The sequence below is a fragment of the Poecilia reticulata genome, linkage group LG21 (assembly GCF_000633615.1).
Source record: "Poecilia reticulata strain Guanapo linkage group LG21, Guppy_female_1.0+MT, whole genome shotgun sequence".
Classification (NCBI taxonomy): domain Eukaryota; kingdom Metazoa; phylum Chordata; class Actinopteri; order Cyprinodontiformes; family Poeciliidae; genus Poecilia; species Poecilia reticulata.
In genome coordinates, this window is record NC_024351.1 from 14,830,868 (window position 1) to 14,900,704 (window position 69,837).

General features: G+C 39.5%; 7 protein-coding genes across 16 annotated transcripts in view; 1 reads left to right on the forward strand and 6 right to left on the reverse strand.

The window, feature by feature from the left end:
- Window positions 1-6,755: 6,755 nt before the first annotated feature.
- On the reverse strand, window positions 6,756-10,588 carry LOC103457724 (E3 ubiquitin-protein ligase rnf146-like). 3 transcript variants are annotated; one of them, XM_008398077.2, is made up of 3 exons: window positions 10,373-10,588; window positions 9,442-9,494; window positions 6,756-9,344 (listed from the first exon to the last, which is right to left on the reverse strand). In XM_008398077.2, the coding sequence occupies exon 3, from the start codon at window positions 9,341-9,343 to the stop codon at window positions 8,255-8,257; it is 1,089 nt and encodes a 362-aa protein (XP_008396299.1). In that variant the 5' UTR covers window position 9,344; window positions 9,442-9,494; window positions 10,373-10,588; the 3' UTR covers window positions 6,756-8,254. The 3 variants fall into 3 exon arrangements, with proteins under 3 accessions (XP_008396299.1, XP_008396300.1, XP_008396298.1); XM_008398078.2 differs by having other exon boundaries at window positions 9,423-9,494; XM_008398076.2 differs by having other exon boundaries at window positions 9,438-9,494; window positions 10,373-10,587.
- A 383-nt stretch (window positions 10,589-10,971) lies between these two features.
- On the reverse strand, window positions 10,972-14,262 carry LOC103457725 (R-spondin-3-like). The gene is made up of 5 exons (XM_008398079.2): window positions 13,894-14,262; window positions 13,314-13,505; window positions 12,066-12,206; window positions 11,838-11,984; window positions 10,972-11,748 (listed from the first exon to the last, which is right to left on the reverse strand). The coding sequence occupies exons 1-5, from the start codon at window positions 13,976-13,978 to the stop codon at window positions 11,552-11,554; spliced, it is 762 nt and encodes a 253-aa protein (XP_008396301.1). The 5' UTR covers window positions 13,979-14,262; the 3' UTR covers window positions 10,972-11,551.
- Window positions 14,263-17,968: 3,706 nt separating this feature from the next.
- cenpw (centromere protein W) lies at window positions 17,969-20,906 on the reverse strand. The gene is made up of 3 exons (XM_008398080.2): window positions 20,674-20,906; window positions 20,453-20,566; window positions 17,969-18,766 (listed from the first exon to the last, which is right to left on the reverse strand). Exons 1-3 carry the CDS (start codon window positions 20,758-20,760, stop codon window positions 18,740-18,742), a joined length of 228 nt encoding a protein of 75 aa, XP_008396302.1. The 5' UTR covers window positions 20,761-20,906; the 3' UTR covers window positions 17,969-18,739.
- A 266-nt stretch (window positions 20,907-21,172) lies between these two features.
- hddc2 (HD domain containing 2) lies at window positions 21,173-24,149 on the forward strand. Its single transcript, XM_008398090.1, has 6 exons — window positions 21,173-21,261; window positions 21,813-21,934; window positions 22,038-22,140; window positions 22,210-22,278; window positions 22,880-23,018; window positions 23,156-24,149. Exons 1-6 carry the CDS (start codon window positions 21,187-21,189, stop codon window positions 23,269-23,271), a joined length of 624 nt encoding a protein of 207 aa, XP_008396312.1. The 5' UTR covers window positions 21,173-21,186; the 3' UTR covers window positions 23,272-24,149.
- tpd52l1 (tpd52 like 1) lies at window positions 23,712-38,357 on the reverse strand. Of its 7 annotated transcripts, XM_008398081.2 has the most exons (11): window positions 38,231-38,357; window positions 36,480-36,578; window positions 34,453-34,665; window positions 33,095-33,115; window positions 31,266-31,384; window positions 31,031-31,179; window positions 29,829-29,930; window positions 26,846-26,860; window positions 26,354-26,392; window positions 25,978-26,038; window positions 23,712-25,094 (listed from the first exon to the last, which is right to left on the reverse strand). In XM_008398081.2, exons 1-11 carry the CDS (start codon window positions 38,247-38,249, stop codon window positions 24,972-24,974), a joined length of 960 nt encoding a protein of 319 aa, XP_008396303.1. In that variant the 5' UTR covers window positions 38,250-38,357; the 3' UTR covers window positions 23,712-24,971. The 7 variants fall into 7 exon arrangements, with proteins under 7 accessions (XP_008396303.1, XP_008396306.1, XP_008396307.1 ...); XM_008398084.2 differs by lacking the exon at window positions 36,480-36,578 and having other exon boundaries at window positions 38,231-38,356; XM_008398085.2 differs by lacking the exon at window positions 34,453-34,665 and having other exon boundaries at window positions 38,231-38,355.
- Window positions 38,358-39,935: 1,578 nt separating this feature from the next.
- Window positions 39,936-59,522, reverse strand: rnf217 (ring finger protein 217). Its single transcript, XM_008398091.2, has 7 exons — window positions 57,676-59,522; window positions 49,557-49,778; window positions 48,613-48,777; window positions 48,155-48,252; window positions 47,963-48,066; window positions 46,135-46,206; window positions 39,936-44,328 (listed from the first exon to the last, which is right to left on the reverse strand). The coding sequence occupies exons 1-7, from the start codon at window positions 58,681-58,683 to the stop codon at window positions 44,240-44,242; spliced, it is 1,758 nt and encodes a 585-aa protein (XP_008396313.1). The 5' UTR covers window positions 58,684-59,522; the 3' UTR covers window positions 39,936-44,239.
- Window positions 59,523-61,395: 1,873 nt separating this feature from the next.
- The window catches only part of nkain2 (sodium/potassium transporting ATPase interacting 2), a 93,954-nt gene continuing 85,512 nt past the window's right edge, over window positions 61,396-69,837 (reverse strand). For both annotated transcript variants that reach the window (XM_008398094.2, XM_008398092.2), the window contains one exon: window positions 61,396-66,498. In XM_008398094.2, coding sequence (XP_008396316.1) covers window positions 66,489-66,498 — 10 coding nt within the window. In that variant the 3' untranslated portion in view covers window positions 61,396-66,488. The remainder of the gene's footprint in view (window positions 66,499-69,837) is intronic.

Consider the following 69,837-nt stretch of genomic DNA (forward strand, 5'->3'; position numbering starts at 1 on the left):
ATACTCTGCACTTCCAGAATACCTTCTGTACGTGTTCATGAGCCAAGAGTCTTGATTGCTTGAATTATAAACCTACAGGTCAACTTTTCATGACCCCGCGTGTAGAATCGAATCCCACCACTCCACACTCCATCTCACACCCATTTATTCTATAAGGTACAAATCGTCCCTTTGGATTGGGAACAGTTAGTCACAGTTTGTCTCCCTCTGTCTTCGTCCAACTGTCCAAACTGTCAGTGCGTCGGTATCCGTCCGTTGACTCGGCCATCTCAAGTGGCACATGGCGAGAGCAGCAGAGCAAGAGGCAGAGACATTAAGTACGGAGAGAAGGAGTCAAAAGCACAGAGGATTCCGGAGCTCATTATTAAAATAGAAAGAGGGTCTAAATTTCCCCATCTCTGAAAGGCAACCCACCAGAGTCGCCTTTCAAAACAAGAGCGGCGCTATCGTGGGATTAGCCGGTGTTGCTTGGCAGAGGTGACTATAGGGATCTATTTATCTTGTGACGAATGACAAATTTCAAATTGGCTTCAGTGGACTGGTCAGCTGGGAGCAACTACATTGGCCCTCATCTGGCTCGAGGCCCATTCATGTGACCTTGTTTTCCTCAGTGCATAAACGCATGCTTTAAAGAGGACGCAGCAATGCTGCTAAGGACTGTTAAGATAATTTACAGTGCTCAAGGTACTCATTTATCTGGAAATGGAAGAATACATGTGTAAGGCATATCTACAGATCTACCATGCTCCACCTAAACTTACAAGCAGGTCATGCAGAGGACTAATTAGAAAAGGAGAGATGCCACTTAATGCGTTCATTTCACAAATCCGACCTTAAGAGTTGGAAGAAGAAAACAATTGCTGAAAAGAAGATTTTCCACACCAGTGTAGGAAGCAAAGCGGACATGTAGAAAAGGGTTTTCTGTTTAGATGACGATTGCATCAGTAAATAATATTTTGAAACACTTAAGCCAGTTAGAACTCAGTTGTAAGTCCTAAAAAGTGATTGTTCTGAAGCTTTTCATCCAAAATGACCGTCCAAATGATGACGACACCCCATAATTCAGAACTAAGACAAAATGTTCTCATTTTTTTCTTCAAATATAAAGTTGCTTGCTATTTCAAAACACTTTAATTTCACAAAACAAGAAGACCCGTCTTCAAAGTGAAGGTGCATGTCCCTGAGTGCCTCTGTCATAATCTGACTTTTGAAGTAATGGCTCCTTCCTCGTGGCTTTTCAGAGTCAGCACAAACTATTTTTTGGCCATAACACATTCTGTGATACAGGACCCATCTCCTCTCTCCACTGAAGAATGGCTGGACTTTCCAATGTTGATCATGCTTTCATATAATTAAACATATGGACATGTTGGTATCCCTCCGTGAATGATGGAAAAACCCACAATGGTCACTGAAAACCTTGAAAATGGCTAAAGTAATATTAAATATAAATTTGTGGAAAATTAACCAATGAAAATCAGACAGTGTTTTTGAAAAGTGGTTCAACTGAAACACAGAATAAAAATAATTTAATTAAAAAAAAAAAAAGACTCATGAAATAGGTCCGGACCGAAATGTCCACAATCCTTGTGGACACAGAAGGAAGCATTTTGCTTGAGGTGCAGCCTGAAAAACATTTACAGGCTTCCGTCCAATACATTTTTATTTGAATTTTTTGCAGGCGTGACAGAATAATAATAATAATAACTCCAATAGTTGTTGTTCGCCAGGGTTCAGATGTGTAACAGAGAAGACTATAATCGCAACAAACCAATTATCTGGTCTGTTGCAATCCATTATGTAGTTATGAGAGGGTAAAATGTGTTATTTGTGTTATATTAATATTGTGTTACTTACTTTCCACAGCATTAAACTTCTCCTACATGTAAACTGAGGTCAGGAGCAGGAATAAAGTTCCCCATCATGATCAGGCGAGCATAACATAACTGCATGGCATCAGCAAGCTCATAGAGGCCATCTTTCAGCCACGCCTCATTCACTACAACTATTTAAGTGCAGTGCACAGCAGTGCATGCTGGTGATGTAAAACAAACATTTAGGTCAGCTAAAGAGAGCATAACGTCATGATTAACTCATCTTCCAAGATAGAAGCTGGCTTTTATGTGGCAGTATATCCGATATTGATAAATGCCTAATTGCAATATTTATTAAAAGTCGTGATATTTAACAATTGTAATCAAGAGCTGTGGTGGATATTTTTGTTTGGTGCATGCACCAAACTGCACCTACTTTTTGGATCTTTTGTTTCACTTTCCTCACACATCAAGCTTGTAGGTGGAGAACTCATAAATTGCGTCATTATATTCTGCTGTATTTAGACATAAGACTTACCCTGGACTTTATGATTTTAGGTGTCATCATAGTAATAATGTGATATGTTGCTGATATAAATGGTTCAGTAGCCCCAGGATTAGGAAGACATGTCACTTGATAGGCTCTAATGGTGTGAGGTCGATGAGAGTTACAGTAGGAGTGAAGTCATTGCTGGCTCCTGCAGCGGTGAGCTACCCTGTCTGCGAATCTAAAGGTTTATGGCTAGAAATACTGTACAATGAATAAAATCTAAAATATGCAAAGCTGCAAGAAAATGCAATAGAAATATTTGAACATGAGTGTCTTGAATAAACAAAATGAGCTTGAATTTAGAAAATGAAAAAAAAAAAGCTTTATATATGTCAGCAGACATGGCCAGTCCATGTTGTTCGACAATAAAAATGGTCATAAATAACCCCCACATTAACAAAGCTCAGTTATGAGCCTCAGGGTGATGAAAGATGCATATGAAGGGACTATTTGTGGAGGTGCTGGAGACAGGGTGTGTGTTTCCAGGCGTGTGAAGGAGTGGACAGCAGGAGGTCTTCAGCCATAATATGGTGCACATATTTAACGTGCAGCTATGTGTCTGAAAACATATAGTAGTATAGTCTCCTCTCTGTCTGTCTGGCCGTATCATGTACAGCATGCCCAGACCAAGGGGCCTGTCAGTTGTAAAACGTGAAGTCAGGGTGTCTGCGACTTTCGTGCAGCATGTTGTTCTTTTTGCTCGTACCTCTGCCTTCATCCATCCGATTGTTAAATATCTTTTGATCATACACCCTTCCTTCTTCCCTCCCAGCTAGATAGATAGAGCTAACTAAGTAACTCTAAAGTTAACTAGAACTATCTACCTAAGTAGCTTTCTAATTACCTAGATGGTTATCTAGCTAACTATCTAGTATCTAACTGTCTAGCTAACTAGCGCTACCTAGCTATCTAGCTAGCCAGATCAAGGGACTAAACAACAGGACACATCTTAAGCTAGCTAGCTCAAGATTCAACAATATGAGCGAGTGACTGGTAATTGAGAGTTTTAAGGTCAAAACCACTGCTGACAAAAAGAAAATTCAAAGGCCCATCTCACATAAAAAAACAACAAAAAAACCCATCTTGATACCCTAAAATCTTGGGATATTATACGGAAATACTTTGAGAGCTAATATGACAAAAGTGGACCTGTCTGGATGTGGATCCTAATTCAGAAGATAAAGCATTTCAGTGAAAAGAACACCAATCTGAACAGTAACATGGTGGTAGTGATTTGGAGTATTCTTCCACACATAATGAAACCATGAATTTTGCTATCTAGCATAGAATCCTGAATAAGGTCCAGACTTTACGGCCCAAAGCTCAAGCACATGTGGATGATGAAGCAGGATCTGAAGCACACAAGTGATTCCTCCTCTAAATGGTTTAAAAGAAGACAGGTTTTGGAGTGGACTAGTCAAAACACTGGACTTAAATCCAACTGAGATGTTGTACAATGACCTCAAACATCCTAAGAAAAACATTCAGTGAATTAAACCAAAGAAATCTCTAAGGGAAAATACTTTTTCATAAGACTGCATGTTTTAACTGTTAGTTTTTATTCATTTTTTTTTTTTTATGATTGTTCACTCTGCTTTATATTATAGAGAAACATTACCTTGTTTTGCAATGAGCTATTTGGTACACAGCAGTTTTGCAGATTTAATGATGGAAAAAACAGACAAATGTTCCCTGGAGCCACATCTGGACTGACTGTTTCTCTTGACTAAGTGATGGTCTTCCAAGTTACTGGAGACTTCTTTGCATCTATGGCTGCATTCATCTTTCCATATTTTCCATTCTGAAATCTGCATGCAGCTCATCAGTCTTCATTTTGGACCTGTGATGAAAAAAAAAAGAACATGAAAAACAAAATCAGATGGCTATATATGTGGAAAAAGTGTCTTTTACAAACTGCAAACATCTGGTTACTATGGTTACTTTTTGTGCAACACACAGACAGTCTTTGGAAACTCAGGCGAGACACTGGCCAAAATCTGTCCCATTCAGTCATGATTCTAATTCAACTCACATTCCAACAGCAGACAAACAGCCTGGGGTTTCCCTCTCTTGGCGAGAGCTGCAGCTTAGGAGCTTTAGGAGTAGCATGTTAATTCACCAATCCTATCCAATTATCACTGCTATGAAGTTTTCGATGCTTTGCTTAAAACGTTGGGCATGAAGTTCTCTGATCACATAATGTGAATATAAGTGGACAACTGTGACTTTTCTATTATATCGCTTTGTGAACATTTTTAAGTCTGTACAATACATTTGTAGCACATGAAAGCAAGCATATGTGATTTCGATTAGACTGAATTGTAGCCTACATATATGCTGCTCTCTCTGGTTTTCTGGAGCTTGTTGAGAAGTTTTGGATTAAAGCTATTAAAATAAGGTTATTTTGTGCAACAGCTCCGCCTGGTGGACAAAAATCAGAGCACCTAGCAAAACAACAAGTTTAAGCTACTCGAGATATGAACCAGAATAAATAGACGGGATTACCAAAATTATTTGATAAAAGCAAAAGAAAATAATAATAAGAAGAAATATACTTTTAGAAGTTTTTATGACTTTCTTCTGATATATACATTTATTAATGAACAGTGTCTTTCAACACAAAATGGGCCACCATTTTGTTACACTTCAACAAACTTCTTTCGATGGTTTGATGAAATTTCGGCCCATTCCTCCTGGTGTAACTGAGTCCAGTTTGTAGATGGAATTGTTTACAGTCTGTGGAGAGGATGTCAAACGACTGGTCAGGTCTGTTACATTAAATCTGGAAGATTTAGATGGACTTTGTCAAAGTACCGCCAAAACATTGACTTTTGTGTAACCACTTCAGAACTAATTAGTGCATAATCTTACCATTTAGAAGATCCACTTGTGCATAAGCATGCTTTTTATTTTCTTGATAAAACCACTGCTTTTTTTCTACTTTTTTTTTTACATTTCAGGTATGCCTACACGGCAGTTTTGCTCTACAAAAAAAAGGATAACTGAGAGATATCCTATTTATTTGATCAACTTGATTACATCAAAAAGAGCCTTGGATTATTTTGCTGATTATTTCTTAAAACATGTTAATCTCTGGGACAAAGAACCCAGAGATTCTTCTGAACCAGTATGATGGCTGAAAATTGCCATGTTGTTTTATATTAGCGTACAATTGTTTTAACAGATGAACGTGGCACCTTCAGACATCTGGAAATTGAACCTATAAAACAGCCTTTCTCAAACTGTGGTCCCCAGAACACTGGTGGTCCGCGGGAACCCTCTAGTGGTCCGCGAGATACTGCATATAAACGACCGTTTATTTGCCGTGACGTTAGCTCAAATTGCAACGCCAGTTAGCTTACCAATGGATTGTGTTCAAAATAATGATGAAAAACTGGCTTATAACCGGGTCACTCGGAAGAAAAGCGGCAGATACCGGTGGAAGGACGACAAGTCCAGGTATATTGAACAGAGGACGCAAAATCATAGCTGCTGAGTGTTGATGTGTCAGTTCATTAATGATTGGATTCCTTTGAATGGCTCTATGCGGTGAGTGGTAGGACCCGTCTCAGTTAGTGAGAACTGCTCTTTGTTTATAAGACTTTGCTTGGTAATGAATGATGCTCTGCTTGCACATCAGCAGCTATTGTTATTTTTATTTAAAATGATCAAATTAAATAATTAAACACAATAGATAAATAGCATCGATAGAAATGGGTTAATTATTTTTATATTTAATGGTGCAGAAAAGAATTTTTGTTTGTTAAAGCAATTCAAGTCTACTTTTTAAATTGTGCTTTTACATCACAAATAGCCCTGTTATTAATGCGCACAATGCTTGGTAGTAAAGAACTTTTTTTTTTATTTCCATGTGTTTGACATCATTAGAAAGCTTAGACTCCACACTTTCAGAATCTACTCATGCCCAAGTAGACTTGTTTGTGGCTTTGTTCTGGCCAGTCACATTTACCAAACATCACCACAAAGATAGTGGCAAAGCAAACAATAAATGAGCTAAGAGACTAATATTTTCATTTCATGTTGAATTGTACATTAAGATGTGTAATGTAGTAACCCATAATCTCATGGTTAATTTGTTTTAACCAATGATTTTAGAAAATCTTTCTGGAATTTAGCAAACATGTTTGTAATAGAACCTGACATAAACAGGACATGTTTGGTGTAATTTAATATCACAAGTCAGATTTTTTATTTTCTTTTATATACAGCATGTATTAGTTATGAGGGGTGCACTGATGGCAGTTTTCTGGCCAATCACCAATCTTAAAAAAGCCTGAGCTGGCGATTCAGATTTTGTTTTGCAACCCTAGTTTTTAAATGAATGCTTAATTGTTGAAACTTTGTTTTAAAAAAAGTCATTCAGCAGAATGTGATTTTAAGTCATTAACACTTTAATAGCTTCACAACACATCATTAGAGAAACACAACACAAAAAAAAGGTAGTCACACACACACACACAAAAAGAGTCCAACTGAGAAAAAACGACCAAAACCAGCAGGAGGTAAAGGGAAAGAACCAGAGCGAGAGCGTAAACAGGCCGAACTCATCCAAGAACATGTCAGTGCAGCTACTTTGATAGTGGCTCTGTTAGGAGTGCTCAGTCAAAAATAGAAACCCAAATGTGTGCTCCTGCACATAGAAACAAAAACTTTCCAGTGGATCTGCCAGTAGCTTTTCAGCACCCAGCGCTGTTCACAACGGCACCAACAGTCCATAATTAAAACAAGACACTAAAATAGAGGGAATACAGCCTCCCTCTGCTCTCACACACACGTAACGTTTATATAACCTCCTGTTTCAGTTTCAGCAGATCACATCCTGCGTACCTACATTTCAAACTGAAAAATAAGTGCAACGTGAAGGGGGGGAAAAAAGCTGTTAACCATTCGCAGTGCTTATGCAAGTTGCTACATTTTAGCTTCATTTTCACTTCATCACCCAGAAATTGAAAACAAAAAAAATTATTAAGTATCAGCCAAAGAAAAAATAAAAAAATCACTCCGCTGAAAAGATTTGGGAAAGTTATGGTTTGACTTGAAAATACGTTTTGTGTTTGGCAGAAAAAGAAATACAAAAAAAAAAAAAAAAAGTTTTTCCCTTAAAATGAAACTCAAAACGAGAAGTGTCTCTACATGAGCCAAGAATACAGCCACAGGGGGGCGCTCCACAGATCATAAATATATGCTGGAACTCCTGTGAGTTATTAGTGGATTATTTAACACTTACAATAAAGTAAGGGAAGATATAAAGGAAGAAAGAAAATGTAGTCTGGAGGGGCAAACAGACAGAAGAGGAAAGAGAGACGGAAAAAAGGAAGGACACAACGAGGCAAGAGGCTGAATGAAGAGAAGATTGAATAGATTTAATGCATCCAACTATTTAAGCGGCCTGAAGATTCAATACTAAAGGAATTAAACCATGTATTTTTGCTTCCACCAGTACAGAACTGGGCTTGGATACATCAGAGTTCCAGCATCTGTCCAGGAACTGTTGAAGCGTCCAACCTGTAATAAAACCAGATTGTTTTATATCTGTTAAGAAAACAGCCCTTTTCTTGCCGCTTATGTTTTTGTAATGGAAAAGGCTTTAAACACATGGTATGTGTCCTTTTATATGTTTCTTCTAATTTTATCTACCTGCTGCAAATTATTTTTATTGTTGTGAAGCTTCAGCAGACAGGCTAAATTTAACCCACTAATTATTTCAACGTAAAAAATAGGCAGACATAAAAATCATATTTGGCACATTATCACAATAAAGCAGCGGTATTTCTCCTTTTAATCGGAACTTTGAGATGAATTGCGTCTTGAGACATTATTTTTTGCTGAGCTGATATGAGTCTTATGAAGTGGAGACCCCTGCGCCGGGCTATACTTCTGTGACTGTGCACTGTCCATCAGGACTGCGCGAGCGGAGGCTGAGGCCGGAGCCGGAGCTGGACGGCATGCCTCTTGGAGGAACTCTGGTTGGCTGGTTCTCCCTTAGCGGCCTCTGTGTGCGTCTTCGTCGCTCCTCAGACTCTCCTCTCCTCTCACCGTCTTCCTCCTCCTCCTCCTCCTCCTCCTCTTCACTCTCGCTGCTCCCCGACGCAGACTCGTACGTCTGCAGCTCGCCGTCTCCTTCCAGCTCTTCGCCCTCCGGCTGGCTGATTAGCAGCTGAGAGAAAGACTGTTCCAGAGGCGACGGAGACGGAGACAGAGGGCTGCCGAGATGACGTCCGAGGAGCGTTTGAGGTCTGATAGGAGGAAGGGGAACCAAAATCCCAAAGGATGAAGGCTGGGGCTGACCTGTGGAGTCAGAGCCGTCAGCTGAGCTCACGCGCTCTGCTGTAGCAGAGACCGCCGCTGGTAAAGCGGGGACGGAGACAGGCTCGGAGTCCAGCCTCAATCCTGCCACGCCCTTCTTAGGGATATCAACTACGTCCCTCTTCATCTTGCGCCGGCGGCCGTGCTCGTTCCGCCGATACTGCACCATATTCTCCAGGTCCGCCACGTAAAGGAACCCTGCAATCAGCATCTCGGTGCTCTTCCTCCCCTTCACGAAGGCCTCCTCCAGCTCTCGGCTGGTGCGCTCGTCGTACTGCCACCAACCGTTGCGCCCTTCGTAGTACCAGGTGTAGTCTCCGCGCGACTCGCTCCCGCCGCGGTTCAGACCAGCGGCCGCGGCTTTCAGTTCCTCGAGGGAGAGCAGGACCGGGCGCTCCAGGAAGTCCTCTGGGATTTCCTGCCGGCAGAGAGCACAGCGCTTGCTGTGCCAGGAGGCGCCTTTCACGCACAGAAAACAGAAGACATGGCAGCAGGGGAGACGGACAGGGTGGACGCAGCTCTGCAGGCAAATGGCGCACTCCGGTGGTACAGCAGTAGCAGCGGTGGTGGTGGTGGAGCTGCAAGAGTCGTCTTCAAGCTTGGAGGGAGCTGGGGTGTTCACAGACAGGTTCACTTCTCCACACCCGGCCATGCTGCGGAGAGAAACAGAACCGTCATGGTAAACCTGGTGGGAAGTTTGTTCCTTTCTGCACTGAAGTGAACAGCTTAACTGGTTTGGTAAATACTTGCTATGCGTCTCTTGTAGCTGGGGTCTCTTGTTGCAATGCCCCCTCCTCCTCGCCCTGAAACACAACAAAAAGCCAGCGCACAGGGTGAAAATCTCACACTGGACAGTTTTCTTGAGCACATCAAATTGTACACATTATGCAGACAACAATAGTCTTGAAACGTCCTTTTTTTTTTTACTGATTTTACTTCAGCTGCAGTTTGATGATCAGTGACTCCAAAAACATAAAGTATCAATCTTGGGGTTTTAATCTGAGACAGTCAAATGAAAATGAACAGATTTAGTTTCCTAGATAATTGATTATGGTAACTTCTTACCGGTGCAAAACTGTTAACCACTTTCAGACTTCTGCATTTTTTTTTGTCACTTTCGAATGTTTAATCAAAAACTTGTAGAATTTATAACATAAGCAAAAAACTGGGTATTTTGTATAAATGTCACCCGTTTTAAACTTATTGAACCTAGTGATTTTTATCTTGTTTGTAACGCTGACAGCTCTGCTGTCATGGGGAAACAGGTGTTTGTTTCTGGTAACGCCCAATACATACACAACCCACATTAACATCTTGGAATTACTAAAAAACAGATTTAAATGAAAATATTCTCTAGTAGCAAACATTTTTATCCGTTTTCAAAAGAATGTATTTTGTCATAAACAATATAAATTCTAATACATGAAGCTACAAAACGCTGTTTAAGTGGTAACTAAGCCATTCCAGCTAAGCTAACGTTAGCAAACTGTTAAATTGCTAACAAAATAAAGTTTCTATTGTCCTGTCGCGACCTCGGATGTTTTTCCTATCTAATAGGGAGTAATGTAACTGCCAGACGATCAGCTGAGTTAAAACATTTCCCAAACTATTATCTTTTCACCTCCAGTAGAATATTGTTATGTTAGCCTGTAGGCTAGGGGTTAGCTTTTAGCTAGCTTACCTGAAAACAGGAGACTCCTACAACGTCTTCACCTGATGTCCAGATGGAGATTTTTATAAACCCCCAGTCATTTTTTTCACTGTTTATAAAGATAGGACAACCAAATACAGTGTTTTAGCACTGATAGAGCTTGAGGTGCGGCGGCGGCCCTCCCAAGTCCTGAGCTGTCTTTAGTGTCCAGAGGGGGCGCTAACGCACAGATATTGACACCCACTACTGCAGCTGCGCACTTAGGTCCTAGGTTTGAGCAAATTTTTCTCTTCTTTTTATTTAATTAAATAATGTTCCCCTGTGTTAAGTTAATGTAGGTTCATTTGACACTATATTTTAGGCATTAGTGTTCAAAAGGAAGAATTAAAGTTTGTTTAAATGTGTCATGTCTTTGCGTAAAGATTAAGTCTTTCTGTTTGAAATATATTCTTTTTGCCATACAAATCCTTTTTATTCTATTACTGTAGCTTATGACCTGTAGGGCATTCTACATGTGGACATATAGACAATAATTCATGTGACTGTCCCTATATTTTAAAAAGCTCTGTGTCCAGAGAAAAGTGACAACCAGCTAGCTGACTGGACAAACATTTCTGGGAAAACATTCCATGTGTTTATAACTTTATAAGCAAATTTTAATAGCAATACAAATAACAAAATTGTCCGCACGGGTTTACTATATGTACAATGGCAGAACTATACCCTCTCAGGATCAAACAACTCTAGATGAAAAAAAAACAACATAAAGAAGAGCATCTCTTTTCCAACAGACAGAAATGTGATCACATTTTACATTATTAAAAAAAAAACAAGGGTTACAAATTACAGATTGTAAACATATTTGAGTAACATTCACGTGCAAAGATCAGATTTATTCCTCACACTGTTGTTTCACAATATCTACATTATTTGTTTGAATCATTCATGAGAAAGGGATTAAAGTTGCAGTTGCTTTGAGTAAAAACATACAACAAAGTAGAATGTTGAAATGGTAGCAGTTAAATATGAAATGAAATGAATTAATTAGAAAAAAAACCCCATCCTAAATGGACCAACAGATTCTTTTAACTTCTTGTGGACTCCTAGAGAAAATCATTTATTTTTCAGAAATATTACCAAATCCCCAAAAGTGTAAGGGAGCAATACAAGACTTTGAATGTTTAATAATTTACAAGTGATTTCCTCAGCTCATTCCGACCTGCTTTTCTGCTTCTTTTTTGTTGCACATTTCCTGATCTCTGAAACGTGAGGGCAGGGGTCACCGGAGGTGCTTGGGAAATGCAGGATTTGTCGTGTGCGTGTTTCCTCTCCCCGCCTGTGGACCGTCGTGTTCTGCTTCCGAACGCACTGACCCCAACTCGTCCATTCTCCAACTTCGCAATGAACTTCAAGAGACAGAGGGGCAATCAGAAACCGTAACACACTCATCGGAGAGAGAGAGATAAAAAAGCAAGGTAAGGACAGCGTCTCTCACCTTGGGGCATGCACTGCATGAGCTGGACATCAGGCTCAAAGCCTTTGGGACACGTGTGGTTGCACTGACCGTGGAGGAGGTACATGTCCGCTCTGCACCTCGTACAATTGTTCCTCCCCACACACAGCTCACAACCTTCAGGGCACTCTGACAAAGACAGACGCAATTTATCACGCTGCGTAGACCCCGGTTTCAGCCGTTTCCATGTGCCGCGAAGGAGCGTCGTACCTGTGCATTCTCGCAGTGCAGCGTTTGCGGCCAGCCCGTTCGGACAGCTGCTCTCACATTTCCCCCGGTACAGAAAGTGGCCGGGATGACAGCGGGTGCAGAAGTTTTCGCTGAAGCAGGAGGCGCAATCCACCTTGCACTCTGCAGGCCAATAGGAATGAACCTTGGTCAGTGCAGAGCAACCACATTGTCATCACCAGAAATACTGCCGCTGGTGCTGGTGGACCCACATGTGCACGAACAGTACCGAATATTGGACAAGAAAACAATGCATTTTGAAAATAAAGTTGGATGTTTTTGTTATTTTGTTGAATTTCCTCAGATGTTTGAAGAGCACAAACCTCTACCGATACAATTAACAAGACTTTGTTAAACATGGTCGTGTGGGGCTGCTTCAAAACTGAATGATCGCCTAAAAGAGAAGGATTGGAGTCTAAGGAATAATTCCTAGCAAATGGACTTAGTTAATATCATATTTAAGGTTCTGTGGAATTGATAAAACAATCTGTGCCAGAAGGCCAACAAAATACACCAATTTTAGGTAACATGCTCAGAGTTTTGCCATAAATTGACACAAAAAAGTATTGGATGAATGCAGAATTAACTAAGTGACATTGAAGCCCCAACAAATCACCAGAAAACCATCGTTTGAGCACCAGACTTTTGTTTTAGTTTGCAAATTGTGTATGGATGTTGCCAGTGAGACTGAGGTGAAGGCTAAACTTTCAGCAGGACAACAAACCTAAACATTAAACATGTAATAAAAGGCTTTAGATTTAAGAAAAAAAAAGTTAAAACAGTCTAGTTAAAGTTCAGACCCAAATCCAATTGTGAATCTGTTGTAACGGTTGCACATTAATGTTTACAGAGGCTCTTCAGGCACTCTGACCGAGCTCCAACTATTACACAAAGATAAACAGGCAAAGGTTTTAGTTACTAGCAATAACCCTACCCTACAGATAATAGAGATATGCCCCAAATGATTGCCGCTGTAAAAGCATGCCACACTTTTCAGATTTAGCCATGCAAAATGTCTCATTTCCTTTCCGCTTAACAATTATGCTCCTCAGTTACATTGCTCTTTCACATAAAATCAAAATGTAACAAAAAAAAAGCTTGCAATTGTAATGTAACAAACTAAAAATAAATAAATAAACGGCACGTTTGCAGAACACTATATATATGCATTATTTTGTAAACCTTTGAGTAAATCTAGGGTCTCTAATTTTCCTTATTTTGGGTACCTACTGATGCAAGTGCTGATGTGGGGAGAGCGCATGCCGTAGTGACCTCGGGGACAGGAGGACATGCACGTCCCCCTCTGCTGGATGCCGTCCAGCTCCAGGTGGAAGAAGAAGCGAGGCTTACAGGACAGACAGCCGTTCAGCGGAGAGCATGTCGCACATCCTACCTGACAGCCGCTGCCCGCCGGATCACTACCTGTCACAGGTTCAGAGGTAAACACGGAATTAAAATTCATCCTGCACGCATGAGAGTTGTTGGAAGGAGCTGGACTGGAAAAAAAATGAAAATAAACAAAAATACTACTATTAAGGTTCAGATTACACACTCCGTTCAACAGACCCTGTTTTGCAAATATTCCAGGCTACTTGCTTTTATGAGTTCTGATCTCAGCTATAAATTCTCTTGCCCTGCATGCGAGTAAATCAGATGGAAATCTATGACCACATCCTTCCCTGAAAGCTTAACAGTCCACGCTTATCGTCTCCATATGTACCCCCCTTCTTGTCCGCTTTGTCCCCTCGCAGGAGAGTTCACAGCGACTCGCAGTTGCTTTTGCAGAGTCGACGCAAACACCAAGACTCACGTTTAAATCTCAGAACGCTTGTGCCGTCCGGGCCTCTTGCAGCGCTCAGGATCTGCAGCATCCAGATTAACGCCGGTATTTGCATTTTCCTTCTCCTTAAGTTCACCCAGTCATGCAGAGAGGCGTCACGTCACACCCGAAATCTAGCAGGGACGTTTTTGAATGAGTCGTTGTAGGGCTCCATGGCATTCCTTCAGTTGGGTCCATGCAAAAACTGCAGCGGTGAAGTGTAGAAATGTTTTCTCCGAGAAAAAGTCCGGCGTGCGTTCCATGAGTTTACGCGAGCTGGCAGGACGGCGTGGGGAAAGCGGACAGGGGAAGAGGAGCCATCACAAGATAGTCAAGCCTCCAACAAAAATGCAAGGTTTGGGTAAGCTCTTTTTTTTTTTTTTTCTTCCTGCACATGTTCACACTCCCACCCTCCTTTCCGTTTTTCCTCATCCCTCCTTCTAATCCATTGTCACATCTACGGCGTCTGTTGCTCTGGATCAGTGCACAGAGGGGAACTTTCCCCCAGCTCTTACTGAAGGTAGAGTCCCTTTTTAGTTTCGTTTATTTTGTTTTTTTTCCCCCACCTCCTCACTCCCTGTCTTCGATTGTAAGTGATCTTGGTTGCTGGGACCAAGAATCAGATGAAGGCATCTATGGCAAGTGTAGAAAAATAAAAACGAAAAAGAAAAAAAAAAAAATTCTTGTTTATAGAAGTAAAGTAGATGCTCATAAAACCCGAAGCACTAAGCTTTGACGACTCTGCACACGTGCTGCAGAAGGTTTCTAGAAATTTCTCGGTGCTGCTGCACGGTTGCTTGTCGCAGCCCACGTGGCTGCAGGAAAACCCGCTTCCTGCATGTCTGTCCCAAACTACAATTTTTGCTTTTAAGCGAAACTGACCTCGCGACATGTGTCTTTGCCAAGGATACGTGAACATTACAAAAACTTCAGCATCTCTTTTCAAAATGGGCAATTTATGTGGCAGTATCTCCATGCAGACAGAAAGAAATGAAATGAACGAACTCAGTCTGAGTTCAGATTGATCAGAGGTGAAAGGTCACCCCTCATAAGAACCGGTTTTAACTGCAGCTCACGCAGATTAAAGATAAACTCATACATGTTCACATTTCACCAGCAGTTTACACTCACAACATCAACTAGTTGTCATTCATTCAACTTTTATGAAGATATTGCGACACTGATTACTGATTGCATCATGTAGCATTTACAGCATGTGTTATGCAGCCATGCAGCATCGTTACAGTAAAAATGAAGTAATGATTTATCAGTTGATTAGTGTGTCTGCAAAAACAGATGGAAATGCATCAGCATCAGAACACCAGGATGTCTCTTTTAAAATTGTGAATATCATCTTTCTCTGCATGTTGTATACAATTGCGGATGTTTGAGTACAAAATATTTACCTTATACAATAATACACTTTTTTTTTCTTTCACTGTATGGACTGGTGTGCTTTAAAAAAAAAAACTGAATTAGAAAATAAAGTCCATCTAAAGCTGCTGGTGAGTTTTGGAGGGAACCAGAGACGAGTTCATAAAAACAACTTTGTGTTTCCTTTCATTTAAAACTCACTTTTTCCTCCGCCTGTCACGACCAAGCCGACTGAAACCACATATAGAAGAAATATGCGCCCGTACCTTTTCTGTTCAAGGCTACCAGCAGCCATCAGCTGTGTGTTTTCCATTAAGAGACTGGTTCGGAAAATGAGAACCAAAACTTCGCTGGATGATTTGACTACCTCTCAATGAGAAAGCAAATTTAGAGATGTGCAAGAGTCATAGAGGATCTTTGCTAAAAAGACGGGGGGGAAAGCTGGAGGACAGTCAAAGTTTTTGTTTGCCTTCCCGGTGTGTATTATCAGTTGTTTTGGGAACTCTGGGATGTTCTACATTCTCAAAACAGTTACTCACATCCATAAAGAGGTCTGGGAATGCCTTTTCCCACTTATTTCACATTTCTCCCGCAATCTTCTCAGACCCTGTCAATTCACATCCCATCATCTTCTGGCTCCGAGGCCAAATGTTGGAGATAAAAGCGTACTTTTTCCCCCCGTAATCCCTCGTCCGTTCGCTCCTAGATCGATTTCATGCAATAGAGTTTAAGCAAAGCGGACAAAGCATGTGTTCCTTGTTAAGAAACGTGAAGTTTTTTACTTCTGAGTCTGTCTGGAAAAATGTCACAGGAGGAAACAGCCAGAGATTTGCAGAGGGACTTCATTCCGGAGAGGATTCATGTTGGAAAAAATGATTTAAGAGAAGGAATCTAAAGAGAGGAGCTGGACAAGGCGTCATTTCAGCTTGGCTTCAACTTTAATACACAAGAACAAACACATATATAATGAAAGACCATTAGAGTGTTTTTTTTTCTAGGTGGCGAAAGCAAAGCATGAATAGATTACAATAAAATGACACGTGAGAGGAGCCGCTGGATGTCCAGCCAGCTGCTGCAGAGAAACATCATCCATCAACCAGCAGGGAGCAAAACTGCATAGATATATTGACCATCTTTGTGAAGCACATATGTTGAACTAGAGACTCTGAAAACCAACTTTTTTTTTTTTTTTTTTTTTTAACAAATTACCTTGCAGCCAACACACGTCAAAGTAAAAGAAGTCAAAACAGTTACATTTGGGTTTTGAAAACATGTGCAGATGTGTTATCTGAGGCTCCCGGTATAAAAATATGTGAATCACTGAGTGAGCAGTAAGTCAGATCTGCTCCTGAGAGACATGTGGAGGGCTCGGGCGACCGAGTAACACCTCCCCAAATCTGAGCAGGGAGACAAACATGAGAAGGCAATGCTCCCAGGGGTGCCAGATCGGATTCTGGAATGAAAAAGAAAAAGAAAAAAAAACAACATAAGGGCAAGGAATGTCTTTGCCGAGGCCCGAATAAGTGACAGGAAGAGGAGAGTGGAGAGGCAGTCAGATTGTGTTCTACTCCATTATAGCGGTCCTCGAAGAAGTATTCATACACCTTATACTCCCTAACTAAAGTGATGCACAATTGTGAATTTGAAGGAAAATTATCTGCAGGCATTGTTTTTCTGAAATCTGAAAGGTTTTCCATATACTTGTATTCAGCCCTCTCTGAAAATGAAACACCAGACACCAACCGTACATGGCTGTCCACCTAAACTGACAGGTTTTGCAAGAACATCAATTAGAGTGGAGCATTCAGTTTGAGACCAACATTTGCCCTGTGTGTCAGAAAACTAGCGGTGCTCATCTGCGTGATCATACCGTCAAGGGAAACAAAGTGGTAGAGGATCATGTGGACGCTTTTCTTCTTAACAGCAGCAGTGAAAATGGTCAGACAGGATGAAAAGACGGATAGTTACAGAATATGTAACTGGATGTGCAACTGGTAGCAGCTGATCAGCATCTCCGAAGCTCAAATGATATCTGAACTATGAGTCCCAACACCGGCGGAGATGAAAACAGCAGAGAAAACCATCTCTTCCATCAATCATCATCGGCAAGGATCATATTCTGGAAGCCAACGTCTCTCTACCCGGGTTTCTAACCGTACGGCCAGACAGAGATTTAAAGAGCAGCAAAAGCAAATGAGGCGGATCAGCAGTGCATCCTTGAGTTACCTTCTCTACTGCCCAGACATTGAGCTGTTGCCAGTCATGAGCAAGTCTTCAGTCAGAGGCCTCTTCGAAATTTTTATGAGGCTGACTGCTACTGGAGAGGAGACCCTTACAACCAGCAGCGCTACCATCCATAGAGACTCTTGGATGATTTGAGTGAAGGCATTTCATTTCTCGTTAAGGTAAATAAAGTATTTTTGAATTTGACTGAACGTGGGACGGGAGTTCACCTTCCAGCAGGACAACAACCCTAAACATCCAGCCGGAGCTACAATAGAATTAAAGCGTATTTATGTGCAATAATGGCCTAGTCAAAGTCCATTTCTAAACTAAACTTGAGAAACTGCATCAAGATTTGCTCTCCATCCACTGTGACTGAGCTTGAGATATTTTGCAAAGAGGAAAGGACAAAACAAAAAACATCTCCCGTCTCTAAATGTGTAAATCTGCAATTAAAGGTGAACATAAATATAGATCAGACTTTACAGATTATTTATTGAAAATAAAACAAAAACATTCAGAATTTTCTTTCCACTTCACAAAATAAAGCACTATTCTGTGTTGATGTATCATATAACATCTCAGATCACAGCTGAAATGGGTCCTACAAAACATGAACACGGGAATGTTTGACACAATCACTTTAACAGAACTTGGTGCGTTTGCAAAATGACCCATAAATAAAAAATTATAATAATAATAATTAAAAAAAACTGCTATTTCATATAACAAGCAACACTGAAAAGATTTGTCTTTACTTTGACCTTTCCTTTTGTGAATGGCATCTGATCAGTGGTGATAAGGAATTAGCAGGATATCATCTGATGGTGCAGATATTCTGTGTGCCGTGACGAAGCGAGGAATTCGAAGGGGGCCGTGAAGCGTGCAGCTGAAGACAGAAACCATGACGGATGAGCGGGAGAGCGAGACGAGAGCCGAGCGGATGTCGAGCACTAACGCGCTGTGAAGAAGCCCCTAAACACAAGCCTGTTTCATGTCATAAATAAGCTCAGATATTATGAAATTATTCTGGAATCGTCTGGATTATAGCTGTGAGACGGAGAGAGAGGAAAGAAAACTCAACTGAGAGCCAGAATACAAGTTAAAAAGCAGAAAACCCACACGAAGACAGAGTAAATAGGGAAATAAAGAACATTTTAGCAAGAGAGATTTAAAAAAATAAAATAAAAGCATGAAAAGACTTTTATGAAGAAGTTCTTCACGATACTCCTCGTCTTCTTCATCCTCTTGCCTTTTTTAGCACTTTCTACAAAAACAATGAAAAGAATCAGGTAAATGTCAGAACACGAAATACGTGTTTAGTGATCTTTTTAAAAACTGCATTTGAGGTACAGTTTAAGCATTTATGTGAAAACATTAGATTTTCAGTCTGAGGACAGTAATGCAAGCCAAACTGTAAACATTGTTTCAGTTCAGTAACCGAATTAAGCAAATATCGACCATTTAAAGAACTACAAAATTATAATTTACATATGCATTAAAGCATATCTTTCTAACCTTTATGTAATCATTACTAAAGTTTTAACACAGAACGCGTTCCTCGTTGGTGGTTACAAACGAGTAAAAAAAGGTCATAAACAGAAAAATATAAGCATATGGGGGTTTATTTTGTCCTGCTGATCATTAAAAATGTCAGATTTCAATAAAAGGGCGCCTGACTGGTTTACAGACATTAGGCTCTGATTTATATTTAGTCTAAACAAATCATACCACCTTAGTAGTTGGAACATTTTCAGCATCACATTCCAGCAAGAGCTACCAGATCCTGACTTGGTGGTGGTCTCCAGTCGATATAACAGGTGTTATTACTGTGTACGGTTGAGTTATAAGCCTGCAGGATCGCTGTAACTGGTGTAGTAAATTAGGGCATTTGTTTTTATTTGATTTATTGTTATTTAAACAGAAATATTTTGTGTTTGTGAGGCCCCAAACTGTATGCAACGACGAGTTGAAGTAAAACTAAAGTATAATGAAATTGGGCTTTTTTTCTTCTGACTAAATACTGGAAAATATTATGACAGAATTTTTCGTTCATGCTGCCCATCCTGATATAATAAATAAAAATGCTGTGAAGAGATGACGACGAAGAATGTTCTCAGAAATTCAAAAATTACACGAGAACGACAAAAATGCTGAAATATTATGGTACTGCTACAGAAGGTGTCGGTTAATTGAGTGCTGTATCCTAGCATGTTTATGGAAGGAAAAAGTGTAGCTAAGAAAAACAACTCTAAACACTTTTGACAGATTTTGAAGCAAGGCTCACTCAAAAGCTTAAAAAGGGTCAAAGGGCAAATGTGGCAGGAATCTTTGCTTCAGCAACAACCAGACATAGACCTAAATAGGGCTGTAAAAGTTGCAAACAGGACTTGGGAGCTGCCCACTCTGAAAAAGTGCCTAAACCACCCGACATATTAGAGAGTCTATTGAAAATTATGAAGAGGAAGAAGAAAACCTGGACTTCCTTAAACCGTCAGCAGAGGTACAGGCTGATCAGGTCCATGCCGTGTTGAAGCAGTAATTCATGCCAAAACAGCCTCAGCCAAGAAGCAATGAGTCCAAATTCTCAAGTTACATTTTAAAATGCTACTTTTTAAAAAAATAACCATTGTGAATTTAATCTGTTAAGTGCTTCTCTCTTTTAATACATTATTCACGCTATGATTCATTAATTGAGATGCGTCCGTAATATCTAGTAAACACAAAACTTCAATAACTTTCACACTTATTTAGCATGTTTTTGTAGAGGAAAACACACAATACTGTTGAAAAACTGCCCAATGCTCAGGGTTTAAAGCGTCTTTGGAAAGGGAGCAAGATCACTTACTAAGTACTTGTTGTTTCTGGGCAATCCTACAGCCATAAAAATCTAAATGAACCCAAATGGCCTTCATGTAATCCTAGTTTTAAGAGGTAAGCTAAAGGCGCCGACCTTAGTCACTGCTTTGACATGGTGAGCTCTGATTGTTGCAGATTTCTCCTCAAACGCCTTGGCCTTCGCCTCTTCAGCCAGGCTGCTGAAGAACAGTAGTGTAAGTAGTTCAATCTGAGTGGAGATGGAAAACAAAGCAACTGTTTAAGTAGCAAGCACTTAGCAGTTATCTAGCATTAACAAACGAAAACACTATCAGCGAGCAGGGTCTATCCGCCTACCAACGCCTCCGAGTCCGCTGTGATGTTCACGTTCCCCCTGGCTTTAGACCTCATGGTGCTTTTTAGCTTCGGCGGCTTTTTCAGCATTTTTGTGAATGCTCCGGCTGCAATTCACAAGGTTGTTTACTCTGTTTACGTTTTCCAATCTCCCGCTTCTCTGACTTCCGGCGCAATTAGTTCTTCGTGCTTTTTAGTCGCTTGTGTGTCTTTCAATGTGGCCGCGCCTCCTACCGTTTTTGAACAGTTATTTCGACCAACGCAATGAAAATTATTATATTACACATTGGGTGTTTTAAAAAAAAAAAGCTTAATTTTTAAAACAAACACATCATGCTTATATATATGTATATATACATATATATAAAATTAAAATAAGTCCGGAGGCAAAGATGAAGAAGAAAAAGCATAACTATTTTCCCTTTGATTAATCAGATTAATGCTGCCACCTCGCGGCTGTTTCCAGGTACTACATGAGTCAATCTGGTCTTCTACATCCGGGTAAGCAGATAAAAGATGGCAGCCCACAGTGAGAAATCAGCCGGTATGAGTAACATGCTGCAATTTATGAAACTTATTGGACAGCTAAAAGTAAGACTTATGTGGTGATTTTATATTCTATCTGCAATTAGCTAACTGAAAGCGCGTATGAAACGCTGGTCTGCTGCTGAAGTCAGGCATCTAAACAGTCCACGTTATTGCTAAAGCTTAAGAGAGTAGACTAAACGTACAACACAGCGTTTCTGTTTTAGTCAAACTAAAGTGCTGTACTGATGTCCTGACTTAATACATTTCCAATTTAGATCGGATCAGTTAACTTAAAATTAATTATTAATTTTATTAAAGCTCGTGTTTAGTAAATAAATGAATTCCACTTTTCAGATTTATATTGTAGAAGCAAAAACATTTATTAATTTTCTTCCGTTTCACAATTCTGTTCTGCATCGTGTTGATCCATCACATAAATACTTATTTAAATTCTTAAAATACTAATTTGGTTGTACTGTGACAAATATAGACAAGTTCAAGGAGATATATAAGATATATATTATTATTATTTTTTTTTTTGTATTTTTTGCAATGCTGTGTGTATTTAAGTCTAAATTTTTAAAGTTTTTATTACTCGTGAATGTTGTGTACAGAGGGTCCCACGGACCGGCTGGGTGTACAACAATGTGAAGAATCCTGAGAGCGTGTCGGACCACATGTACAGGATGGCGATGATGTCTCTGACCATCACTGACCCCACAGTAGACAGGGACAGGTGAGTTGCGGACACAAACGATCTTTGTGGAATTTTTGATCACCTTTAGGGGAGAAATGATCGCATCACTAAATGGGAGAATCACCTCTACCACCTCTACCAGGTGCATAAAACTCGCACTTGCCCATGATATGGCAGAGTGCATTGTGGGAGACATTGCACCGTCAGACAACGTCAGTAAAGCAGAGAAACACAGGAGAGAGGAGGCAAGTGAAAACCGCACTAATGGCATATTTTTAAATACGTTTTAACAAACTTTATCATCGTTCACTCAGGAAGCAATGAGGCATCTGTCCAGTCTGCTGCCGGACTGTCTGAAACAGGAGATTTATGCTCTGTGGGAGGTATGTTGACTTTGGATGAGGCTTTGTAAGGTTTGCGTATCCTTGACCTTTCCTTTGTACTGTAACTACATTTAAGTGCTGTGAAAACACTGTTTGCTTGTTACAGATTTCTTCTGTTTTGCTATTTAATCACTTTTAGATGTTTTACATGATCAAACAGATTTTAAAATCTGCCAAAACTTGAGTAAATTTAGAATGCAGTTTTCTGAAGATGATTTCAAATTTTATAGGGGGAAAAAAAAAAGATCCAAACCAATCTTGTTCAATTACTGTTTCACTCTTAATTTACTTTTTCGTCTGGTTCAATTTTAGTCACCAAACCTCTTTGAGTCCTGTAGACTCAAGAAATCAGTTCACACTTCTTAGTTTGGTCAGGATTTTAAAGTCATTTACAAGCCATTTATACCAAACACTTGCTGAGTATTTACTTTTTCAAACACTTGAAGTTGGTATGAATATGCTTCACCCCCTACATAAATGAAAATGTCATTTGAAAACCACATTCAGTATTTGTTTTCGTCAAACCATATCTGAAACATTTAATTGGGACTAAAAATAATAAGAAATCTGTAATGGGATTTTTTTTGTGTGTGTGGAACAGGAGTACGAATCCCAGAGCAGTCCAGAGGCCAGGCTGGTGAAACAGTTTGACCTCCTGGAGATGATCATGCAGGCTCACGAGTACGAAGAGCTGGAGGGAACGCCAGGAAGGCTGCAGGAGTTCTTTGACTCCACCGCAGGTAGGAGTCCAGGCCCGGCGAAACGTTCTCCCTTTCCTTCTGGGTGTTTGACAGCGTTTACTTCGCACCAAGGAATTAGCGTGCAATACTTTTAAAGCAGTCTGATTTTAGACTTTTTCCCATTTCTACCACTGAAGGTCGCTTCCACCACCCAGATGTCCTCCAGCTGGTCAGCTCCCTAAACGAACAAAGAGGAAGGAGCACCAAGGAGCTGAAGGAATCACCGACTGACGGCCCAGAACCTCAACACTAACAATGTCACAAATGTCCTGACTGCAAAAAAGGAGGGGGAAAAAAACCCAATTTCTGCTGATGGATGAAGAAACCAGGAAGGAGAGAAGCCTGCATGTGCAAGAAGAGCCAATCAGAGGAGGCGAAATCCTGCTTCATCTGTTCAGATCAGATAATAACACTTTTGTTTTGTTTTTTTCCCCAACAGATGTGGATTTACCACAAATCAAAATCAAGATTATGATTTCTTTTTCTACAAATGAGTCACCTGCAAAATGGTGCCACCATAGAGACTGCTGCTGTCTAATATGGTCAAATATGTGCAGTAATTTACTGGACAGACAGGATTTTGTTCAGCTTATTGTAACCGGTAATAATAGTCGGCAGAATATAAAAGTGGAAGTTTTACTGCACTGTGATCTCTTTTCATATATTAAAAAAACAGGACTTTCCAACTGAAAGTTTCCTACATCAACCAGGTTTATTGATGAGCTTTAAACACTTTAACATTATACATATCAGGTAAATCCAACATCACAAAAGTTATCTATAAAAAAAAGTAGTAACTGTCATAACACCAACGGTTTCTTCCATAATATGGAGTTTTCATGCAGAATATGCCTGGGAGGAACAGAAACGCATACAAAATGAGTTTGTGAATTAGTTTTTTTTTTTTTTTACATGCTTCAGGATATTGCAGTAAATTTTGCATTAATTTCATATTTGCCAAGTTAAATCAGGCTTGTACATTCAGCGTCGCTCGCTTTACGTTTTCTTTGGGTTGATAACTGTTAACCGTTTATATTGACATGTGATTATGGAGTCTTATATGGCTGTATTTATTGCATAAACGCAAACTGTATCCTTTGTATTTTCCATTAAAACAAAATATTACCTCAAGACTCGACAAATGACTCTTTTAATACCGGAATCCGGATGAGTTTTATAAAAAAAAAGATAAAAAGTTGGAACTCTGGCGCCCTCTAGAGCCATATGAAAGAAATTAATCTGAAATCTATGAAGTAATAAAGTTATTTTCATGGCCAAGTTACAGAGCCCACACAGATTCAATCAAAAAAGAAAAGAAAAAAATACGGCGTGCTTAACAGTCACTGTTTAGTAAATCTGTTTGGTTTTTTGAGAAATCGTAGTCGTATACTTTTAATGCACACGACACACATACACAGATGTTTTATTGGTGTTTACTTAACATGTAACAAAGTGAATGGGACACTAACATGCAAGACATTTTAGTTCTTAACCTTCTGTAGGTTTGGTAGTGTAACATCATCTGTGACTGAAAGCTTCACCCTGTTTTAGTGGATAAAACTGTTCAAGCAAAACGTGAAGAATTACTTATAGTGCAGCAGACTGAAGATGGATGGAGCCGTTTTACTAGTGTCAGATTGATCCTCTGATCAATTTTAGAGCAATCTTTCCCACAGCAAGAGCTGAAAAGTGGACTATGATCAATGTTCAAAGTTCGTTTACCTCATGAGATTTCAAATGCCTTTAAAAATCAACCACCTTGATTATCCAAATTAAAAACAAAGGTGTTTTAGCCAAGCCTAAATAACGTGGCGTTGCCAGGAGTTTCGCTGGAGTCACAAGATTTACACGAGATTTGTCTGCAAATCAAAAACACCACTTTCCGCTTTGGTCAGAAATTCTAGTAGATCCACAACAATGTGCTGTGACACAGCAAGACGGCGGTCCGGAGCCCTAACAGGGTTTCTCGGGGATGTCCGTCAGGTTGTTGGTGGGCGTTTCCTGAGAGCTGGCGTTGGCTGCAGACGAGAGGACTTCCTCGAAGCTGCCTCCGGTGCCAGTGGCTCCAACTTTAGTCTGATGTCGAGGGGAGACGACAGAAAAGACAAAAACAGAAGCATATGGAATTAGAAGGACAGTTTATAAGGATTTTAAGCCGTCAAAAATACCACTATCAAGCTTTTGTACTGTGGACTGGAATGAACTCAACTTCTTTATCACCAGCATTACAACTAGAGCTTAAAACCTAAATTAGTAGATTAGCATCATTACTACATGCATCTAGTTCTTTTACCCTGCAGCTTGCAGAAGCAAGTCATTCCCAAAACACAAGCTAGTCACAAAAGTTCAACCAGAGGACGCCACAGCGTGTATAAATAATCGGTGCTCTCACTGTCGCACTGCATGATAGTAATTACACACAGATTACAGTGTTTAGCTCGCTCCATTTCACCGTTCCTCTGTAGCATGTGGAAGAGGAAGCTTTTCAGCCACACAGACTCACAGAGACTCACATACTGTGTTAGAGCGACATGGGGAATGACCTGTTCATGACCGCAGTCAGGAAGCAATCGCTTCAAAACAAGTGCAACACCAGAAAGAGCTAAAAATGACTAAATATCAAATGAGAGTAGGCAACAATAGGAGCACAAAGAAGTGGTCCATCCTTTATCAGATGATGGATGAAAGTGCTTGATTTGTTTTAGAAACATGTAAGTCTTTAATTACAGAATGCTTTAATTATGCTTTCAAAGAAAAAAATGTAATAAGAAAAATAATTCTTTATGCTGAATAAGAAAAAACATGTTCTACTAATTATTTAAATGCTATTATCCGACCTATGGCAGGTTTACTGTTCCCTCAAGTTGTATTCTAGTGGAACAACTATCTTAAATATGACAAAAAAAAAATACCACAGTTTTAATACTCTACCTTTAAAAAAAATGCATATACAGCTTACCTTAATGGTGGAAACTGTATTTTCAACTTTCTCTTCAAAGGATCTGAAACTGGGTGAGTTTCTGTTGGACAAAACACATTAAAAACGTGTTCGTAATTTTAGAAAATGATGGGGTTTCTGTAGTATATTCTAAGAAATATACCCGTTTGAATTCACAGATTCAATTGGGACATTATTATTTACTTAGAAGAGGAAGAGCTAAACAAATTTAATCAACTTTGTATAAACCTAAAGTAGGAGGAAGCAGGGATGGAAACTGATAAGGGAGGGTGGGAACATGTGAAAACATTTCAGGTATTTCAAGCTGCTTTAAAAGGCCAAAATTAAAATAATAAATAAAAAAGCATTTCCCACACAGAAACACACAGTTTTTTACCTCATGGTAGGCATGCTCACAGAGTGCCTGACAGAGTATCTGTCCCCAGAGAGCGTGGCGAGAGAGGAGTCAATGATTAGCTCAGATCACACACAGAAGCAACATCAACAGTTTGCATGTGCAGCGTTCGTCCCACAGCTTCTCCTTAGCTTAGACGCTAAAAATCTTTGCCAACAGGAACGTTCTTATGTTGCTGCGAGAGTCTTTAAGAAAAAAAATGAGGATTTCACTTCTCATCTTGACTGTGCAATATTGTTTAATTAAAGAAGTCCATCATAAGTCCAACCAGATTTAAGTTTATTTAGTTTTTCTCTGAATCGTTGCTGAACACAACAGCTGACGTAGTTCCGCTGCCGGGCGTGATAGCAGCGATTTCTAAGCTCACCGGTGCCATCCAGCTGGTGTTAACTGCTGATCTGACTGAGATATACCGAGTTAAGAAGTCTTAGAAAGAAGCAACTAATGTGACATAACCGGCTGAGGGATTCTTACCCTATTGAGTTGGATCTTCGAAAGCATGAAGGGGAACAGAGAACAATTTAGATGCTTTTACAACCTTCAGACTAGACGCTTCTTCCATCACAATCATGAGGTTTTGAATTCACCCATTTAAAATGGCGATGGCAGAAATGCAAAGCCATTTCAAAAAACAAGAGAAAGAGGAAATAAACAGAACAATGCAATAATAAATGCAAAGGGAAGCAAGTGAGAGAAATATTTAGTCACATGCAAAACGGACATTAAAACGATGAGGATGGTTTTTGAAGACAACTCCCACCACACAGCAAGAAGAAAAAGTTAGAAGTTATTTAAAAAGGAGAAATTAATCAAAACATTAAATTCCCCCCCCCCCCCACCATCATTCATTTAATCCTTATTTTCACTCTTTGTTTAAACACTGCACCGCACACCGACTGGCACACTAATTCTTTTTCACTTTAAACCTGATCTAATGTCTTTGAACTTTTAATTAACACACCCTAACCTGACACACAGGCCCAAAGTTTATCTTGCCACCACTCAGAAGTTTAGTAAAGGAATCAAAATAAAACCTTCACAGCTACAGTCAACAAGACTGTGGAGACCTGAAGAAAAGAGGAGAGAATTTTTCATAGATGAACGGTCAAATATCTTGCACGATGCATTATTCCCCCCTTTGAGATATCATAGCAGAAGACCAAGGGCTGCTCTGCTAGCTAAAAGGCTACACTAACAACTGTAGCGCTTATTCTTCTGGCTAAGAAATTTGAGGGATTCTGCATATTTAGGTAAAACCAGTCGAGGCAGGAGACAGCAGAAGAATTTTTCAGTTTTTTTTCTGACAAACATCTTTATGCTCAAAGAAGAAAAAACAATCTGTGTGTAAAAACACATACAGATTGTTAAAAAGAGAGATACATACACGTACAAGGAAGAACAAAAGTTCAGAGGTTTTGACGCACTCCAATACATGTGAAACACCCACAGCAAATAGATTTTATTCAAACGGTGGAAATCTACCTGTGCGGAAATAGTAACTCTAAACCGGCCATGCTGCAATACAGGAAGAATTGACACAAGTAGTTGCCTTCAGAAAACCCATGTCCTAAAAATCATTTCCCTCTTTGTCAGGTAACAAGAACTACCAAACAGAATATTGTTTTGTCATTTATCCAAATAGTTTCAACAAAGCACCGAGTGTGTGATTACGCTTCTTTCCTAGCACTTTTGCTTCATTTGTTTCAGACAACTCTACGCAGACACGTATCATGTCTAGTTTTTTTTACACCAAGAATTTGGAGCCAAACAACTCAGCCTGCTGGAAACAAGAGAAGACAAGAGTGTGACTGAAGGAGACAGGCTTTGCCATGAGCCTTTCAGCTCCCTCAGAAAGCAGCTTAATGTTGGCTTACATAATCACACGCTTCCCTGAATTGTTCAGAGCAAGAGTTACGACTCTGGTCTCTGGGGTGCAGAGATGGTGACGGCAGATAAAGCACCATGCGTCAGATGGCGTTTGGGTAAAACAGGTCAAACTGGGTTAGTTATGCAGATTAGTGGATAAACTGATGGCGGCTGTATGTTTGCCTGACTGTTCCTCTGAGTGATTCTTGAATGTTGAGGATGTACTGTTAATTGAAACTACAGCTTGGTCGGGACATCTGGGAAGTACCTTATGGATGTCATTGATGCAATCTAAAATAATAAAATTTTTTAGTAGGCCTATAGATGAATGTCTGCAGTCTTAAAGGTTTTTGTCTCCTGTTGACATTTATGAAGCAACAATCAACAGCTTTCAATACACAAGATGTTCTATATGTTGTGCTGGAGGAACCAAATTCTGTGGTGCATTTTGTTCATGTAGTTTGCATATTTTACTATTATTAATCCATAAAGGAAGGACTTCCTCCACTTGTAGCCGAGTCACAGAAAAGTATAAACTAACCTAACTTCAGCTTAACTAGGGTAAGACAAAAGCCAATAAAAACTGAATTTATCAAAAATAATCTAAGATAAACAGAAAAAAAAAAATCCAAGGCTAGAAAAAGCTAATTTTAGCTAAAAGTAATCTGGAATATACAAAGCTAATATAACATAAACTAAACGAAATTTATATGAGATTAACTAACCAATCCTGAATTAAACCAACATATACTAAGTTAAAGTAAACTCAGCTAGGATAAACTAAGAACAAAATAAGCTAAGCCGCTACACAACGCTAGCCCAACCTAAAACATCAAGGAGAGCTTCACTTTTTTTAAAATAGAAAAATAACACAGACAGAAAATACCATCTTGTCAAGAAACTACAATCTTATGCAAAGGTATTAAACCCCTATAATTGATTTATATTTTACTTCCAATCAGCTTGGTATTCTTATAATCTTGACAATTTTTTTTCCTCCAGGCTTCTTGAGGATCGTTTAAGCTTTTACTTCAGATTTTGCCCAGTTTTTCAAAAATGTGTGTTTGACATAAACAGGAAGTAGCCCAGCAACATCCCTGAGATCCAATTTACAGTAGACGTTTGCCAAGTTGTCTCTCATGCATAGAGACATGTTCATCCCACTGATTCAAAATGATAGCAAAAGCAGCCAAACTCTCATATTAGATTTTATAAGAGACCCTCATAAAATCTAATAATTAGAAATTTACGAGGAATTAGTAACACTGGCAGTTAAATCAAGCATATTACAGCCGAGATGCCTGCAGTAAACAGAAAGCACATGAGCTTCGTTATGATGAGAAAATGTTTTCCAGTGTGCTCTGCAAGTTCTAAGAAAAATCCAATTCAATAAGCCAAGGCATTTCCTCTTTTCCAGTTTGATTAATGTTAAACTAAGGTCATCACTGAAGTCAGCATCCTATTTACCTTGTTTTCTACTGACAGGGCTCAGAGCTCTGAAAATACACACTTTGGGATTGTTAAGGCAATGTAGAAATCACTGGCTAGTATTAAGAAAACAACGTTAAATGCGGCAACATATTTTGTTTACCTCATGTCTCCGAACTTCCTGGTGATGGCGCTCCCGAAGTTACTGAAGGCAGCTGAGGTTTTCTGTCCTGCGGTGGACAGCGTCTCTGATGTCTTCTTGTATCTGACAAACACACAATGACATGGACTGTATCTGACAATGAGGTCCTTTTCTGTTTGTTCAAATCCCCCCCCCCACACACACACCCATAGAAATATGTCACTGTCATACACACAAACACAACACAAGCCATATACGAGGGAAAAAACAACAACTTTAATTTAGCAATCTCAAAGTAGATCTAACAATTAGGTCTATGTTCATTTTGACTTCAATTGTAAATTATTTTATAAGAATTCCTGTTTTCATCTCAACACTACCTTGGTATTTGGATTTGCATTAACATCTGGATCAAATATGGCAAATTTAGGCAGTCGAATGTCTGCGTTTTCCGATGTGGAGACCTCATCCTCCTGTGGCCACACCGATGCATTATAGATGAGGCAGAGGCTGTGTGTGTAAAGTGATCTTCAGAGTAAAGTGTAACTGGATAAGAGAAGCAGCCTTCAGAGACTGCAGTCTCTTGTTCTATACCGTCTCTTGGTGTTTGGATTGAAGCTCTGCTCTACCACCCAACTTGGGACGTTCAATTGTTTATCAGTACACAGAACGATTCAAATATGGTAAATTACTTGTTTTTCTTTCTGGGGCTTGATGTACAGTACCCACAGTTTTCTGTATATTTGTACTGGAATTCTTCACGAATTGGGAACATTTCCAAAAAAAAAAAACAAAAAAAAAAACAAGAATTCAGTGCTTTGTTGTAGAAAACTGACACATTTCATGGATTAGTGTGCCTGCTACAGAGTACATCCTGTTAACTGTGTTCTGAGATCAACTGCAGCCTCCAGCAGAGTTTTTAAAATCAGTTTAATGATGTCTGTTTCAGACGGAGGAGATAACAACCAGCGCACGCACACGCTGTGCAGCGACCAGACAAGGATTGCGCTTTTAGCAATTTAAAATTTTCTCATTTTAAAATCAATGTTTTGCAAACAGACTCTGTGTGAACTGGGAGTCCCTGCAGGCCGTCAGGATATAAACCACCCATTATTTCTGTCCGTTTTAACTTTGAGCGCTTACGGAGCACGTTCATGCTGACAGCAAACAATCTGCCATGCGCTGGCCTGACACCAACGTCTCACACGGACTGGTTAACTTACGCCGTGGAGCTCTGCATGTCGTGCCAGCCTCTGCTGAAGTTGTTCCTGAACTCGCCGAGAGGAGTGATGCCCAGCTTCTGTTTGAGCTCCGCGTGCTGCTTCTCCTTGGACAACAAGACCTGCTTCAGTGTGCTGATCTCTTCTTCCAGCTGGCCACGCACAAAACAGATAGTTTTGTTGTTTATTTATTTTGTCAATTGGGTTTGATGATCTGCTTATGTGTCCGTGTGCGTACTTTAGTCAGCTCCTGCAGAATCTCTTCTCTCTCCTCCTCGGTCATGTTGGAGTTGTTCAGGCTGACTTCTGATGCCAAATCCTCATCAGCCTCCCTCAGAGGCTGAGAGTCTAGAAAACCTGTTTGAGAAGCAAGACATTCATGGAGATCTTTGGGAACTTGACGCATGGATGTAGTAAATCTCGAATAAATCTGCTGCTTTGAGAACTGTGAATGCACTTAGATTTCTGGCTCTGGAGTCAGATAACGCCAAACAACCTCACAAATCTGTTCCTTTTTGTTTCTAGAGGAACACGAGTTACTTCCAACTTTTATGACTTCCAGTTTTTACATTTAGCTGCATTTCAATTCAGTGTAGATAATACCAGAGCTGTGCTCAGTGTCATCACACAGCCAAAGCACAAAGGAAGTCCCCGTGCTCTGCTTATTTTCCTACTTTACATGCCTTCCTTTTCTTCTATGTGTAAATTATGTGCTGTCCTCTGCCTAACAGTGTCTGCCTCCAAATGTCTAACTGTCTTGTCTCCATGTCTGGCTGAATCTCTGACCATTATGTAATCTGCGGCTGTAGCCTGCAGGGTTTTAATCTGCCTTGGCTAATGTGGATTATCTTGCCTTAACTCTCTGCTAGCCAACACTACAGTCTGACATCCCACACAAAAACCTACACTGACCAGATGCTGGCAATTTACTCAGGAATGAATGGATTTCAGGCTCTCCTCAGATATTAAGTTCGGCCCGCTCCTGACTGTCGACAAAAGGCAGCAGTGACTTTTGAGTCTAAAAAGAGATTTAAAGAAGTCTCAAAAGACTTTTTTTCTTCCCAGACAATTAGAGAATGGTAAAAACTGTCATCACTCCCAAGTTTGGCTGTTCAGGCAAGAGATATGAGAAAGAACCTGCACCGGTTTAATTTCATGTAACGCTTACAAGGAAAAACATTCACTCTCTAAGAAAAGCCAAAAGGCATCAAGACTAAAGATTACCCGAGGATCTAGACAAGGACCGAGACTATCAGAATAATGTCATCTAGATACATGGGTCCAAAACTGACTTATTCGGACACTACAACAAGGAATATTCTATTAATATCTTGTGTATTAACAAAAAATTAGGTTAGGCATCAATATGTGGTAACTTCTTAAAAAACTGAATATTTAATTAAACATTTAAATTTTTTCACTTGACTGTATTTGTAGTAATCATGCAAAATGGAGATCAGAGAGTTGGTACATTATTTAGTTTATGGCTATGTTTTTTATATTTTTATTTGTGTAATCAATAGCACTAAAATCCACCGGCAGTCACCTTGTCAGTAAACCTTTCCACATGATCTGAGTCAGTTTGTTTTAGCCCTGTTCTGCTAATAATCCTGGTATCTAGTCAACATTAAAATATCTATTTTGCTGGAATAAAAACTGGGCAGTTCTCCAAGTTAACTGCCCAGGTTTGTTTTAGACCACAGCTACATTCAAAAGAGTGATGAGTGGCAGCTGACTGACAGACTACAGAAGCAAAAGGAGTAATCTACTTTACACAGAGGAGAAAACTATCCGTTACATCTCATATCTCATCAAAAGGATTTCAAATAGGGCAATTTAAAAGGTTAAAGGGTAGTACGCCTTTTTAAAACTAACTCATGCACTGAAACCAGACATCAACTCATGCCCAACATAAACAGATAATAAAACGTATTAAGGAACAACAGCCTGGCTGTGTAAACACAAAACAAGGAAGACAGGTACATGCAGACCGAAGCCTCAAGGTGTGTGTTGTGGCCCTAAAGCAGTTTTAGACCATTTTAACAAGACGAAAGGAGTTTACTGTACCTGCAGTGAGGTGTCCTCTCTCTTCACAAGGGTGCATTATAAAACATGTGAGTAGACATGGGGTCAGTAGAGGCTGATGTATTTATTTATCCCTTAAAAGGGGCACTGCAGCACTTCAGGTAGATAATGCACAAACACAGGCAACTGAAACCAGTTAACTCAAGCGCAGCATGCAGCGGCTCACTTCAACAAAAGCAGCATTTCTACATCACGGAGCTACTTCAGCCAACGCTACACAGCAGGAGGACAATGAGACTTTTAAACCCCTGCAGCACCAAGGCTTTTCATGTCTGAGTGCATTTAGGATTTGTTCCAGTTTAGATTGGCATGAAAAGATGTTTTAAAAGCAAAATCCGGGGCAAGGAGAGGAAGTACCAGTATAACGTTTTGCTTGTTACGGAGCTCCAAAAATGTATAAGATGTTTTCGCACGAGGCCAACAGCCAATAACTCCGACACTAACAGCAAATACTAACCGAAAATGAAATTATATTGTTTATGTCTTGCATCTGCCAGCAAGTGTCGGACATTTCACGATTTGTCATTTCATCAGTTTGCAATTTTGGTTGTTTTGTGCCAACCGTGTAGAATTGTGTTCCTCATCTGAGGCCAAAACATGATTGTAATTTTTGTTCTATCGTCTAACTATTATCTCACTGCAAGGAACAATGGTAAGAAATGGTTTGCTTTTGGGTGTGAAACAGAATGCGGCAGGGACAAAATGGTAGTGGTGAACGCTGGTGATGCAACATTTCTTTGAATGGTTGAAGTTCAGAGATGAAGTTACTGGTCAGTGTGAGTCATGGAAGCGAAAACAATTGCACATGCATACGCAAATTGTCAGAAAAAAGCTCATTAGAAAAAGCTTGGCTAGCATTTAGCTTGCATGGCCAGCACAAAGCTGTGGCTTTCAGTTGCAGTATGATGAGTCAGGTTTTTGGAGAAATCTGTCATCTCTAAACCAGTTTATAACCAAGCTAAACTAAATATTGATGCAACATCTGAATTCAATATTTTGTATGCTAATTCATGCAATATAACAAATGAGCCAAGAAAACAGCACATTTCACATTTGTTGAGATGGTAACACAGATGCTTTTAACTGGATCCTTGATATTATAAGTTTCAAAGATTTGCATTTGGGAAACTCATTTCTTAAAAACACATGAACAGAAAGCCCATCGACTTAAATATCTTCTGCTAATAATACGCCATCATAATTCAGATTAAAATAAAGTCTTGAAATAATAGCCTTCCTTCTCTCCCATAACCCCAACTAAAATAAAAACATGTACAACAGGGTTCAACCGAAGTGAAGGGTCATCTACTCTCTACGTTCTAGTCTATGTCCCTTTTCACCTGTGCTGTCTAGCTGCATGTCCCAAGTGGTGGACATGGCCCAGCTGTCAGACTGACACCCTGATGTGCGCAACCACTGATCCTCCAAATGGGATGTGGTGTGACCCCAGTCGGTCAGGTTTTCCCCATTTTGGACCAACGGGACCAAGTCCTCCCCGTGTGAGCTCTTCCGACTGGATTCCTCACCACCAGAGTGGTAAAACGTATCCAAACCTGAGCAAAGTGACAGGTGAGCGCATTTAGAGTCTGTTACATCAAGGCCAAGACGGATTCTTTGTAACTTAACCAACAAAATAAATGAAGGAATCAACTGAGTTGTGAAGACACGTTTTGCCACGTTGTAGGAGAGACTCAAAATATGAATCATCAGGTCTCTCTGGAGTAGAAAGAAAATCCCACAATCTCATTTTCTCCAACTTCTGGATGTGTGTCAGATGCACAAATTGCAAACTGTAAGCTGCAAGTTCCATTTTTTTCATGGTAATAAAATAAAAATAACTAAGATACAAGATGTTCTCTTATGCTCACATTCATTTAATTAAATTGTTTTATTTTCTTCACTGCAGACAGACTGACGCTGTCATTACACACCTCTAAAGTTCCTGGTCCACCACATAAGGTAGCAGCTTGTTGAGTAAATTTCACTAGTTTCACCTGGTGCACTTCTTTCCCCCCAGGAGAAACATGGCACTCTGCGCACACTGCTACCTCTTGTGTTCAGACGGACCAGGACGTCAGAGGTTGTCAGAAACACATAATGAAGCGTACTGTACGGCGGTGGAGTCACTGTGAGTGTGTTTAGAGCCTCGATTCTTAATCTGGGGTACTTAAGCTTTCCTATAAAATATCCATTTGGTGTCATTGCTATATTCTTGTTATCCGTAGATTCCACAGAAACACAACATAATAATTTTTTTTATGGATTAAGGACATAGCTTTTGCTGTTTGTGGACAGTTTTAAACTGTAAAATTCTTGGTTTTTGCCAAACAAGGAATGGATTATTCCAATCTAAATGCTGAGACAGTTTGTGACCTTTGGTATCTGTATTGGTTTTTTTGTCAATATTGCAAAAAAAAAAAAAAAAGCTGTTTTAGAGGTTCAGCATTTTAACTAGGGATGTACCGATATGAACTTTTTGCTTACCCTTTCAACAATATGAAAAAATGTCCACATTGCTGACTTTTCAATTCAAACTCTTCACAATCCTGCGCTTCATCACACATGACCATCCCCCTCCAGAAACACAAACAGCAACAATATGGAAATAAACACTGGTTAATATTAAGTTTTACTCATCAGATATCGATACGCAAAAAAATGACTAACATCGGCTGACACCAATGTTTATGCCGATAAGCAAAGTTGTGATATTTTAAAGAGCAAAGTCGGAATGCACTGGTTAAGATTTACCCGGCCGTTTGGTTCAGACTTTCACAGATTTAAGTAAAAGTTTCAAAACATTGCAATGCAAAAAAGAATAAAAGTATGCTCGTTCAGAAACGTACATTATGTTGGTCAACTGGTGTCCAGAGCAAAACGATAGGGGATTAATAATAATAATTAAAAAAAAATCTTTTAGAATTGGACCTGCTGATCACTGGTCAGAAATGATCAAGAGAAAATTGGTGGACTCACTGGTGCATCTTGACTTTTAACTCAGTTTGACATAAATTTACGGTAATTTTTTTTCCATTCATACTCTCAAAAACAAAACATTTGTTTCTCAGATTAGGCAAATTTATGGACAACTGACTGTTTTAACAAACTGAAGAAAAATAGAAGCATTGTGATTAATAACTCGTTTTTTTTTACATCCATCATTGCCTCCCGTTGTGTTAATCGTTTTCCACTCGGTTCACACTCCGTTATTCTCTCGAGTTTTAGTTAAATCAACACTGCATCACACAGCAGCAGAAAGTGCTGCTTCACTGACCCCAGTGTATGGATTGGCTGGACTTTGGGACTTTTTTGTTTTGCAGTGATTCAGTGTGGATTTTCTTTTATCACTCAGAGAGTTGAGCCTTACCCAGCTCTCCTTCATGTGTGGCTGAGTTAACCCATTCCTCTCCAGGGCCCATGCTGGCCCAGTCCACCACTGCTTCACTCAGAACACTAGAGTACAACTCTGCAGCAGAGCAAGGCAGCAGATTGGATAAAAAACAAGTTATTTATTCACACACAAACACATAGTTATGCTGTTTCCTTCTTGCATCCATTCTTCACTCCAGGTTATCTGCATCTTGCGAGACGTTTCACTCTGAGTGACACAGATTGCCACTTACTGAACATTTTTCAAACAGGATACGCCTGATTTCTAAAATTTGAACTTCCTGAAGTCAGGAAACAATGGTGGGCTATTGAATGAATGACCTCTAGTTATAGATAAAACCTCATTACAACACACTACAGGAGGAAATATGCCAGCAAAAAGCCAGTTTCACTCACAATCAGCTCCTTCTACTTCCACATTTGACCAGCAGATGTGTAAAGTGATTTTTAGGGAAGTGGAGTCTGCAAATTGCACTAAAACCGAGGAAAAGGGCTGCCATTTCATTTTATATGCATTTTTGTAAACCGAAATGATAATTAATAAAATTTAAAATGAGAACATAAATTCAAAAGACTGATTGTTTCACCCTCAAAATCCAATCATTAGTCGTGGAAGGATATTTACCGCCTTCTTGACTCTTCCTACTTCAAGTGTCTCTCCCTTTGCTTCGTGTTGAGATGAAATGTCTTTGGTCACAAGACTCCCATTTAGCTCGATGGTCATGGGGCAACACTAAATCAGAGGCCGGGGGATGGTCATAAGGCCGAAGAAAAATCAATTAAAGCTAAACGGAGGTCAGGTAACACTGGAAGAGCTGTACACAGCATCTCAGGCTCCTAAAACTAACCAGGGCTCAATCCCCAACTTTAATCAACAGCAACTAAGATGATTAGACAACTTTAGAAGAAAGTTGGGAAATTTTCATATTTCAACTATACAAACAACTCATCCTTAAAAAAATGAAAGTCTTTTTTTTTCCATCTGGCTCAAATTTTAGGGCCTTCTTTGGTTTCTTGCTAGCAGAAGCAGCCACTCATTTAGTCTTGGAATGCAAAGGAATGTAATTACCTACCCGAATAAACGCAGCTTTATCCCACTTTATCAGTTAAGAGGACTTCTGTCCACTGAAGCCATTTTTACACAATTCACAAAACAGTAATACAGAATCTTTTTTTGTTTTTTTTTTTTGCAGTGGAAGTTCGGAGGAAGTGGACTTCCAGGAAAGCAACTAGTGATAAAAAAAAAAAAAAAAGCAAAAACAGATGGAAAACCAGAGATCCCCCTCAGCCAGGAAATAAAATCCACTATAAGCCTGATGGAGCTCACACAAAGTCCAACTTTGTTCTTGTGGACCTCTAAAGCTTCACGGCCGTGTCCATGCTTCTTAATCCAGTCAAACACCAACAAAAATAACACACTCACAACATATTAAATTAACACTTAAAGAGCTATAAGGTAAGCAAGGGAAATTTTCCTTATTTCATTTGCATTTAACCACATGTGGTATTAATGCCTTGCTCTTTTTCAAAGCACTTTGTTTACTGTATTTTTTCAGACGGGGGAGGGGGGGGGAGTAGGATTTCTTCCCTTTTCTAGAGAAGAAAACCTTCTACTTGCTGAGTTGATTACTAGGTGCAGAGTTAACAACAGTAAGGCTTTAAATACAGCAATGGCTGCCAAAAACATGAGAAAAGTGCCGTGACCTGCGGTGGGTGACCCCGACTCACCTTGTTGTCTGGTTTCCATCAGCGACGCTCAGGTGAACTTTCCACGTAACCTTCAGAAACAAACAGCACGCGCAGCACCGCTTCTAAGATCAGTACAGTACCGCCGAAGTGTCACGCGCCGAGAAAGCTCACAGGCGGAGCTTTGATCATCAGCCAATAGGCTGCAAGTATGGCAAGGCAGCTTATCATACAATGCATACAGAAGCTCTTCAAGGCAGATGTCGAAGACTGAGAACTATTCCAACACTTGCTGCTCACTCTCAAACCTTAATTTATGTAACGGAGATTGGAGGCCAACGAGAATGGGCTTTTCATTGGCACATCAAGAAACAAAGGGGAGGATGATGCACTTGCAAACCCTCTAACAAAAATATAAATATTTTGTCAGGTGGGGGACTGTGATGTCTAACTTGGAGTTTTCCACTGTGCTATGTTTGATATCACAGATGTCATAAAATACAGGGAAAATCTGATATTTCTTTATTGGAAAAAATGCCACCATCCAAATAGAATATAGTTTACTTGTTCTTAGAAATAAATCACTGTAGCAAAAATAGAGAATATTTGAAGATTCATAAACTGAGTTGTCTATTTTTGAACAACTGTAAACTTACTTTATGTTGGGAACTTAAGAATATATAAGTGCAATAAAATACATTTGTTTACATGTATGAAGATCATAAAGTTATATAGTAGAAATTATTGAGATACAATAAACCATATTGATCACTGTTTGTAATCAATATGTCTTTTACATTCTAAGAATAGATTTGTTTCAATATATAAACCAAAATGTTCAATATCTCAAACATTATTCTTCCTAAAAAATTTGATTATTCTAATCTTATTCACAGTGCTACACCAAATTATCCATAACAAAAACTAGCTCTAAATTCAGTTAACTCCAGTAAAAATAAATTCCTTTACATTTATGATTCACCAAAACCTAAATATTTTCTTCCTCTTAGGAAGAATTGAATTTGGGATATCAACATAGCTAAATAGGAATGGTAAAAAAAGGTTCTTGTGGCTATTTGGAGCTAAAGTCTAAAAGGCAGACATTTTTAGACAACTTATTTCTTCCCTCAAACAAGCCATGGATACATGCTAATAAGGTTATTTCCTGCTGTTATTACCTAAAAAAACAAAGAGCCTACTTAGATTATATACTACAAGAAACTGCCATACAGGAGAGTTCAACTCAAGAATAGACTGGAAAAAACATTATAACATAACCATTCAGTAACATGGCTTCCTCTTGTATAGCACTTATTTTTGTGTGTGGAAAACTCCACGTTTTCCATTTACGCTACTTTTTACCTTGACCATTTATGTAAACATTTTTGGCAATGAAAAGTCTGCGCCACATCACATCAACAACTAAAACAGTTGCTGTACAAAGACTGAAAAGCATCGATAAAGAATCCAACGTCTAACTAGTCTACAAACTCAATTTGCTTATTTTAAAAGATTTACAAATTTACTTCCTTCTTTCTCAATTACATGCAAGTAATCCTCTATCTTAATTAAAAATATACATTGTTTTTGCATTTTCAAACTAACGGTCATTGCAGTGCTCAGTAAAAAAAAGAAAAAGTACAATTATGACCCCTACTGGCGTAAAAATGCAACCACAACTGTGACCGGAGAGATATTAAAGTCTTGTAAATCAAGGCGAAAAAAAGAGAAAAAAAAAGCCCACAGCCACATTTGGCATTTTGTTTATTGTCCTTCAGATTCTTTGATAAAAGAGTGTTTGTGCCTTTGCTAAGATAGCAACAGTAATATCAGCAGATAATCTTTGACAGTGGCAGCATTTTGGGGGGGGTTATCTTTAACATGTCTTTGTAAAGAGATACCTGGAAAAAACAGTGACATGTACATATAAACACACTGCTACTGTTCCAGCAGATTTGCATGTCCAAGAGGTGAAATCCCATCCTGAGATTACTGATCAATCCACCTTCACCGGTTTAGCAGTCAACAACATTTTCTTCTAAGGTCCTGCAGCTCGAATATGCAGACATTTAATTAACTGATGCTTGAAAGCCAGCAGGTATTTCTGCAACACTTCCTCCTTCACAGACCATCTAATGTTTGAGGCAGGGCTCAAAGTGCAAGTTAGGAAAACATGAGCCAAAATAAAGTGACTGTTAAACGTGCAAATTTACAGGCAGGTTTTGGATGTAGGCTACACCCCGGATTGTGGTTTTAGGACGTCACAGCTAAACTTATTGCCTTTGTTTGCTGAGCAGTCAGCTACAAGATTCCAAATGCGTTTCACAGAAATGTTTTAGCATCTTTTCATGCATGACTGTATTAATTCGTTGAGGATGAAGGCTTAATATAATAAATACAAAATAAAAGGCCAGGGTGTGATACATTCTGCAACTCTCTAAAACACAATCTGATCTCCAGCCGTGACGACGGCACTGTTTATGCCAGACATTGCATCTTTACTGGGAAATTATATACACATACATCTCAGCAGGCAGCTACCACAGCCCTGCCATGCCATAACCCGATTCATTTGTATCAGCTACGACAAAAACAAGGGAAAAACTTTATCATAAAATACAATATCAATCACATAGAAAAATATTATCCAAGGAAGCAGGTTTTTGTTCCTCAAATTTCACGTCGATTTTAACAGTTAACTTTCTGGCCACGCGCTAAGTTAGCACAATTAGAATTTCAGAGGTGGGGAAAGTCCAAAACATGGTGTTTTGCAAACGTTTTCATACCTCTCAAACTTTTTTTTCCTCTATACCTTTGTGTATTTTATTTAATATTTTATGAAGACGTCTTCACATGAATTCCCAGTAAAATGCATTGTAAAAATTTGGTATGGGAATTTTTGTAAGGCGCTGTAAAGGACAACCTCCTGGTAGAATGGCACTGAAAAAAAACAACAACAAAAAAAAAAAAAACAATGTCATTGACTGCAGAAAGAATCTAGAAAATTACAACGTTTGGGGGACAGTTTTAGATGCACACGTTCATTTATAAATAACACCTTTAAAAAGCAGCTGTTAAACATGACAGTGCAGAACTAAGTGGAGCAGTACGATTATTATTGAGATACATGGGAACGAGGGTCGTACGGTTTCCAATTTCTGTCTCGCGAACACATGTGCCTGTTTTGATTATTCTGCTTTTCAATCGTGGATTTCATCCCTCTGACCCCCAACAAAGAGTTCACAATCCAGCTGAGTCAGGCTGGGAGAGAGAGTGAGCGTTGGCAACGCTAAAACACAACTCTGATCTCCTTTTGAAGCCGCAGTGCACTTTGCTTCCCGGAATCCAATATGTTTAGAGCGGCAGCAGCTGGCAAGCGTACCAGGAAGCATTCAGAGTCCACGGCGCTGTTCAGCAATTTCTTTGGCACAGCTAATGTCCGGGTTGGGATCTGGGTCCAGTGAACACAAAACAAACTCCCTGAGAGAGGATTCAACCCAAACCTATCTAGGACTACTGAAAACTACAGAAAGCACCGTGCAGGGATATAATGAAGAGTGTATGTTGTGAACTCTTGTTATTACAGTGTAACTTTATTTGACACTTCTTAACACCCCCAGATGTAGAAAACGTGTCATGTCCCCTGGGATAAAGCTCAACAAATTTTTTTATTTATTTTTTTTACGGACAAATGTTTGACGAACACAAGGATAAATCCTGCCTTTTCTACTTAAATTGATGTCATTAATCCTTCTCGAGTGTAGATTCAGTGCCGCGACACAGATTTACAGGAGCAGCGACACAACTTGGCCATCAATTTTCAGCTTTCTTTAGTGAATTCCACGCGAGAGAGCCAGGAAACAAAAGCAGATCGTTAAAAGGATTTGCGTGAATGACTCTAATTTTGTTGTTCATAGAAACCTAAGGCTCAGGAGCATAAAGATGGTTAGCCTTTCTTTTCTTTTTTTTTTTTATTAAAACTTCCTTAAAATTCAGAGAGAAGCCTGCGATAAGAGACCGTCAGCTGACCTTTTAACCCTTTTGAAATCGATTCTTCCTTCTTACATTCTTCCTTTAAAGTTAAAAAAAATATTTCAAGTTCACAAAAAGAACCAAGTCCTTCTGGATCACATCTCACACACTATGAAAACTGACTATCTTAGAAATAATAACTTTACACAGAACCCTGTTGAACTCATTGATAAGCACTAAACCAGGCTGCACAAGATAAATAGAAAGGACAGTATCTTTGTTTTTTATCATTTTCTGCACTTTTTCATCTGCGACCTTTAAATTCGTCTCCCCAGGAGGTACAACTACAGAACCATTGAACTTTTTCACATTTTGTCAAGCTATTTTATTTTTGATTTCATGGGATAGACCCGCAGCAAGCATCCGGTAGCCGAGTTTGAGTTAAGAAGACAACAATGTATAAAAGAAAATCTGAAAAAGGTGGCAGACATTTGCCTCTAGCCCTTTCAGCCTGATACCAATAAGTAAAATACAGTGTCAATTAATATTAATAAAATAATTAATTTCAAAGGGAAAATGAATGTTGTGACTCATATTATCTATGTTTCTCCAGACATTTACTGCAGATGATGATGGCTGTGGGCAGGAAGGATCTCTTGAAGCAGTCTGTGTTACAGCAGATCTGAAGAAGCCTCTGACTGAAGACAATCTGTTGTACCACAGCCTGACAAAGTAGACTTTAAATGCATGCCACACTTGTGTTAAACTATAACCATCTATCATTTTTCCTCTCCTTAGCATTTAGTAACATGAGAAAATGTGAAAAAGTTTCAGACAGCATGAATGCAACAGTGGGAGAGCAACAGTACAAAACACGCTAAACCCGAAAAGATAACAAAACAACGCAGGGACCAGATCAATTGTAATGTTGCACCACATTCAGCATTTTGCTTTGGCACAGCCACCTTTTTTTTTTTCTGTAGTTGTTTTTTGATGACACGGAAAGCAGGCGGAGCGGGGATGACGTCTGGTATCAGAGCCAAAAGCAGGGATGGAAAGACAGACGGGGCACAAACCAGGTGGAAGGGGTTGCCGCTTTTTTCATTAGGACTCAACCTCAATTTCTAGAACTGGGCGCACACACCCGCGAGAAGCTAGGATCCAAATTTATCTCATGTATCACTAGACTTCTTTTCACAGCACCTTCCTCCGTGTGAGACTGAAATCGCAGTGAAAACTTTTCGTTCCTGACTAGATTAGCAAAACGCGTTGAGGATAATTTGTCTGTCCCGTCTCTGCTGCTCTCCGACGGCTCTTGTCAGACGCTTACATACAATCGTCGCTGTCCTGCATGAAATATTTAATTGTAGGCCTTTAATAATGATTGTGAATTGTTCCTTTACCAGTCCAGAGGTTTAAAAGCCTCGTCCTGAATCCTCCAAAGACACTTCTTATAATTAAGACCGGACAAGCTCAGTCTCTGCCTCATCTGATTATAAAACCTTTTTCTGATATGAAAAAAAAAAGGTCCAGAATTAAGCCAGTAGTTGGGCTGCTTGACAACCTGAGAACTGTACAAATGCATTTTCAAAGCCAAGAATTAATTATGGCATTTATCCCCACGTAGTGTGTATGGAAAGTTTGTTTATCCAGCACTCCCTGAGCTTCCTTCAATCATAAAAGCTTCATTTTTCGATTTGGATTGTGTTATAATAATAATAATAATAATAATAAAAACAAACGTGGAGAGCGTGTGCTATAACCTGACCACAATTCTTTTCTTTTACTATGCGACAGTGCTCTTGTTGCCTCAAAATTCAGTCCAAATAGATTTGGGTTGCTCTTCTGCTTCGACATCCAGCCTTCATACTTCAACAGCGGTCTCATGCAATATAAATAAACTCCATGTGTTGGTGTGCAATTGTCAAGGGCTCGCTCCGCTCCAAGAAAGTGCCACTCCAGCAGCCCGTGTTTGTTTTGTGAAGTCTGATCCTTCCTCTGAGTTTTCTCGTGTCTCAAGCTGGCGCGTCCGTCCCTGAGGAGATGTGGGTGTCGGCCTTTTCCTCGAAAAGGAGGGGGCTAGATCCAGCGCCCGGAGCCTCGGGTTTGCTGCTCCTGCTCCTTCTTCCTCTTTTTACAAAAGTAGTAGACGGGGAACACAAACAAACCTACGGAGAACGCGAGAGAATTGGCATTTTCCAATCAGTAGAGATATGCAGTGGTGTGAAAAAGCATTTGCCTTCTAAAAGATTTGGATAACACTTTATTTGAAGGGGTGAGCATAAGACTGGCATGACACTGTCAAAAACATGTCATAACATCTGTCATGAACATAAAGGAGCCTTTATGAATGTCTATGACAGTTGTCATGAAGTGTCATTCAGTRAGTAATGACACTTTTAATGCAAAGTTGATCTAAAAGTTGCATTAAAAGTCCATTAAAAGTGCCAACTTTGCATGATTTTGTAAATAATGATAATTTAATGCAAAGTTGGCACTTCTAATGGACTTTCAATGCAACTTTTAGAGCAACTTTGCATTAAAAGTGTCATTATTTACCGAATGACACTTCGTGACAACAGTCATAAGCATTCATAAAGACTCCTTTATGTTCATGATAGATGTTATGTCATGTTTTTGACAGTATCATGTCAGTCTTATGCTCACCCCTTCAAATAAAGTGTTACCAAGATTTCTTCTGTTTTTAGCATCAAACTGATGAAATGCAAAAGTTAGTTTTTCAATGATCTTTTTACTTAAGAAAAAAAAAAAAAAAAAAACGAAAACGGCTGCATAACCTGAGGGGGGTTTGAGATTTGGGTCACAAACTAATGGCTGGACAATCTCCTGGATTTTATGGTGCAGCGCTCCACACCGTCACACTGCCACCTCCATGTTCGACTTTCTGTTTGATTTTCGCGTTCTGAAATGCTGTTTTAGTTTAGTATTTAACAGGATGCACTTTTGTCATATGAGTTGACGAGAAATATTTCCTCAAGTCTTGGGGGTGATCTACATGTTTCCAGCAAATTTAAGCCACTTTGTCCCATCGCTCTTTCTTACTGCTGGATCATGAACACTGACCTAAGCTGAGGAAAGTGAGGTCAGGTGTTGCTCTGGGTTCTTTTATGACCACCTGGGCGAGTTATCGATGCGCTCTGGGAGTCATTTTTGCAGGCTGGCTGCTCTTGGGACGGTTTATCGACGTTTCACATCTTCTCCATTTGTGGATAATGGATCTACTTTCGAGTTTCAAAACCTCGGGAACAATTTTGTCGCCCTTGCCTGACTGACTGGGAATCTGCTCTTGAATTCTGGTGTGCCATGATATGTTGCTTTTTGAGATTTTCATGTTGTCAGGCAGGTTCTTTTAAGTGACCTCACAACACCAGGTTGGTTTGGATAGCTTAGCATAGTTAAAAGATGTTTATAATAAATCAAATCATAATTTTTAGGACTGCTTATGTATTAATTTTCTGTGTGATATAATTGGGGCAAATACTTTCCTAGCTGCACCAAATATATGAAAATGAAGATACACATTTTTTTAACGACATGAATATGAAATTATAAGGATTTAATTTGATTATTCCACAATCATGCTCATGAAAAATTAATTGAGCTGAGAAGTAGAAAGCCAGCAGCGCAAAGCTGATTGGATTAAAGCAAATATAAATCTTCCATCAAAGCACATTAGTATTCAGAAGATCATCTGTCAGATTTACCAACAGAGTAAAAAGATTAACACTAATTACAGTTCAGCTGAAGCACCGATGGCTCCCAGTGCACCCCGACGAATGAGTCAGCGTCACCGCTGACGACGATGATGTAAATGCAACCCAAGGAAATCATCATCATCATCATCAGAGGCCAGTTGCGGTTTGAAAGCGTTCTGCTTCTCTTATTCACATGAGGCATTTAGCGAGGAAGTGTTTGGCCGGTGCATGTGTGTTCATGTGTGCAGCTGCGTTTACCTATCACCAGAGCGAGAGCTCCGACTACTATCATCAGCACGAACACCAGCGGAGCTAACAGCGACTTAGCAGCTGCAAAGAGAGAAGAAGGAGAAAGGAAGAACGGTTACTGCAACAGCCAACGATCGTCGGCTCTGCCTTCTCATTAAATCCAAAATCAGAGCGGCAATGTGCAAATGACTCCTGCTGTGGGGTAAAACTGGCGGCCACCCGCTGAGATAACTGTGCTTTTTTTTTTTATGGCGAGTGTCAAGGAAATCGTGTCAGGATTCCTGCTTCTCCACGTCTCACTGCTTCAAAGATCTGATAACTGTTAATTATGATAACCAAGACATAATCATGCGAGATTTTCTCTGGTTCAGGACAGAACGCTATGCGGGTGGTGGAGTGAGGAACGCAAGTTTTATCTGAGAACTTTAAAGCGAAATGTCACATTGTTTTCATTAAAAACCGGCAAGACAAGCCACAAAAAGCAAGTAAAATGATTCAAGGTTTAAAGTGATTTTTAAATCAATATTGGCAAAGTTCTGATCTGATATATTTGATATACATTTGCATACTTATAACTATTGTGCTAAATCTAATAGATTAAGAAAAAGTTGTGTTAAGTATGAAAAAATGTCTCTGGGCGAACAAACCATTAAAGTAAGATAAATGTACTCTATGCTGCTAAAACTTTGACTTTATTTAAAGAATATTGTTACAGACACGTTTTATCCTATCTACTATGTTGCAAGATTGTCGGACATAAGTTTGTGTATTTTAGATCTTTTAAAGAATATACAACATAAGGTTCTATATTTTCTGCAAATTATAGGCAGTAAGAACGAACAGATTGCAGGACTGGTGATTAGAATCGGCCTTGATCAACTTAAGCAAAGACATGCTAATTCAACAGTTTGTTTATCTGCTTGCTGATGTTGAGCTCAGGAGAAACATTTAACTTTAATCAAAGAAGTAAAAATAATTATGGGTCTGTTACTTTTAAAAGTTTTTTTTTTCCCCCACTGTTGGTTTAACCTTTTCATCCGATGCCCTACGGAGGTCAATTACGCAAAAGCAGCAACAAAGTTAATGTTAGCAATATTCAACTACAGAACTAAAACAATGAGCAAAACATCAGTTCTAAATAATCACTTCCTAAAGTGCAAACCACACAGGTGGGTGTGCAGTAACAATTTGACCCTGTTGAGGGTGAAGTATGCTGTCACATGGTGAGCATCAATATAGTTGAATTTAGCGCGTAGCGTTAGCTTCTGGTAAACATCAAGTTGGTGTAGCACTTCAGAGTAAGCCGAGATGATGTTTATGAATCACCTTTTACGGTTAGTGTAGCTAACTTTTCACTTAGTGGTAAAGTGTATGGTATTTGTTAAAATGTAACACCTGTTTGTACCAAAATAGATATAATTCAATTCAAGGGAGCTTCCTAACATGACTCAGTTACTCTAATTCTGTCACAAGGAATGAGACAAAATTCCTGCAAACTGTTGTGAGAAACTTGTGGAGCCATTACTAAAAAGTATCACTTATTATACAGTTTAAAAATGCAATTCTATGAAACACCAGAAAAAGATTAAATGTAAAAAAAACTTAAACATGAATTAAAAAAAAGTGCTATGTGTCCCTTTGTTTTGTCTATGTAAATATAGGGGCTGGAACTCTGAGCAATTTTTTTTTATGATTATAGCCCTTTCCTGATTTGACTGGGTAAAGAGGAGTGGGTTTATTATGGTGCATGACCTCAGAAAAAAAATCAATAAACTAGTTGTGCAGCTGTAGTTGACAAGGGCAACGAAGAGTTTAAAATAGCAGAATAAATACTCACCAAAGACAGAGCCTCTAAGTAGCCGCCTGACGTGGGGCCTGTCAGGGAAGAAACGATACTTGCAGCCAAACACACTGAGGTTGGAATTGTGGTCCCCGAAGAATCTGTCGCAAGATCGTGAAAGATGGACTCAGAAAGGGGATAAAGGACAAAGGGAGCAGCCAGAGTGAAAAGCGGCAGAGAGAATGGAACCTGAGGCTTCGGTAACGCTCTCCACAGCGGTAACAGAAGTTAGTGCCACACTGGGAACAGGCCATGTGATCGCAGCCCTCTGTTCGCTGGATGTGGATCTAAAGAGAAGAGACGAATAAAGAATAATAAATAAAAAAAAGCCTAGTAAACCAAATTTGAATCAAGAGAGACAAGATGCTGTACAGATAATACAATAACTCTAATGCAGCAGAATCCGATTTTCGACTACGGAGTACCACGTGTGCATCGTTACTCATCTGTTCCACATGTGCTCCCTCCCACCAGCTGTTCATCCATCATCCCTTCCCAGTTTTCATGCTTCCAAACCTTTAATGATTCAGTTTTCTATATCGCTCCCGTCTTTCATCAATCAACTTCCCGACCGACGCAGCAAACCCGGCCCACAATGCAAAATCACCACAAGATCTACAACCCAAAACACTGCTCTGAGCTACTACCTTGCACCGTGGACACTTCTGGGCGTTCCTCTGCCCGTGCTCGATGACGCTCGCCCAGGTTCGCAGCAGCTTGTCTCCTTGGATGTATTCGCGACACTTGATTCCATCGTGCCAGGGCGCGTGGCATTTAAAACACCACACAAACTGGCAGCTGATGCACTGGATCTACGGCAGGAAAGCAGGAGGATGACACAATTTTAAAGAGACCAATGGTTGTACTGAAAGGGATTACGAGAACAGAAGAGAATTCATTGAAAACAACCAAGCACATTATAATTATGATCTACCTAGAGGTGGGTACTTATAGTTTCTTTCATTCTTCGACACCCCAGGCCTCACTTTTCGTGTTGATATATTGATCATTAAATGGCCGGACACAAGCAGAAAGAATTAACTTTCCCTGTAGGGTATTTGGTCTTGGGCGTAGAGATGAAGTCGTCACATGGGAGTTGCTGCTCCTCTGCATTCTGCATTAGTTAATGGAGGTGATTCAAAGGAGCTAATCCGGATAGTCAAGTCCCACTGGGTGGAGATCACATTGCAGATCTGAAACTCCCCAACTACGCATCACCTCGTCCATAGAACGTTTTAGCATCCTCAAGAAAGAGATTTCTGGGTTTTGCCACCTTGCTTGCTAATATATTAGAATGATGCATTGATCTCCTGTTTGTTGTTCACATGCAGCACACAAGTGACAACAAGTGGCCACTGGAGGCAGGTGGAAATGCAAGCTAACTGGCAATTAGACCGGAAAAGCAGACCTGTCAATGTATGTTAATGCCTGATGTGGACAGAAACACAATCAGATCCACCGGAGTCATTTCCTGGTGACTGTTAGAAATGACAAACGACAAAAGCCTGCCGCACAGGTCCCTGAACGCAGCCATACCGTCTTGCTTGTTTTTTTTCTCTACTAAACAGTCAATCCGAGCGTGCAATCTTACCTTGTACTTGTGGTCGTTGCGGTTTGTGCTGCTTTCCTTCAGAGAGGTGAAGTGGCTGCACTGGGGACAGGGCTTTGTGCTCGAGTCCAGCTGACTCAGCTGCAAAAAGTAGCGGTACTTTACCACCCCTTCCCTGCTCAAGTGGGAAATTATTAATCCCTCCTCCAGGGTGCCGGTACACTCCGTGATTGGACAGTTGATGACAACATTGCCCTCCTTCACCTGAAATAAATAAGAATTTCAATGAGAAGAAACACGTCTATGTTTTTTTCTGCTGCATCAGCTGTTCATCAGTGTATGAGTGTGAGGGTTTGGCCACTGTGGGGTTGTCTGACTAGGAAGCTTCTACATGCTGAAGAAATTCACAAAACCTAGTGAATAATTTACCCAAGAATGGAAGGAGTGCAAAGTAGATAAGTGGCACGGTGAATGAAACAGCGTGGAAGACAAAAACACACAAATGTGAGAAGTTTGATGTTTTTAGTGTGCTTTACTACAAAATCTATTGGAATATTGTTAATAATTTAATGCACCAGAGTTGATAAATATTATAGTCAGACAGACACAGGCATGGAAAACTATTCATACCACTTGAACTTTTTCACTTTTAAAAAAAATGTTTTCATGATCAGCACCAAGTGGAGTTTGAGGCATAATTTCCCCATACTTGTGCACTTTTGTATTGAGACCGCCCCAAAAAATCTAGATCTAAAACTGAAAACAGGGTTAGACTCATGTTTGTTTTGGTTGTTTTTACTCAGAATGCCCTTTGCCATAGTCCACTTCCTGTTTCTGGAGTGGTCTTCACCCGCTTGGCATTCAAACGCGCATTATAACAGCAACAGAGTTCACTTTAATCTAGGTTTGTAGTCAGACCAGAGTTTTTCTTTTGTTTTTTTGGGGGGTCCAAATTAGAGTTTGATTGCGCATTAACACATCCTTAAACAAAATAGATTTTCTAGGCAATCAACCTAGAGTTTGATTAAAGCGAACTAAACAGGACTGGTGTGAATGCACCCTTACAGAACACTGGTGGACAAATGGCATCATTAGAATCAATAAAACACCAGATCAATATCTCAAACAAAAATCTTAGACTATCCTGACATCCCATCTTCCAAAAATTGAAAAAGCATGGTAGCACTGCAAATCTACTTACCAAACCTCATATTATTAGCAAGACACAGTAATCTTACCCTATAACCCAACAGTGAAGATCAAAAGTAGGGGAATCAGGTCTTCATCAGTCCTTTATCACTGACTGCCCTGCTGCCTTTTAGCCATCTTAGAGGATCTAATCATTCCTATGTCCATTCTTTCTTTTGTGAATGATATTCTTTTCTATCAACCTGCCTGGCTTCTTACACTTTGTCCATCAAGCCCCCTGGAGACTGTGGTTCTCGGAAAATATCTGCACCCTTTTATGGAGCCATGCCAAATGTTTGCTTTGGAACCTGTGCATAAGTACACACACACACGCACGCACGCACACGCACACGCACACACACACACACACACACACATACTTGCAAGCTCATGCAGATAATAAGCACCCTTTACCGACTATGAACCTCTATCCTTGCAGGCCTGAAAGCCGGGTCATTTGTTTTCAAATACAACAGGGCACTGCCTGGTGGGACTGGTTCGACGGGTTTCTTCTCACAAACACGCGCCTCATTATTGTGTGGACAGCATGATACGAGGCCGAATGTGTTCAGCCTCAGATAACGGGTGCTAAGTATTTTGCATCAACGGTGTGAAACAAACTAGGTCAACATAATATGCTGCAACCAGAAATATCGATAAGATCCGGTTTGACCTCCTGAAATAGATTTTGATTCCTGGAAAGGCATTTATTTTATTGTGCGACTTCCAACAGGGCTCCGCACAATCAAATGTTAAATAAAATTGGCATTTAACCCACGGTGACCACTCTCGTAGCCTCTCTCGTTTCACACAAGAATGGAGAGGAGTTATTTTTAGCTAAATCCAACCCCAACCTTACACAACATATTCCTCATTAGGGTTATGTATTGAACAAAGACAAAGCTCAAAACAAAACAGCTGCGAGTGGAAATCGATTTCCTCCTAGAACTCAGCAGGTCTTACGTTAACCTTTAGCAGTCACAGTTTCAAGCTGCTGTTTTTCTGCATGACTTCATCAGCTCACCCCCATTAAGGAGGAATTTTGTCCCAAACTTATTTGGTTTATCGAGTTTCACAAATATCTGTTTTATGACTAGTTTCCCTTTAGTTCCAGCACGGCATTTCTGTAACAGTGAGGTCTTGACTTTGACTGGGTCATTGCAACACTTCTGTTGGGAGGTTTGTTTAGCATATTATACAGTTGAGTTCATAGTTGCTAAAAACAGGTAAAAACTTTATATTATGTGCAAATCTTGGTTCTAAATGTGAATGTAGTTAATGGTTATGGATTTTGAACCCAAGTGCCTGCACTAGGAAAAAGGTTTCTTTGGACAAGGCCAGTGTTATCTCATCTTAAACAAGAATGTATTCTCCAGTCTTTGTTATTGCACTGTGATAAACTTTAACATTTAATGTCCCTTTCAGTGGCTTTTTTTCCCCCACTTTATTTGGGCTTTGGTATGAATTTAATGGAATGTCTGCTTTTAAAAGACTGACGGCTATCTTAAGTGCTTTCCTGTAGTTAATAATCTATCTAACCCCAGAATAATAAACTACAATTTCCTTGGGAATGATGCAACTGATTGATTTTAATGGTTAGTAAAAAATTGCTTCTCTTATGTTAATTCAGACGTCTTTCCATTTTGAAACTGTGTTACCATACAGCGTATGCTCCAAAGCAGCAAACTGCTAAAGCTTCTGCATTTGATTAATTGTTGATGGAAAATTCATCTGATCAATTGGGTCTGGTTGTGACAGTAGGTACAAATTTTTTCACATAGTTTTTTTTTTCTCTTTCTCTCCATTTGACTTCATCTTTGCTTGATATAACCACTGATAATGAGGAATCTGTTCTGTGGTAGGATATTACTGAATAATATGTATTCTCTAAAAATATTCCACCGGTACGAAGAGGCTAAAAAAATAGCAAGTATTTTGCAATTTTAATCACTGTTGAAACATGGTTTTGGAGCCAAACAAGCATGACCCCGTCTCCACCAACCCTCTCTGACATAACGCTTACTCTATGCGCTCGACACCAGGCCTGTGTGCTAAAATCAGCCTGCAGTCCATTCACCGGAATAAGAACACCGCCTCCAGGCAAGTTTTGTCATGACCATTTTCATGTTTGGCTTGCTTATCAGATGGCGCACCTTTGGCTGTGACTGTACTATTATTCAAAACCTGTTATCAAAGTAGCACAACAGCAGACAAAAATCTACTTCAAATGACTGATTAAACAGTTTTACATAAACAGATTAAAGCAGATTAGAGCAACGGTTGCAACTTCCGTGCGGCCTGAGTGATGTGAGAAGCTGCATAAATGTTTATTGGACCAGGGAAAGTGTTTAGAAGATACCATCTCATGACAGAGGGGAGGCTTAAAGAATAAAAATAATCCAGCCAGAGAGGTGTAAAGTAAGAGCAGATTGTTATTCTGCTGCACAATGCTTATTAAAGGAAGTGGATTTTCACCCATCGGTTATTAATATGCTCAATTTATCACACTAAATCACTGTAAAAATGGTTCCGACTGCAACACCCTGCTAGTGTGCCAACAAAAATATTCCAGGCATCAACAAAGAAGACGTGTCTTTAGGAAGTATTCCAGAAGAGGATGGGCCCTCATCTGTCGCTTTGTTAAAGTGTTAACGGCGTCAGATGATGTACTTCAGAAGAAAAGCGAACCATTTGGAACCAGGATCTGAACACCCTCCACAGTTTCCAAAGTCGGCTGTTATATAAACGGTTTGAGCTTCTTCTGGTGCCTTGACCTAGATTCACAAACTATGTATTTGTCACAAGACAAAGAGACCTTCAGGTGCTGACTTCTAACTTTCTAGTTAGCATTTCATAACATGGTCCTCTGCTTGTGAGTTAATGCCGAACAGCTTAGGTCGACCTCTTAATCTAGATATTCCATTAAGTATTTTAAACATGTGGGGTCAGCTTCTGGTGAATTTCCCAGAACTGGAGGCCGGACCCAAATGCCTCTGGGATGCTAAATATGGCGTATGAAAGCGTGACAAAGAAGAACGTGCTCCAAGACTCATCAACCAGCTGCTGGATATTTCTCAGCAGTGACTGTATCTAAGAGATAGGTGACAGCAACCCTCCTTTTCTCTACCTATCCAGGAGCAGATGCTCAAACGCCATCAGAATCCATCGCGACACCAATATGGGTATGGACGATACGGCTCAACCAGTGCGTTGCTCTGTTAATAAGACTTCAATTTGGCGCTAATTTAAGGGATACTTTACTATTTTTAAATAAGTTGGGACAGCATTGTTCTACTCACATCAGAACACAATTTAAGATCTACTTAGCAAAACCAATCTTCTTCAATGCTTTATTGGCATAGATATAATCGTAGATATAATCGTAAATTGAGGCTAGATTCAAAAATAGATCAAACATAGTTCCTATTCGACGTCGCAGGTTCAACATGTTCAGGTTTTCCTTAAAAGATCCACCCTAACTAACCCTAACATTGAAAATTGTGTTTTCAGACGTATCGCCAAGCTAGCTGTCTATGCTAACAGGGATGTGTGCTTGGAAAACAGGAGCAGCTGGCAAAGAAAGGACGAAGCACGGAGGAAGTAATCAACACGAAAAGCTAACATATACACATAATAAAAACATTATAATATTGCAGTCAAATGATCCAAGCATGAATGTGTCTAATGTCTTGTATTTGCATGTATTTTTTTTTTGTTTACTTTACACACTGCAGGTGCCACTGTGATATTTGTGCAATAATGTTTAAAGGTAAAAATGATTCGTTTGAGTTGGTGGGGATATGATGAATGTCTAAGTTCAGTTTCTGCAGTGTCACATAAAAGGTGTTATAGGTGATTTGTGATTTTAATACAAATGTACAAAGACCATCATTTGAAGAGTATGACACGTTCTACTTTTAAATTTAGATACAGATATTTTCAGAAATAGGAATTTTAACAGTATAAAGTCCTTGGTTTTACTTCTTGATCTTCAGCTTCTAACAGCACCAAACTTCAGAGGAACTGGTCTCCGTTTTGCCTACATGGTTATGAGCTCTGCTTATAGACCCAATAACTCTCTGAGAACAAAGAGGAAAATTTTGCTTTTGCATTATCATCTCTTTCACCTTTCACTGCTCTCAGCGTATTGATTGGTTGAGAGATGTGCTTAATGCTCTTGACCTCTAATCTGGAAACCTGGCCTGCCCCAGAGCAGATTCGGTTTCCTGCATAAATTCCCACTGTGTCTGTAGAAAGTGAAGTATCCGAAGTCTAGAACAGAACCTGAAGTTACATCGATAAGCCAGGCCTGCTGCTCTGTATTACAGAATTATTCTACAATGATTATGGACTCTAGAAACACTGTCTGAAAATACTGTCAAAAGTAAAATGAATGCATTCTGACTATTCTTAAAAAATAAGAAAATAATATATGTCTCTAAAGTTGATTTAAAAAAAATATGAGCTTATCTTATTCTCATGAATTCAATATTGTGTAATTGTACAGACACATAAATACTCGTAGACAGGCGCAGTTACAAAAACTGCTAATATCATTAAATTATTGTTGCGATAATAAAATCCAGAGGGAAACTCATATTGAGATTAATTTTTAATTAGTTTTTCCACAAATTGATGTATTTCAAGAGTTTAAATTGACGTTTCTGTTTTACAGCTTTTGAAAATCCCAAATACTTTTTCTCAGAAAATTCCAATATTACATAAGACCACTTGTCTAAATGGGTATTTTAAAAACAAAAATAGCAGCCTTCTGAAAAAAAAAAAAAAGTAAAACACAAGAAACATACTCCTTGTGCAGGACCTGCTGTATCAGCACAGCATGGAGATGATAAGCCTGTGGCGCAACTAAGATGCAACAAAATGTCAGATTCTGTGACTCTCCGCTGTTCCTCCTGACTCCATGACCTTAATTTAAAAATGGAATGCAAAATTTGCTTTCATCTGAAAAGAAAACTTTGGGCCACTAGGTAACAGTCCAGTACTTTCTCTCCATACCCAAGGCAAAACCTTTGACTGTATAACTTGTTCAGGGGTGCATTTACCCCAAGGTGGTAGTAGCACATATCCAGAATACATCTTTGTGTAGAGGCTCTAAAAAAAGAAGAAAAAAAAAAACACTAACTCCAGCTGCAGTTCACAACTTGTGACTCTCCAAAAAACAATCATGAATGGGTTTGCATCACAATATCTGTGATACCTGTACACATTTCCAACCACACTTTTTCCTTCCACTCTACTTTCTATGAATATGCTAGGATATACAGCACTGTGAAAAGGCATCTTTTTCTGCTTTATATCCTTGTGGAGTGTGTCAGTGACTATCTGCTAGATAACAGTCCTTCTCATTATTGAATTATTGTCTATTTCTGTATTAAATATCCTATTTCAGTGGTCTTGTGTAATATTCTATGTTATTTAAGAAAATTAATGTTTTGTTTTCAAAACATCAAAAAATTCCTTAAGGAAAGGGTTTTATTCTATGTACAAATAGATGATTCTGTGATTATATGAATGTTTTTCATTTTACGGTTGGAGAGCGGAAGGAAAATTTCCACCTTGGTGGACAATAAAGTCGTACCTCAGTGATTCTTGAGAATAGGGACAAAACAGATCCTATGGATAAAGCACAAAATTTGAATAAAATATACACAAAATAAATTTTTGTTCAAATATCTGACTAAACTAACCTGGGTCATGTGAGCACAACAATGTATATTTTCCTGGTGTTTGCTGAATATTTTTTTATTTTAAACATAGTAGCAGGTGGATGGTGTCTGTAAAAGCCCTGGTCCAGGAGCAGAACTCAATACATTATAATAGTTTAAAACAATTAAAGGAATACTAGGATAATATATTATGACAATTAAGTATAAGTATTCATATAAATAATTCTAAAAGTCTCAGTAAATTGAATTAAAATCATTTTTATATATTTTCCAACTCCATTGAAATTTGTCCCTAATTTTTGTCAACACCGTCAGACATAAAAATAATGTACAGGCATTATTGGGGGGCACCAGAACTTCTGAGGACCCCATGACCACTTCCCCTCTCTTCCTTTGCTAAGAGGGCTAGTTAGCTCTGGTTAGCTTATGTTATTCTTTAGTTTTTTCTTCTGTTTTATTCCTAAGATGTTTGTCACAACCATAATGTGTCAACACCATAACTGACAATTTACAAAACTTTGATGAAATTTTGTGAAATAAAAGCTTAATTTTGGTATAATGTAAAGATTTCATGGACCTGACATCATATCATATAAATCATATTTAGGTAGTTTGGCATTTCGTCAACTCCATCAGAGTATTTGCGACTCTTTCAGTGAAATTGTTGACAAATCTGACTTAAATGTGCAATTAATTCATTTTAATGTATTTTACATAAATTGCATTACTTCACATGTATCAAGTATTTCTTTTTACTCACGAGTTTGTCACCACTTTCAGTTCTGCGTCAGATGAACTTTTTGTTTTTTGTTTTAAATAATATTTCTTTTGTTTCTTGAGAAGCATTTGTCTGTAAAAATGAGTAAAAATATCACTAATAGGGTATTTTAAAAATAATTCATTTATTTTTGTCAAGTTTTGATAAAGTTCCGGGTCAGGTCGATTAAAAATGTAATTAAAAAATAAAAAATAAAAATGTTGCAACTGGGAGCCTGCAGCTTAGCATCTTTACATTTCCAAAACATTATTTGTCATAGTTGCATACATAAGGTTGAGAAATGATTTTTAAAATGTAGGAAAATTAAAAAACCATTTTGTCCCTGTTCTCAAGAATCACTGACCTATTAATAAGTCATCCTGAGAACAACAAATGACTTGTACTCTTTGACTTGACCGTGAGAAATGAGTTAAGTTTCTGATTACATTTTAATTTACTGAGCTGGACCTGTATGACGGGGTGCAGAATAAGGGGCTCAAGAAAGAAACGCCACTGCTAGACCACCAACCAGGGAGCTGACGTAGATTTTCAGACACTCCTCACAACACAAGGCCTTCCCGCAGCACGGCAGGGATGCGATGGGTTTCTCCTCCAGGCACACCCGGCACTCCTCTATCCGACTCTCCGCACCGGCCTGCACCCCTTCCAGGCGGTGGGATATGTTCCCGAACGGGTCCACCAGGTCATCCAGCGTGTACAGCACCGGTTCGGTGTCCTGGTCCCCCACCTTTACAGTCTCCAAGTCTGTTTCTGTTTCGTCAGATGTGACAGCGTCGTCGTAGCGGTCCGTGATTTCAGCATCTGTCCGATGAGTGTCGTTGGCAATGCAGTATACCGTACAGTACACGTGCTCTTTGGCACTAAACGACTCACTTAAAGTCACAGTGTTGTTGTCGTCTTCAGTTTTAGGGTGCCACTTATCTTTGACCTTTAAATATTTAACTCCTGTAACATCTGAAGTCGTCAACTCGTTTGAAGGCAGCTCGTTTTTACCACCGGCTCCTCCCGTCTCTACGTCCGACTTTGGACACTCACCACATTCTGCTCCATCCACGTCCTTACAGTCGTTATTACCACTTTCTCCCCCGGCTCCATGTTCCACCCCGCTCTGCATCCGACTTTTTGCACTAAAGCAGCGAGAGGGCGACTTGGTATCACCGAAATTCCTCCTCAGAACCTCCACAGCGCTCGCCCTCCTCCTCCTTCCTGCTGCTCCGACTCCTCCGCTGTTGCAGTTGTTGTTGTTGTTGCCCTCCGCATCCCTCTCTCCCTCGCCTCTCCTCTTCCACGTCCTCCCGTCGCCTCCGTCGAGGGACAACCGGGAGTTTGAACGGATGACAGATCGGTTCAGGCCCCCGACTGGCATCTCAACTTCACCGTCCGCGATGGAAGTTCCTGTCGGCTGGTTGCGGGACAATTTCCCCCTTCCCTCTTCGAAATTGCTTATAAAGCTCGGCATCTCGCAGGCGTCAGCTATCGGTTCGTCATCTTCCATCCCCGATTTAGCTCTCCCCATTTAGCGAGCAGGTCTGCCCCACGAGGACCTCTGTCTGTCGGCCTTCCTCTGGTCCTCCAACTCCTACTACCAAAACAAAACAAAGCGAGCAGCTCGCTGCTTCCCGATTTTGTCGTAAGCACCGAGGAGAGCGTTGATAGGCCGATGGGAAACCTAGTGGCGAAAGGAGATGCTGCAACCAAGAGTCGACTGTAAAGCTGAATCAGATCAGGAAAAAAATGAGTTTCGGTAAAAGCGTTCCACAATACCTGGAAGATACAGTGTTACCTGGAAAAGTACAAAAGCTGACCTTAGTATTTTAAAACTGTGTTCTTCATTGTTTTGTTTTGTTTTTTTTGCCTTAAATAATCTCTTCTGCCCTCTCTCATTTCTTCCTTCCTATCCTCCTTCCTTGTTTATTTCCTTTCCAGGACACATTTCATTTAAGGAGTGAGAGCAAAAATGTCACCATTGAATTGAAGAAGTTAGACCTATGCTAAATGTAGATACAAGTTTTAAAACAGAAAAAAAAAGTCTACTTCACCATTTCTCTTTGAAGTATCTTAACCTTTGGTTTCTTATTACTGTACAATTTATTTTACTTAGCCTGGTTTTTATGTAAGATTTTAAAAATTGCTCTTATTTGTCTGAAGTGAAGTGTTTATGTCCGTTTAATCCTATTCTTATACTGTTTGTGTTTAGTTTTATTAAGATTAATTTATTGGAGTGCTCTGGACTGTTACTTGTCTTGCTTGCCACATACTGGAAAATCTAAAGACATTTTTTTGAGTCACACATTGAGAGAAACACATTTTGCAGAAATTCAATTCCTGTCAGGTACAATATTCCCCCCAAATTGCACATTGATTGGGATGAAGGGTGTAAAATGTGGTGTGTGTTATAAGGACAGAGTAAATAACTTTTTTTGCACTGGTGTTATCTCTTTTTTCTTTTCTCTAAACTTGATGATTGCCTGACCACCTTGTGAGGCATTTGCACAGCACAACGTGACAATAAGTGATGTTGTTACTTTGCATGCATAACTGTAGTGTGTCATATTTTTCAGTGGTGCTTCTCTACTAAAAAATGCCACAGGGTTCCCTCAGCTCTTTACTTTTCCAAAGTTTAATTATTATTTTTTTTATAAACTGTTAACCATTTTAAAAGCTTAATCATTAAAAGATTAATCAGCTGTGTTTTAATAAAAAAAACAAGTTCTTATGAAACTGTGAATATAATATCAAGCTTGATCAAGATACACTGACATCACACAAAGTCAGTTTAAATTTAAAAATGTTTCTCATGTAGTTATATAAAAAGTGAATGCCACATCGTCAGTGATTACCTTGTCTTGGGAGCCTCCAGTGTTTACATTTCTGACCTGAGACAATAGGGCTCCTTATCAGGATGACCTTGACTGTCCATGGCTGTTATTGACAAGAAAAGATCAGTTACCCCTCCTCAACTCTGTGCCAACTAAATATTCTTGAGCAGGCGGATTTTGCTTTACGTGTACGGCATTTAAACTCATGGTTCACTGTCACTTTCTCTTGAAATCACTCACCTTATTATCCCCTGCACCTACCGAGAGTCAAAATCTGGATGAAAGAGATTATGTTTATGCTAAATAGGATGCTTTGAAAAATGGATAGACCTTATTTTGAAAGCGACATTAGCAGTGGTTGCTCCTATACACTGCACATCGCTGCCGACTCTAGCAGGGATGTGCAGCTAACTTATTGCTAGCTTTTGTTATGAACTGCGTTGTTGATCCTCCCTTGGAAGTCACTTTGGATAAATATAAAGAAAATAAGGTTAGCACATTTGGCATATGTGTTTCTTTTTACATTACAGTGTATACTTCCTGTATTGCATGTCTTTTTGTTCCGTACAAGATCTTTCAGTAGCTTTGAGAGAGAAAACCTTACTGTTGCCTGTTTGTCACCACTAATGAGAAGTGTGCAGGAGGGTTAAAAGAGATACCTTGACTTGGCAGATGACGCCTGCCAGCAGAAATCAAATTTACAGTGGCAAACGACAGTTTGAAAAATATTTCAGCTGCAAGAACACAGGGTGCTGTAAAGATGAGCAAGGGACTATTGTTTGAACCAGTCTAGCTTGATGCTGGCCGTTGCTTGCTATTGCATCATTTTTACTCTAAAACTCCTACCCTAACTCAAAACGCTCTTATCTCATTCCAGTGACAAATATTGGAATGAAAGTGTATTGAATGGACACATTTTTGGACTGCTGTTTTTGGCAGCATCCTCTCGATTTGGGCTGGTAGCTCTGCAAGAATGTTTTGTTGCCGTCAACGGCCTTAGTTGTTCTGATTGGATTTTTAGAACAGGCATTCGATAACGTTAAGTGTAAAAAGCAGTATACTGCTTATGAAAATCCCCGATTAATTTTTTTTTCTCGTTCCACATAAAACTGGAGGATGACTAAACGCAGCATAAAATTGAATGTTAGAGTTTTACTTCATTAATCTTATTCTAAATGACCCTTGAAGAGTAAAGGAGCATGTTTCGCTACGTTCTACTGCCAGAACAGCGGAAATTTCGTAGATCATTCCATGAATGATCTACGAAGTTTGGTCGTCGTCTTTTGCTTCAGGTTTTTTTTTTTTTGTTTTGTGCAGTGAACTCCACAGCACTGAGAAAGTAACATCATGCAAAATAAAGGTTGCAAGCCATCAGAGGTGACAACAGAGATGAGAGGACACAGCACACCTTCATTCTCCACACTCTACTTTAATCCCAGCTGTCTAGTTTATGTACAGTCACCTGTGGGAAAACCAGCATAAAAACAGGAGCTAATAACACACATGGTTATAGTCTGTGGCAAACTGTAACAAATCAACCCAGAACCAAAATATTCACTAAATCAGTAAAGCTAAAGCAAATATTTGAGCTGCACTCTTGAGAAGGTTTGTGGAAATAAATGGGATTTCCATCAGAACTTCGCAATAGCTTGAATAAATGTTTATTGATAAGGCTTTGCAGCACCCTCCTAATTTATGGGCACCACTGGTAAATAAATTCATATTGGAAAAAATAAATCCTGGATGTCCCCATAGTGAGGAATGGAAATTTTGTTTTTTTGCCACCCTCAGTTTTTATTGCAGCAACATGAACGTGGGCTTGGCCTACCAGGTCTATATTTCTGTTGTTTTAAACATGCCCCCTATTATTTTTTTTATTATTGTAGATATGTGCAAATTAGTAGCCTTTTTGACTTAAAACCAAACATCTGCCTTATTTAAATCGCGTCAGTTTGTCTGACTATTCTTTGAAATATTTTTTTTCTTGAAATGCTTTGATAGTTTTACACCAGAAGGAAGCACATGTTAAAAAAGAAAGTATTTTAGCCTCTTCAGTCTAAAGAATATTTATCCCAAAGTCTTGGGGATCATTAAGATGTTCTATGACTAATGTAAGGTCTTAGTGCTTTTTTTGGCCAGCAGTTACCTTGAAACTCTCCCATGGATAAAATTTTTGCCCAGTGTCTTTGTCTTATTGTTGAGACAAGTAAGTCTTAAAGTTCTTTAAATTTTACTCTGGGTTTTTTTTTTTGTTGTTGTTGTGACATTTTGGATGAGTCGTTGCTTTGCTATCAAGGTATTTTTAGTGGGACTTTGCAAACTTTTGCAGACTGGTAGATGTAAATGACTGTTTCTCACCTGTCTTGGATTTCTTTAAGTCAAAGTTTGGTCACCAATGAGGCTTTTTTTGCCTGCTTCACATTATCAGATAAGTTCTACTTAATGTCCTGATTCTACAGCTCATTCAGTAATCGAGTAAGTGAAAGTTCACCAGACGTAATAAAACAAAGTGGTCAGTTAGGATTACAGTAAGTAGGCAGTATTACTATTTCACATAGTACCAGGTTGGTTTATTAAGCTTTTTCCTTTAATCCACAATATCATCCTTTAAAAACTGTTTTTTTTTTGTGCTATTTTTATTGGATAATAGCTTTATTTGATAAACTGAAAACAACAGAAAGGAGTTTTTTCCGCATCTTTTGCTTACCTTTATGGATGCCACTAACAGTGGTGACAATGATTTTGTTAAAAAAAAAAACCAAACAAAAAAAGCGTATCTCTTAAGAGGGACATTTTTTCCCTCTGAATAAATGTACTCTAGTCAAAATGGGAATTTATTTACTGCAATAAAAGATATCTAGTTGCTTCATGGCTTTTTACACATCTTTTATGGGTCAATAAATTTAAAAGGTACTGTTAGTCTTTTTATGGTAGTGAAGATTCAGATCTACACAAAGTCTTCAATTATTCGTCCAGCTACTGGTCAGTGGCCTGCAGGGAGCTCTGCCTTCAGTTTAAATTGCTGCTTCGCTGTGGTCTGGTCCAGATGGGTTTTACTGGGTCTGGGTTAAGGGTTGTACAGTTCACCATAACTCTGAAAACAAAGAGCAAACACACACACACGCACACACTCACACTCACACAAACACTCACACCTTTTTATGCACCTTTCTGACTTGTTGAAGGGTTGTTTCCTGTTAAAATGCGGAGATTGTTGCTTGTTACAGTGTCAGCTGAGTTTAAATTAAGTACCTTCTTCAGAGGCAAATAAATTAATTGCTTTTTTTTTTGGTCCAAATAATACTTATCCAATTTGAATCTTGGAGCAAAAACATTTCACCACAAGTCAGTTTTAGTTAAAAGAAATATCTTGAGAACATTTAAGTGACAACTAATTTTGCAGCCTTAGCAATGTACTAGAAATTAATTTCCACCCCTGACATTAGACTTTAGTCCAGCTAAGTTTTTTTCAGTCTATTTTTCTCAAACTCTCTCATTTCATATACTCTGTACAGTTAGAAGAAATAAAACCTAGTTTTTTTTCCCCACTTATACACAACATCATACAGTAATAGCCAACTAGAAAAAACAGTACACACAGCCACATGTTAATTAAAAAAACGTCTAGAAGATCAAAGTTACATTTCATCATTGTACATTGTGGTTGCCTACGTTCTCCTAAACTCTGCAAACTCTTATTTATAGAAAACAGCAAACAAAAAAAACAACAAAAAAAAAAACACACAAAGTTCACATTGAGGACCCTTCGAAGAAAGCTGAGGAGCACCCAGCAATCCAAATAGCTCCCCCTATTATTATTTTTTTGTTTGTTTTTTACTTGTTTTTATGAAGCCAGTGAATCACACGAGGCATGAGATTAAATATGCAACAGTTTGGAAACACCTCATGCAAACACAAAAAAAAAAAAAAAACCCGGCGTCTCTGTCCTCCAGGCAGGCGGAGCGACTCTGAACGTAAACCACAAAGTTTTGTTACAAAACAGGTAAACTGCTGAAGAGAACTGCAGATTAAACCAGGGTAGCAGTCCTTCTGTACGTTGAGAGGAGGGCGTCTTCAGCAAAAGGCCTCAAACTTTTGGTCCAGTTAATCAAAAACGTGTAAGACTTTAGTTGTGTTTCCCAACAAAGGTAGAAGAGAAGAAAAAAAAAACAACTGTTGTATGTCTGGGTTTTCTTCTCTCACAACATCTTCACTTTTTCGTAAGAGGAAATCAAAAAAAGTAAGTAAGCCTCAACCTGTTTTTTTGGTCCCAGTCTGTGGCTCATGAGCGGGATTGAGTTGGCACATTCATCTTGAAAAAAAAATGTTGAGGTGCGAGGTGACAGAAGGGGCTTGCTAAGCCTCCTGCCTGTTTAAAAGAGGCTAAATATAGTAGGCGGGATTCGTTCAGCGTTCAGCCTCCGCTTGTCATGATTTCATCGGTTGTCAAATCAGGCATTTGAAATAAATCAACATAAAACAAACCAAACTGTTTGATTTTTTGATGTTGTCCATGTGTTCCTAAAGCTTCAGTTCACGTCGAGACTCAAATGGCTGCGATTGTCTTTTCTGTTGGGGATGTGTGCAAGTGTTAATTTCAGCTGATTTGAACAATTCATGTTTGCCAGTTGATAAAACTTGCAAAAAAAAAAAAAAAGAAGCTAATTTTCACCTGATAATATGGTGAAAAAGTGAACATTTTTCAGTTACAAATTTCAATATATTATGTTGTGATTTTATGTGATAGACCAACACAGAGCACAGCTGTAACACTGAAGGAAAAAGACATGCCGTTTTCAAAGTTTTAAAGAAAAAAAGTCATGAGGGTGTGCTATGGATTTGTATTTTCACGTGTATTTGCTAAGAAGCTCCAGCTCAGTCAGACTGGATGGAGATGGTCAAAGATTTTTCAATTGGATTTACATCTGGACTTTCACTGGACCACTACATGAATATGCTATTCCATATTAGCTTCGGCTAACGCAGTGGTTCCCAGACATTTTCTCCTGGTTCCCCCCATTGGTTTCCAAACACTTTCTGAGCCCCACCAGACTTTGGTATTCTCATTGAAACGGTATTAGAGAGACTCCCTGTTTGCCGCCCCTGTTATACGACGTATCTGGGGAGGAGAGGGTAGGGAAACTCTTAAGAGACTCCCTGTTATACTTATTATTTGGGGGTATTGAATAAAAAGGCGTTGTATACAAAAGCATACAAAACGATTGAGATTTTTCTATGTAAAATATTTTGAAAAACATGCCTTTTTTTTTCCTTCATTTTACCACCAATGTTCTACTTTGTCTTTGTCTATCACATCAAAACATGTTGAAGTTTATGCTTTTAACGTGAAAAAAACTCAAATTATTACGTTTTCAAGGGTCTGTAGACAGGAGGGGTAGGAGGAGCGTTGCTCTTTCTGTCGACCTCTTTGCGTCTGTCTTGAGTGGAAGACAAAATATTTAGACAGGGCGGCAAGACGAGCCTGGGTCGTCTCGAAACGCTGCAGCTTAAAGGTGAGGAACTGGGTCACCTCTGACCATTTCTGTCCACACTCTCTGTCGAGTAGACAGCATGACTTTTGTAAACATTGTTAAGATTCACATTAGTAAGAAGGACCTGTGTAAGTGTGCATGCGTGCTCATCTTGTCCACATGCATGTGTGAGCTGCGAGCCCGTAAGTCGTCACGTCACACCGTTAGTTAACATTCATAAAACACAGGTAAAAAGCGAGTCTGGGCTTCCTTCGCGGTTTCACTTTTTGCAGTCAATGACGACTTTTTGCAGTCCGAATGCAGCAGGAAAGGTAGGGTTTTAGAAAAGCGATGTCTGACATTCCTCCATCGGTAGTCGCCTTTGCAGGTTCCTGGTAGGAAGTCCGGTAAGTAAACTGTCAGGCACCAAGAGCAGAAAAAGCTCGGTTAGATTTTAGAAGTGTTTTTTTTTTTTTTTTTAAGTCTTTGGTCAGGCGTATCTGCGTGAAACAACTCAAGGAGTATTGAGCCAGAACATTTTCTGTATCTTGAAGGTACTGGGCTCAGTTCTGAGATTTGTCAGCAGGATTTTAGATTCTTCCAGAAGGCCTGAGGAAAAGCCAACCTTATTTCACCCCCTTACAACACTGATATTCATTTGCAAAGAAAGAAAAAAAAAAGAAACAAAGAAACAAAATAAACAAAAAAAAAAAAAAGAACAGAGGCAAATAATAACAGGCTCCTGACAGGGCTCCAAAAATATGAAGTAAGTGTGGCTCACAAGTGTTGCAGTTACCACTTTTAGCCACATGATGCCAGTATTTCATCAGGGACTCCATCAGTAGACAACTGGAGCCAGAGGATCCCATCTGATTGAGCTTTTCAGGGTATTTGGAGTAAGAAATGGAGACTGTGATCTATCCTCTGCCTGTACGTCTGTCTCTGTTTGTTAGAAGAGAGTTGGAGTGGTAAACACAGGGCTCTAAGCAGGGATAGTTGGTAAGGCAGCTCCTCTGGAGTGGCGTCTGGGTTTATTTTGACCTTCAAAAAAAACAAAAAAAAAACAAAAAGAGAGGAGAACAACAAAATCAGATTTGACAGCCATGTTGCAAATTTACAGCATAAATTCACTCACTGAAAATATACGTCGGCGTACTTAAGATGTTATCAAACAATGAGAACTTTGAAGCCTGTAAAGCAGAAATATTCGGCAAAACTGAAAAGATAGCGGGCTAATGGGTTTATGATGAAATACTGCACAACTCATTTTGCTCAATATTATCCTTGAGTAAGTAATTGCTCTGACAAATAAGCTTAACGGCGTAATGTTGCTTGAAGAGAACATCAGAAGCACTTGTCCCATGTGTTCCGTGCGAGATAATAACACTCCAGAGACGTCTTAACACTCTTGTGGGTGTGCTGGCTTTCTCGAGCAATTCTCCTTTAAAAGTTAAACATACTGTACATGAGAGAAGAATCCATTTGGTGCATTTCGTAGAAACAGATAGCAGCTCACACTTTTGTGATTGTCAAAATAATAAATGTACCACTGTTCTGCTTTCCTGTCTCTGCTGATAGTGGAATATTAGAGTTGCACCACACGTAGCGCTTTGCACATAATAAGTTCAGTTTGTGTCCCGTCTTTAAGCAAACTTAAAATGAAAGTTTCATTTGGAGTTCTTTCCTCTTCACACTTTTCTCTCAGCACCACCTGAGCTGTGGATCTCGGCAGCTCTTCCAGAGTTATGGGCTTCCTGGTTGGTTCTGACTAATGCGCTAATTGCCTTCTTTGAACTCCTATGAGTTCAGGTGGATGGCCATGTTGTAGCAGGTTCTCTGTTGAGCCACGTTGAACATCTGTTATATGAGCCTTATTACCCAACATGTTGTTTTGCTCACAGTTTGATGTTTTGTAAGCATTTGTCGACATTCAGTGACAATAACTTAGATCCAATCACAATTAGTCTCCTTGGACAAACCGATATTGGAACCGCTTGCTTCAAATTAAAACATGTTATATTATTAATAATTGCTGCTGTCATGACAAGTATGCTCAGTATTTTATAGAGAAGTCTTTAGCTGGTATGGCTGCAAATGTGAGTCAAAGCCTGACACCACCTTCTGGAGGCATTTACTGGCCTGCACCTTATGGACAAAAGACTCCAGAGTGTTAGTTTTCTTGGGTTTGCATGTGACTGCCCTTCTGTTCAATTCCCCCCCAGGCAATAAATTTTTGTAGAGTTCAAGTCAGGCAGCTATAATGGAGATTTTAGTATCTTCCCAGCCTAGCCGCAGAGGACTTATCCTTGTGTTCGCTGTCCTGTTTTGAAGCAATGGCACCCAAGCTTCAGCATCCTCACTGTAGGCATGACATTTTCGCCCAAGATTTATTGTGCCAGAAGAAGAAGAGCAGCCATTGAAGCTCACTTAGCAACCACCGTGCTTCTGTTCAGTGCTCAACTCTGATCCACGGGTCCTAAAAGTTCCAGTTTTGATTGACTGATCCATAGGACAAAATCCCCCAAAACACTTTGGCTAATGTATAAAGCTGTGAGCAAATTGGAGCTGCATTTTTTATGCTTTGGGATCAGCAGCAGTATATGACTTAAAGTCCAAGTCAAGCGATTGGTATGCACCTTGTCTACATTTTGCTGAAGGTCATCAGAAAAGGGTCTCAGACCACCTGTTATCTCAGGATTCAGGAAATTTCCTCTTTCTGCCATGCTTAGGTGTTACAACCTCCGTTCCTTCAACTTTAAAGTCGCAAACAATGCTCCAGCTGTATCTGCCGGGGCCTTTGCTGTCTCTTTTCAGAATTATCCTTGCTTGTGCAAGTCAATGACGTCATCTTTGAACTTTTTGGCCATATTTCTAACGTGCAATGAAACCAGGCCAGGTCTTGTGTGTTCTATTCCAAGAACACCTTCTCCAGATGAAGCCCTTGATTGTTTGCATCCAGGAGTGTCTGAGACCAGACCTGATGTGCAAACCTAAATTGCAGAGGGGATTCAATTATTTATAGGTGCAACTGCAGGTGTCATGTGTTATTTCCTCCTCTCATCTTACAATGGTTAACAAGCAAGTAATGTTGGAGATTTGAATAAAAAGATGTTTCTGGCACTTTAGAGATGCTGACTGCTATGTTATTAGCTTCATGTGTCATGGCAGTGTGTCTGTATATATCCATGGCACAGAGAGATTCCTTTAGGACGGGATGGCTGATGCTATTTTATTACTCCCTCCGGCCAGAGCCAATAAACACCAAACAGAGGGGAGGACGGCTGGAGAACAATGATAGCATATTGATGATGTTTGTGGACGAGAGTGTGCATTTCAGGGTTCGTCTGCGTGGATTAACATGTTTATGAGCAAAAGCTGTCTATCAGCACAAATACTGTGTCTGGATGTCTGTGTGCACAGTGATGAGTGTGTGTGCGCGCGCTGCTTTGTGCATAGATATTTGTATTTGCACTACAGCTGAGGTGTGTTTGTGTTTCCAGGCATTATTTAGAGGCTTGGTGATTTATGATCTGGGTTATGGCTTCCACTGGGGACATATAAAACTACAGAATAGTCCTTTATTGCTTTCTTCTTTGTTTAGTCCTGCGTGTCATCCATCACTTCGTTTCTCTCATTCTCTTCCTCTCTTTTGCTTCGTCCACCGTTCTTCCATCTCCACGCCTCTGCATCTCCCTCTGATTTGCGTCGGTCCTTGTCTAATACAAACTGGTATTGATAATCTGTCTGGTGCACATGAGCCAAGTCACTATTATCTCATCTCGTTGTTTGGTATGTTACAGTAGCTTTATCTGTGTGGCTCAGTGCTTCCCGCAGGGCAGAGTTAGGCTTTTGAGGTTGATGCCGCCGATGTGCCAGTCTGCACCTAGATGCATTTCTCAGACAACTTACTGGCACTCTGTCCAGCAAATGGCCGAAGCACCTCAAGAAAAACAGGAAGCTACAATTAAAATTTTAAATAGACTAGAAAAGATTCTAGTGGATCAAAATCTGCTTCATAGCTAGACGATAACCCTCCTTTACAGAATTACCTTTATTTAAAGAGACTGAGAGCAATGATGAAAGAACTGACCAAGGTCTGGTAAATGCTACCCTTCAAAACTCAATGTGTTCACACCATATTATGCACAGTGGCTTGTGTATACAAAAAATATAAACGAAAGCTGAACCCTGAACACAGCTGACTAATATAGAAAGTAAAATCTGGGAACATTTCTATGTCTTTTTATGGAAATAAGATAGATTTCTAATGCATACAACCCTTATAGTACTGGTCCTTAAAACATCAACTTCAATCTTCTGTGTCAGGACAACAACAAAAGCACATCATTGCAAAACGGATGAACATTTATGCATGATTTA

Coding starts and splice junctions, on each gene's coding strand:
- LOC103457724 (XM_008398077.2), bottom strand. CDS start 9,343: ATGGCCGGGTGTGGAGAAGTGAACCTGTCTGTGAACACCCCAGCTCCC.
- LOC103457725 (XM_008398079.2), bottom strand. CDS start 13,978: ATGCAAATACCGGCGTTAATCTGGATGCTGCAGATCCTGAGCGCTGCA. Junction 12,207..13,313: donor CCACATCAGCACTTGCATCA/GTAGGTACCCAA, acceptor ATTGGCCTGCAG/AGTGCAAGGTGGATTGCGCC. Junction 11,985..12,065: donor TGCACTGCGAGAATGCACAG/GTACGACGCTCC, acceptor TGTCTTTGTCAG/AGTGCCCTGAAGGTTGTGAG.
- cenpw (XM_008398080.2), bottom strand. CDS start 20,760: ATGCTGAAAAAGCCGCCGAAGCTAAAAAGCACCATGAGGTCTAAAGCC. Junction 20,567..20,673: donor CAGCGGACTCGGAGGCGTTG/GTAGGCGGATAG, acceptor ATCTCCACTCAG/ATTGAACTACTTACACTACT. Junction 18,767..20,452: donor ATGTCAAAGCAGTGACTAAG/GTCGGCGCCTTT, acceptor TTGTTTTTGTAG/AAAGTGCTAAAAAAGGCAAG.
- hddc2 (XM_008398090.1), top strand. CDS start 21,187: ATGGCAGCCCACAGTGAGAAATCAGCCGGTATGAGTAACATGCTGCAA. Junction 21,935..22,037: donor CCCACAGTAGACAGGGACAG/GTGAGTTGCGGA, acceptor CACCTCTACCAG/GTGCATAAAACTCGCACTTG. Junction 23,019..23,155: donor GTTCTTTGACTCCACCGCAG/GTAGGAGTCCAG, acceptor CTACCACTGAAG/GTCGCTTCCACCACCCAGAT.
- tpd52l1 (XM_008398081.2), bottom strand. Junction 31,180..31,265: donor TTCTGCAGGAGCTGACTAAA/GTACGCACACGG, acceptor GTGCGTGGCCAG/CTGGAAGAAGAGATCAGCAC. Junction 25,095..25,977: donor ATACAGTTTCCACCATTAAG/GTAAGCTGTATA, acceptor CCTCGACATCAG/ACTAAAGTTGGAGCCACTGG.
- rnf217 (XM_008398091.2), bottom strand. CDS start 58,683: ATGGGGAGAGCTAAATCGGGGATGGAAGATGACGAACCGATAGCTGAC. Junction 49,779..57,675: donor AAATCTACGTCAGCTCCCTG/GTTGGTGGTCTA, acceptor TATTTATTTCAG/GTGAAGGAGGGCAATGTTGT. Junction 44,329..46,134: donor AGCTCTCGCTCTGGTGATAG/GTAAACGCAGCT, acceptor CGTTCTCCGTAG/GTTTGTTTGTGTTCCCCGTC.